The sequence below is a fragment of the Pinus tabuliformis genome, chromosome 4_2, assembly GCF_031772625.1.
Source record: "Pinus tabuliformis cultivar Carrire ecotype Pingquan chromosome 4_2, CPIR1, whole genome shotgun sequence".
Classification (NCBI taxonomy): domain Eukaryota; kingdom Viridiplantae; phylum Streptophyta; class Pinopsida; order Pinales; family Pinaceae; genus Pinus; species Pinus tabuliformis.
The window spans coordinates 223,695,313-223,767,401 of record NC_142304.1 but is presented as its reverse complement, the minus strand read 5'-3'; positions in this window follow the sequence as shown (position 1 = coordinate 223,767,401).

Here is a 72,089-nt window from a genome sequence, read left to right as displayed (position 1 = left end):
CCAGAATTGCCTTGTTTTTGAGTGTTTTCAGGTGGAGAACTTTTATTAAGTGCTGTGGTTTGCTGGCCTTGTTCCTCTAGGGGTAGGAACAACATGTTTAGGGACTTTGGATCCCTTAGATTATGGACATTTCATGCTTCATGCTGTAAGGCACAAAAATGTCTATAACAGTTGCCCCCTAAAGTATGAGGTCGTTTATCGGGTGAAATGCTTTATCAGGAGGATCCGAAGTTCATTCAATCGCTTAGAGGTGACCTGTAATAAGATACAATACAATACATTATTTTTCATACTGCTTTCATGATCTAGCTGAGGCGGGCATTCCCATGCTCAGCTTTATAAATACATTTTTCTGTACATAGAACAGACAATCGTCTGATGGTAGACTGATAATTCTCTGTTGAAATTATCATCCTTTGAGTAGGATGATCATCTACTGCACATGTCAATGTCTTTATTTCCTGAATATATATTGCAGCCCGGATGGATGAAACTAGATCCGGGGTCTTCAAACTCATTCGATCTTCACTCTAAGTACAAGTCGATCCATGTGAGAATTTCTCGGTGTCGAACATGGAAAGACATCGCTTGATTACCAGTCAGTGATGTAAACTGTTAACAAGCGCGAGAGGAATCACCGATAATGATGATGACCCTCAAGGTACGACAGTACAATCCACGTGGCGTGAATAAAGGACTTGGCGTCGAACACCACGCAAAATCTTTCGGTCGAAGGTCATTGATGTATACCTGTCGCCGGAAGTGAGAAACTTGCCATTGAGGCATGCAAGCTTCAAAGTACTGAGGGGGGTGTTCCTAGATCAACTTCTTGGATAATGAGCTGAAGTCGACAAGAAGCGATCCGTCAAAGGAGGGCCTTAATGAATCCCACATCAGTGACACGGAACGGAGCTAATGATTGTGATGAAGGTGAAAACGATCTGTGAAATATGATTCAGGGTGGCGGTCATGAAAGGATGAAAGATGATGTATGGTAGTGGATGGGACACGATTGACTCTTTCTGAACAACATCTCTTGAACATATAACAATACTAATGCGATGGATCGGTAGCATTACCCCAGATGTGGATGGTTTGGCGAGACCATGGTGATGAGATCAGTGAATGAAACAACCCAACCCGATGTGGTATGGAGGAAAAGTGTCATGTTCAGGAGCGACTCGCTACCATTAAAGCTTTGAGGTTCTCCCAATTTTTCCCCAGTCATTTCTGACCAGTACCTCTTTATTTTTGTCAAGCTTGAGGAGGATAACATATGCTTGTTCTATAACCTGCCCTTCAGGCAAGCCCATCGCTATGTTTTAACGAGCCTAGCGATAGAGAAACTTGTTCTCGTCTAAAGACAAGTTTGTCGTTATTTAATGCATTTTAACGAGTCTAGTGACAAAGACAACTCGGTCCTTTTCATTTTTAAAGAGTCTGAAAAGGTACGTAAAGTTAACTCCAAAGGTCCTTTTTCGTCATCTAATCCCTTAAGTCCGAAAAATTATAAAAAGATACAGAAGGGATGAATGTTCGATAGTTTTATCGAGCCGAACCAGACAAGCGCTCGATCTTTTTGTGCAATAATCCCTCAGGTCCAAAAAGATTAAAATCTAGAGGAGGGATAGCTCTTCCGGTCATTTTAACGAGCTGGAAGGCCAAAACTCGGCAAACTTTTCATATTTTACGAGTCAGAAGAAAAGAGCTCAAAGAAGACTCGTATTTTGAGGAACGAGTGATAAACAGGGATAGCAGCAGATTCCAGGTACAGGTTGGAATTTTCCAATCACGGCAGTGTCACAAGGATGGCTAGGTGAAATCACTCTTCGCAGCTGTTCCTCAAAATAGGTAAACAATCAAGTGGAGGTGAATGATCGGCCAAATGAAAAGTGGAGGTGACGGTGCAAACACGACCAAGGCTTTTATGGCTGATGAATTTACGGTCTCAAATGGTTATTTACCGGTTCATTTTTTCTGGATGACCTTGAACTCTGGGGGGGAAGCTTGCTCACAGGTGCATTTATTTTTTAACGAGCATGAACTCTTGCTAAAACTGCTCAATTGTGCGTTTATTTTTTAACGAGCATGAACCTTGCTAAAACTGCTCGTTGATATGTTTGCATGCCCCCAGCATAATAATGCAAATCGAGGTGCACGCCCCCCAAGCTTCATTGCATTCAACTCGGTGGTTGGAATGAAGGTTTACCTTTGAGAAAGGGGATTTGTTTCATTTTTTAATGAGGTTGACACAAGATAAGAACCGTCCTCGGGGATTTGTTTCATTTTTTAACGAGGTTGACACGAGATAAGAACCGTCCTTGGAGCCCACTGTATTTACAGTATTTCTATTAGGGCGATGATCCACGCTGACAAAATGTTTAGGAATCTTCTGAATCCATTAGATATAGAAGATTTCATATTGTAGGCTTCCACTGTGACCACTTCCGCCAGATTACTTGTAGGTGGTAGGGAAAAAGTACCCATTAAGGTAGGGTCTTTTAGGAGACCTACTCCAATATTTTGAAGCGAATGATTGCTTCCATGGATCATTGGAATGCTTCCCATAACTTGTGAACTGTCGGGGAGGAAAGTTTGTTGGTCGACGACTGTAATTCCTCCTTGAAAGGGAAATGCAATCTTCCTAAAGTAGGTCGACACAACTGCAGCCATGGCATATATCCAGGGCCTTCCCAGTAGGATGTTGTAATCGAGGTTTCCATCAATTACTTCAACATCAATTCCTACTGTTTTGCCCCCTAGTTCAACTTGAAAGTTATTTAGTATACCACATGGGGTATATGTCCTTCCTTCAAATGCTTTTAACGTCATCGCAGACCTCGACAAGGTTGGAGATCCTAAAGTTTTCCAGAAACTCATCGACATAATGCATGTAGATGCCCCCTCATCAATAATTGTTCGATGAACAGTTTTGTTGAGGGCTTTCACTTGAATAAGGAAAGCTAGTTGAGCTGGTAACTGAGGGTCATATCCTTTATGATCAAAGGCTACAAGATTGGAATCCATTGGTTCAATTCCACCTATTTCTGATAATAAAGCTTGCTCTTGGGAGAAGCAATTTTGCGGTACCTCAAGTGTCGACATAACGGACAGTGATTGGGCCAGGTCCTCTATCTGTGCTATTTTCGCACAAGGATTAAATGTCGATTTGTGTACTGCTCCCTTTTGCGACTTTATCATTGGCTCAGGGACAATGGGTGGCACAACTTCGGTCAAAGTTATTGTCGAACTACTAGGTTGTTCATTAGCCTTGTTGTTCGACAGCTTTGGATTCCTGTAATCCTTATTCCTCGTCAAAGCATCATTTTGCTGCTTTGATACAGACAACATAAGCACTTGGGATCGGGAAGCATTTTGATTAGCAACCAGCTCGGTTCTCGGGCTTGGAAACGGATCAGTCAACACAGCTGAGGTTTTCGAACTCTTAAAGAATCTTTTAAGCTCAGCTTTGTATGGACAATCTGCTGTCCAATGATCCTCATCGCATATATGACACCCCGTAGGGGGTTTCCTTTTTCTCCCTTTCTTTTTCTTCTTGCCCCCTGGTTGCTTCAGTTGTTTGCCCTTGTCGTCCGACACGACACTTACTTCCGAGGCAAGAAGTTCCTCATTTGTATTTTGACCGGAAATCTTACGGGCCTTTTTAGATACAGCCTTTATCGATTTCATGTCTGTTGCGCCAATCACGCCATCGCCGGCATGAGAGTCACTATTTGATTTAGGAGGAGGAGGAATTGAAAATTCCAGTCTAGGGGCGTCAGGTATTTTATCATAGAGCGTGCCGGACTGAGTATATACTAAGTCTAGATATTGTGCACGAGCAATAACTTGCTCCTCCGTTACGACTCCCCCCTTGGCCACATCTTCCGTTATGGCAGGAAGTAACGACTTTATAAACCATTCAGCTAATAGCTGATCTGGAACGTAAGTCTTTACCATCCTGCGACGACGACGCCACTCTTGTATATGATCGGATATATGTGTGGCCGTCGTCTGCTTGAAGTTGGTTAAGATTTCCGTTCCAATTTCATACCTTATCGGTAATTGAAAATGGGTTAAGAAAGTCGTGGCTAGGGAACTGAAATTGTCGAAAGAGGCTCTAGGTAATTCAATATACCATTTAGCCGCTGGACCCGTCAATGTCCTCTGAAAAAGGCGAAGCCTTATCGAATCATCGTTCAGGGTGTTCGACGAACACCACAGATAAAAAGTCATGACGTGATTCGATGGGTCTTCACCTGGATTTCCATTGAATTTAGGAATGTCTGATGGAAGTTTATGCAGAATCGCTGGCCACCAAGGGGCATAAGCAATTGGATCATTCGTCAGCCGGTTTAGATCTGGTAATTCTAGAGTTGCTACAAAGGGCAACTGTTGATTCAGGTTAGGCGGAGCATACCCAGGATAAGATGGAATCACCTGAGCAGTGGGTCTTTGCATACCAGCATAATGTATTTGATTATGGAAACTTTGACAAGTTTGATGGGCATAACCATTATTATATGGTTTCCCATTACTTGCAAAGACTTGTTGCTCGGGTCCTTGATATGATTGTTGGAATTGCGGTTGTTGAGTTTGAACCAGCTCTGGTTGTTGGACCATTTGCTGTTGTCCAATACTGGATGATTGACCAAGATGAGGAGTCATAGTACTTGTTTGAGCCTGAGTCGCTCCAGATAAGGAGGGACTAACCGGAGGTTGTGATTGAGTTGTCGAGACAAGAGGCTGTTGTATGGCAACCTGAGAAACTTGGGGTTGACATACAACAGGTAGCGCTTGTACTTACGACGCAATCAACATACCAGGTATAGTGGCAACATTCGACACAGGGTGGACTGGTTGCATTGAATATGCAACCCTTGGTTGCTGAGGCAGTATTGGTACCCATCCGCTGGATGTAATTCCAGTTTGACCTGAACTTTGTTGTAAACTCCCATATGGTTGTTCTCCGTGGGGGAACAATGAAAAGGCATACTGCCCTCCATATGGTGGCAATCCAGTGCTTAAAGGGTAGATTGGCCTTTGAAGACACATTGGATTAGGTTGTTGAGTTTCAACATAAGAAATACCAGATGATAATCCGGATGAAGAAATAGGAACTAACCATGTCATCGAAACAGTCTCTGATTGGACTCCAGCTTGTTGTTGACAATTTGTCGGGACAGATGGTATACCAGCGAACATCGTTGGAGTAGCAGCAAGAGGCTCTGCCGCTGCTGTGTCAGATGACACAGTCCTGGATGTCGACGGTTGTTCAGACATATCTAGTCTATCCAAAAGATTTTCTAGCGATTCTACAAGAACTTACGATGAAAAGAGACTAACTTCGAAGATCAACGAGGGAATGGTGATGATTATTCCGTTTAAAATAAATTTTAACGACGCTTGGACACAACTTGTTTTTTCAATTTTAAAGAGTCGAGAAAAAGCTAAAGATGACTCTAGTCTCCTTCGATGTTTTAATGAGCCCGAAGTGACAAATGCTCGGATGGACTTTTTCCGTTATAGAGTCTGAAAAAGGCCAAAAGGAACTGCTCTGGAGATCTAGGCAGAGGGTGTGCCAAACTTTTCGCAAAACCACAGAATACATTTTACGGTACGGGTGGTCGATCTTCGTGAATGCTGTGTTCACTGCATTGCGATCAGTAGGGCGACCGACACGGCTTCCTATGGATAAAGGCTTTGTTCCTATAGGGGTCTCCCAATATATACGCGACGGTACGTGGGAGCACAAGTCCGTATTGATACTTATCGCTTCACCGTGGAGGAATCACCCAACCACTCAACACTAAGATATCATGTTTAACGACGCCGGAACACGTCTCTAGCTTAGACCTCTATGTGTTTGCGTTATGTTTCAAAGCGTTGTTATGTAAATTCAATTTATTTTAGGTTGATCTTGTTTAGCAGTTTGCCTTTATGGATCACCACGAGATGTATGGTACAACTCCTAAATGCAGTCTAAAGATGAGAAGCAAGCTTTTTCGATCTTTTCAACTTATGAAAATCTTAACTACTGAGGGAAAATAAAGACATCATCTTTTCACACAGATCATAGAGCACACACTAATGCACTTTTTCCTAAATCAACATGCAAGCTGTCAAAATGCACATGCACAATGCAAGTATTTCTTTTCTCTTTCTTAATGTTGATGTACTACAAAAAGAAAGTTGTTGCATAACTTTGAATTCAATTTCAAGTGAAAGCAAACAAGCTTTTGTCCAAAATCAAAAGACACCTTAAGATTTACTTGTTTCAACACTAGAAATACAAAAATTCAAACCATATGGCGAAAGCAAAAGCTCAATCAGCGATGAACAACAAACAAACTAACTCTTAAGATCAGAACGACACTTATCACAGGTCTAGATCTAAGAGGCCACAGCAAGACTAGTTCACTTTCGTTAGGGGAAACTGCAAATGATGTAAGAAATACACAAAGAACAAATACAGTTTCTTTATACAACCGAGGTGGAATAGTGGCAAAGAAAGGTGGTTTCAGATAGGTACATTGACTGATAATAGGCTGCAAAAACAGGGATGAAAACAGGGCAACAGAAAGCAGAGAACCCCAGTTGCACAAGGCCACACTGGTTCAGCGCAGGTAGAACACTGTCAGTTTGACATTTAGCGCAGGTAGCCCCTTCGGGACCTGCGTTGAAATACAGACTGCCTTCACAGTTCCTGCAATGAAGAGAGAAACTCTCGTTTCTCTTGGGTTCTGGGTCACAGATTGCTCAAAAATCAACAGTTTTTGGCCAAATCAAAGCTACCAATCAAGTACACACTAAAGGATGATTCAAAGGAGGATGAAAAGCTATCACTAAGAGCTGTTCAGAGTCCTTGTGGATCAGCTCTTCAAATCATAAACATGCCCAGAAACTGAGCTAGAGTAGTTGCCCTCTACTTTGCATTTGAAAGATCCAAATGCAGTTCGATTCGGTACTCCCTGTGTTTAGGAAATGAATAGCAAAAAACACAAACAACCAACAAGATACGATCCCCAGTGGAGTCGCCAATTTGTTGTTTGGAAAAGTATCCAATACGGAATGACCCTATCCCACTCTAAGGGTGATAGTTCCTTAGCAACAATCAAAGCAAAGCTATCTGAGATTACTTCTTTATGAGATGTAAAAGGGGGGAGAAAGAGATCCACTAACTGATGTCTTTCGCTAATGGTTGATCCAATCTTCTCTCCTTGCTGCTTGCCCCCAACTCCTTGCTCTTTCACTGGCCCAGCTACACCAAGATCCTGCAAAATGGCAAGAGAGGGAAACTACAAGAAGCATACATTCATAATTGATTCAAGGATTAGAATAAATCAAATACAAAAGTATAACAATACACCATTGAGACACATGCATATAGAAGAACCTCAAATGCTTTATTAATGGAAGAAGTAAGGTTCAGGAAGTGATACAACCATAAGAGGCCCAATCCAGCATCACCTTCCCAGCAGAAAGAAATCTCCTCTTCACCTCCTTCAAAGCAAATCACCCAATAGTTCTAAACTCAAACCAACAACAATTCTTTACATTCACAAGATTCCAGCCTCTGGATCTCATGGGAGAGAGATCCATATATAGGAGTTTGGAGAGAGGATGAGTCAGCCTGAGATGTGACTAGTGTCCTCTCCCACTCCAGTTCTTCTTCTGTTCTTGAGTCCACTTGGAGGTTCTTGCTTCCACTTGGAGATCTAGAACCTCTTACTCATCACCAGTCGAATTCCCTGATCCAAGTGTCATTTTGGAAGCTTCCTGGGCATTGACACCTTGAGGAATGACTGTGCCACATGTCCAAACTCGCCCAGTGCAGGTAGCCTTCTTTGCAGTTGGCATTCAACGCAGGTAGACAGTGGAGCAGTTGACATTCAGCGCAGATGCTTAGTGGAGCAGTTGACATGATCCAGAATTGCCTTGTTTTTGAGTGTTTTCAGGTGGAGAACTTTTATTAAGTGCTGTGGTTTGCTGGCCTTGTTCCTCTAGGGGTAGGAACAACATGTTTAGGGACTTTGTATCCCTTAGATTATGGACATTTCATGCTTCATGCTGTAAGGCACAAAAATGTCTATAACAATAAGATCCAACCTCGTGACCTGAAAATCCAACCCCTATTTTAATCATTCTTTCCTCTTCTTTGGTTACAACTGTTTTTCTCTTTTATTCATTCTTCCATATTTATTGTGTGGTTACAAGTTTATCTTTTTTCATAGTTTCTTTTCTTTTTTTTCATGGCTTACTTTCACAAAATAAATTAAATATAACCCTTTTCTAATTATTCTATTCTTTTCTTTGATTGCATTTCTTTTCATCCTTTTATTCATTTTTCCATATTTATTGTGTGGTTACAAGTTTTATCTTTTTCCATAATTTTTTTCTTCTTTTTTCATCAGTTATTTGCACAAAATAAATTAAATGTATTTATGAAATTTATATTTTAGAAATATATTTATTAATATTATTATTGAAAATAAAAGTTTCTCCTCATGGTAAAAATATAAATACATTAATAAGAAGAATATAAATTTTTTTAAAGAAATCTTAGTATACTTATAATAGATTTTAAGCTTATGTGGATTTTAGAGATTTTTTATTTAGATCATCCACAGTGCTGTGTGCCTCTTGTTGAAGTTTCGAATCTCAAAGTGGATCCATCTTGAGGACAAAAGTGATAAATTGAAGGAGAAGTTTACCGAACAAAACAAATAAATACCTAATGCATAAAAACAAAAAACCCCCTCATTTTCTAAAAACTAACCTAAGCCTACCTGAAACTTAATTACTAGATAAAATTATTAAATTTGTTATATTAAACGTATTTGTTTAATTATTAAGTAATATTTTTTTTGGTAGGTAAGCACCCACAAGGGATTTGAACCAGTGACCTATCCCAAAGAGTGCCTTAACAGTACATGTCAATCCACCCATTCACCGCCAATCCAAGCCCTGTGGGCTTTATTATTAAGTAATATTAATAATTGCTTTAAGTTTATTTTTATTTCCTAAATTTTTTTAATTAAAGTGAAATTTACAACCTCAACCTAATCAATTTTATAAAACTTTAAATTATTTTAGAAATTAATATATTTTTAATGAGAAACACTACATTAATATTTTCTATTTTAATTATTAGTACATTAATATTCTTTAAAAAATTACAAATGAAAAATTAATTAATTTATAAAATATTAATAATAAATTACTAACAATAATTTATTAATTAGTATTCTATTAATTTTATGATGAAATCTATAGCTATTAAAATTATTATGTTAAATTAATATTAATACCTACTAAAATTATTATGTTAAATTAATATTAATATCTACTAGAAATAAAAAGAGATTCTTAATTTTTGATAAATAGAAATTAATTTCTATTTATTACAATTAAATAATCATAATTATTAATAAATAATAATAATTATTATTATTATTAAATTCTTTAGTTAATAGTGATTATTATTATTATTAAATTACTTAGTTAATAATGATCAATAATATAATTATTATGAATACATATTATAAATAAATAATAAATTATTTATTTATTAATAATTAATACTTAATTCCTAGTTATTAATTAAATTCACTTATTAATGTTTATAAGAATTTATTTATTTATGTTTCAAAAATAATTAGAGAGTCAGGAAAGAGAGGGTTATAATACGTGGAGTACTATACCATAGAAGACTTGATATGTCTAATCACTCGAAGTCAATTTCGGCTAATCTCATTCCCACCATCTCTATTGAGGTTATTCAGACATTTCCTAATCTCAAGTGCCTCTCTGATTTTCCTTTTTTGATAATGATCTTCCCTAGCAATAATCTTGGTGCTCTCGATACAAACATGATGCTTGATTTTTTAGGAGTGCTCTGCAAGTGTTGAAGTGCATGATCTCCAATTCTTGATATCTTGATGCAGGAGCACTCAGCCGCAAACGTGGACCGGAGGATCAGAACAGAGGAAAGTCTGCCTTAAAGCAGAAAATTAGATTTAAAGCGGATAGATTTAAAGTAGCTTTAAAGCGGATATGTCTTGAGGAGACTTGCTATTGATAACAGCCATGCACGCTTTTTGGGGAGCTTTCATTGTAGAAAAACTAGGAGAAGATCTTATCGATCCTAACTAATGCATCTTATATAAATGTAATGTGATAGGGCGTGAGATATATCTGTTCAAGAAGAGGAGCCAGAGTGATAGAGCAAGATGTAATCGAATTTGAGCTTGTTTCTAAGGCTGAAACGCCTTAGTATGTAACTGTTTTGTGAATGTATAAACGTGGGTTTAGTGTATGTTGTATACGTTTATGTGTGTGTCTTATAATTGAATAAATCATGTATTGTGCCACTTAAAAGATTGATGGCGACCAAATTATTCGGTTAACGTTATATGTGATTGTCTGTTGATGGCGTTATTATATATCATTGTCAAGAGCTCATGAAACACTGGTTACTTTAATTTATATGAATTGCGTGATAAATTTGTTACAGAGTGTGGCGCAGAGAACCACTCCACATCGTAACACATTTAAATGGGAGCAGATATAGATAGATGGGTGTGATTATACGATGATCAGGATTCAAAGGAAGGAAAATGTTGGACATTGCACAACTCTCAACTTGATGCATGTAGTTGACAGTATCGATGACGTGTAATTACTCTCTCATATCTTTTGAGAGACAATCGTCCAGTATGTTTCGAATCATTGATTCGATTATTAATAGTTTTACGGTATTCCAATTTCTTTAAGACAATAGTGATTGTGAAAGAGTTTTTCTTATTATAGCATCTTTGCAATATTATAAGAGAGTTTTGCCGATTACCTTTGATCTTTGGAAACCACGAAGAAACAACCAATTGCTTGTTTGGGATACACTCAGAAGTCAATATTTCTTATGATTTGGGTTATATATTGTGGCTGACAAATATCTTCATCTTTTAGAATGTAAGCGAACTGGGGCTAAATCATATATTCCCGTATATTTGTATTATCGGTGGTGTGGGATTTTAAAAAGCATTCAGACACTGGTTTATGTAATAAAGGGATGATTCGATATTTAAACGCTTCCGATGGGACTTAATGGGCCATAACCCACAGGTCCTAGGTTCGACATTTTTAATGGAATTGGGATTTTGGGCTTACCCAAGATCTCATTTTCATCAATTGGTATCAGAGCGAGAAAACGATTCTGCTGAAGGAGGTACAGTTCTTGATAAAGTATGTATGGTCTTTATATTTTATGTTGGTAGCAGCAGAGGAAGGTGAGAAGATTGTAGAGGAAGGTGAGAAGATTGCAATAGCCTAGAGTGATTACCAAAAGACCAGATCCGGAGGAAAGGATTGGTGAGGTAAGATGCAGCAAGGAGGACTTGCTGTTGCAGAGGCAGATTGCAGCTCACAAGTTGAAGTTATTACGAAGACCAGGAGAAGCATATGACCAGGAGGTCATAAATTTTTGTGCCTCGGGAGTCTGATGCGGGAGCACTCAGCAGAAAACATGGACCGGAGGATCAGAACAGAGGAAAGTCTGCCTTAAAGTAGAAAATTAGATTTAAAGCGGATAAATTTAAAGTAGCTTTAAAGCGGATATGTCTTGAGGAGACTTGCTATTGATAACAACCATGCACGCTTTTTGGAGAGCTTTCATTGTAGAAAAACTAGGATAAGATCTGATCGATCCTACCTAATGCATCTTATATAAATGTAATGTGATAGGGCGTGAGATATATCTGTTCAAGAAGAGGAGCCAGAGTGATAGAGCAAGATGTAATCGAATTTGAGCTTGTTTCTAACGCTGAAATGGCTTAGTATGTAACTGTTTTGTGAATGTATAAACCTGGATTTAGTGTATGTTGTATACGTTTATGTGTGTGCCTTATAATTGAATAAATCCTGTATTGTGCCACTTAAAAGATTGATGGCTACCAAATTATTCGGTTAACGTTATATGTGATTGTCTGTTGATGGCGTTATTGTATATCATTGTCAAGAGCTCATCAAATGTTGGTTACTTTAATTTATATGAATTGCGTGATAAATTTGTTACAGAGTGTGGCGCAGAGAACCACTCCACATCGTAACACATTTAAATGGGAGCAGATATAGATAGATGGGTGTGATTATACGATGATCAGGATTCAAAGGAAGGAAAATGCTGGACATTGCGCAACTCTCAACTTGATGCATGTAGTTGACAATATCGATGACGTGTAATTACTCTCTCATATCTTTTGAGAGACAGCCGTCCAGTATGTTTCGAATCATTGATTCGATTATTAAGAGTTTGACGGTATTCCAGTTTCTTTAAGACAATAGTGATTGTGAAAGAGTTTTTCTTATTAGAGCATCTTTGCAATATTATAAGAGAGTTTTGCCGATTACCTTTGATCTTTGGAAACCACGAAGAAACAACCAGTTGCTTGTTTGGGATATACTGAGAATTCAATATTTCTTATGATTTGGGTTATATATTGTGGCTGACAAATATCTTCATCTTTTAGAATGTAACCGAACTGGGGTTGAATCATATATTCCCGTATATTTGTATTATCAGTGGTGTGGGATTTTAAAAAACATTCAGATGATGGTTTATGTAATAAAGGGATGATTCGATATTTAAACGCTTCCGATGGGACTTAATGGGCCATAACCCACAGGTCCCAGGTTCGACATTTTTAATGGAATTGGGATTTTGGGCTTACCCAAGATCTCATTTTCATCATATCTGCTCCACGTTCTTTAGGTATGGTTTTTAAGGAACGCCATGTCTCTCCAATATAACTTTTTCCACAAGAACAATCAATCTTATAAACTCCCTTGCTCTATTGTTGATCAATGCTATCCTTGACAGATCTCATCTTTTGCTTAATTGTTCCACAAGTCGTAAAGTGAGTGAATATGTCATTCCTTCTTAGAACCTTGGTGATTTTATCTGTAACCCCTTGAATGAATGGAAGATAAATTGTCACGCACTTTTCTTTAGGGTCCCTAGGGAGGACCTTTCCTTCAGCTCTTTTTATAGCCTTCTTAATATATTTTTCCTTGTATCCTATATCTTTAAAGACAAAGGTTAAGTGCTTAATCTCTTCATCAAGGTGATCGGTGTCGGAGATTCTGAGGGCTCTAACAGCAAGAGTGTTAAGGACCCCAAATTTTTGGGCTGGATGATGGTACGAATCGGCATGAAGGTAGCTCTCAGTGTGGGTTTTCTTCCTAAAGACTTGGTGTCCCAAAGTACCATCCTCCTTTCTAATCACGAGGACATCTAAGAATGGAATTTTACCTTTTTCTTCAAGCTCCATAGTAAACTTAATTTCTGAAGAGATAGAGTTAAGGTGATTAAAAAACTTCTCAAGCTCCGTCCTACCATGGGTCCATTTTAAGTTAGTGTCGTCAACAAATATTTTCCACCATGTTGGTTTCAAGGGATAAGAGTCAAGAGCCTTTTTCTCAAAATACTCCATGTATAAATTGGTGACTATTGGTGAGAGGGGGGACCCATTGCGACCCCAGATATTTGCTCATAATAATTGCCTTGGAAACTGAAGAAAGTGGAATGCAAACAAATTTCCGCAAGTTTTGTTGTTTCTGGATTAGTAACTTCTTTTATAACATGAACAACCTCATCCAAGGGGATCTTGGTAAATAGGGATACTACGTCAAAACTAACCAAAATGTCATCCTTATCAACCCTCTCATTTTTTATCAGTTTTACGAAATCATTAGAGTCTTTTATAAAAGAGTCTGTGTTTCCAACTAGAGGTTTCAGAATTTTCGCAACATATTTAGCTAATTCATAGGTGGGGGATCCAATGGTATTAACTATTGGTGTCAGATCCCCTCTTTGCGAATTTTTGGTAACCCATAAATCCTAGGGATAACCTCACAGGAAGGCAACAACTTCTTTTTTATTTTAACATCAATGTTGGATTCCAAGATTTCTTTCTTGACTTCTTTGACAATCTTAGGAATGGAATTGGTGTTAATTTTCCTATAACTAGGGCAACTGAGATGATCATTCATTTTTCCTATGTAATCATCTATGTCTAAAACAACAGTTGCTCCTCCTTTATCTGCTTTAACCACTAAGGGACTTGAGAGAAACTTACTCATCCTTGCTTAAATTACTTTTTGGTGGTTTTTCTTTTCTCATTATAAGGGAACATTCCCGTCTTAAAACATCTTTGTCATTTGAGGAGAGGCCATGATTCCCATTCTCAATATTACAAATAATGCTCTCAAACAGAATGCTATTGGGAGTGACGGTAAATCCCAAACCCTTGCTGAGAACCTTAAGAGAATCAGGACTGAGCTCTAGGGAGGAAAGATTAACCACCTTCTTCCTGTGATCAAATCTTTAAACGGGGTTGTCCCTAATCGTGTTGTTCGGAAGCTTCTTAAAAACAAAAACCAAACTAATATTTCTGAGGCTTCTCCTATTCTTCTTCTTGAGATGAGTTTTTGGGCCTCCCTCCAAAGCTGGAATCAATGGGGTTGTTTTCGATAACCTAGTTAACCAATTTACTGGAGCTTCTCTCATCGTTTTTTAACCTACACCGGCACCCACCTTCATCACAGCAATCTCCCTTCTCTAACTTGCGAACATCATTAAACCGGATAATGCTTTTTCTGGAGCCATCGACCTAGTTTTTCAGAATGAGTCTGTTGCGTTTATGGTTTTCTGAGTTGACCTCAGAGCAGTCGATGCCTTCTTCATCAAGAGAGGCGCCCATCCTTTCCAGATTTCTAAACTCAACCACGCAGTCATCAGATGCAAAAATCGACTTATCGATGGAGCTGCTTAAGACAACGTTGCCTTCCTCAATTACGTTGTTGTTGCTATCCTCGCCTAGAAAACAACATCGGCACCCACCTTTATCACTGCAATCGCCTATCTTTAGCCTGCAAACATCGCTCGTGCTAAACAGGGTTACGCTATTGCTGGAGCCGCTATTCTCGTCTGTCAAAGTAACTTTGTTGCTGCGTTTATTGTTATCCACGTTGACCTCAGAGCAGTCGATGCCCTTTATTGTTATCCACGTTGACCTCAGAGCAGTCGATGCCCTTTTCACGAGAGGCACCCCTCTTTTTCAGGTTTATAAACACAACCACGCATCTCGTTTGTCAAAGTAACTTTGTTGCTGCGTTTATTGTTATCTACGTTGACCTCAGAGCAGTCGATGCCCTTTTCACGAGAGGCACCCCTCTTTTTCACGTTTATAAACACAACCACACATTTTTCAAGACAGCCCTCATTTCTTCTTAAATATTTGATTCCACCTAGGATTTTATCTTTTGCACGATCGAAATTTTCAGAAGAAACATTGCTACCTTCAATGTCAAACCTCTCCTTAATCTCATAAACGCGCATGGAGACATCAATATGAATATTAATATTAATTTAAAATAATAATTTTAATATCTATACATTTCATCATAAAATTAATAGAATATTAATTAATAAATTATTATTAGTGATTTATTATTAATATTCTTATCAAGTAATTAATTTTTTATTTAAAAAAAATATATCAATATTAATGTATAATAATTAAATAGAAATTTATTAATTTAGTGTTTCTCATTAAAAGGATATTAATTTATAAAATAATTTAAAGTTTTATAAAATTAATTAGGTTGAGGTTGTAAATTTCACTTTAATTAAAAAAATTTAGGAAATAATAAAAAATATTAAATTAAAAACTAAAGAAATTATTAAATATTACTTAATAATTAAACAAATACATTTAATATAATAAATTAAATATTTTTATCTAGTAATTAGTCTAAGGTAGGCTTAGGTTAGTTTTTAGAAAATGAGGAGCGCATTAGGTATTTATTTGTTCTGGTTGGTAAGTTCCTAATTCAATCTATCACTTATGTCCTAAAATTGTATACTTATGATATTTACATTTTGGAAATATATTTATTAATATTATTATTGAAATCATTCGCCAAAAGATAAAAATATAAATCAATTAATAAGAAGAATATTAATTTTTTTAAATAAATTTTAATATCTAAAGTAAATTTTTATTCTTTTATTTTGTTTATATTTTTTAATTATAAACAGAATAGTCTAAATAAGACACACTTTTTCCTTGAAAATATAGAATTTTCTGGCAAATTTTTGGGAAAAAATGATTAAATTTAGAACAAAATTAGTATCACACAATGCCCTTATCAACTTATTAAAATCAATTTGTAAATAAAATTACTCAATATAAATTTAAATAATAAAATTTTAACTATTAAATTTAACATTTTCCCCTTTTGTTTTTATAATCTCTTAACCTCTTTTATTTTTTAAACAAATTTATTGTTCTTTCTTTATCAATTTTTTCCAAACATTTTCAATACCTATTTAACAAAAATAACTCTTTTCAAAATGTTCCCCTCATTCCCTAGTTTTCAACAAACCATTTCTTACTTTAATCAAACTCAATATATGGTTCTTGGAAGCTAACGCTCAATTGTCCTTGATTTCATTTTCAAATTAATTATAGACCACTGATTTGTGGATAAAATTTTTTATCGTACATGTATAGTGTAAAAACATTTTATGGTTTTTATTTTTTTTTTCATACACTTCATAATTTTTATGTGACCTTATGAAAGAATGGAATGTACATCTTGTACTAATATTTTGGACACATGCATGTGCATATCCAGATCGAAAAAATTTTGGAAAAAAAAATAATAATATTAAAAAATAAATTAAATAAATATATAAATAACAAAATAACAAATTAATAATAGTAGTAATAATAATAATATTAAAAAAATAAATTTAATAAAATTAAATAAATAACAAAATAACAAACTAATAATAGTAATAATAATGAAATTCAATCGAAACATCCAAGACCTCTACAAAATTTGGATATCCAGAATTTGGGATTATAGTGAGATATTTGAACATAGATGTATTTGAGATCCAAGATACTCAAGGGACATCTAGATCTAGATATATCTAAAACTCAACCCAAATAGCAAGGACCTCCACAACATTTGGATATCCGAATTTGGGACCAAATTGGGACATTTGAACCAAAATATATATGAGATCCAAGATGCCTAAGAGACATATAAATCTAGATATATCTAGCATTTGAGATGCCTAAGGTACATATGAATTCTAATATATTTGATTTCAAGGATGCCATATATATATATATATATATATATATATATATATATATATAATTTGGGATTCCTAAGAGACATCTAGATCTAGACATCTAACACCTAGGACATTTACTGAATGCTTCAAAATATTATTCCTTAGATTTGGATGTAACGATCTACCTACTCATCACACCATATCACCAACCCTATAAGTGTGTAACATCATTTTCCATGTGGATCTAGGGGGATGTCATTTGCCACATCATTGAAACATGATGATAGTAGAAAACTTCTGAGGGAGTAATTTTGTATATGTAACTTGGAATTAAATAAATTTCATATCAATAGAAATATCTCACTAAGTAGAAGATCATGGTGGTCTGAAATTTAGGAAATGGTGAAATGAAGAACAATGTTTATAAACTACTTATTGCATTAAATGTAAATTGCACACCTATCTATATCATACCAACATATATTATTAGTTAACTGGGATATATATATATATATATATATAAAATAAAAGTGAATCCAAAGTTATTTTTACAATAGAACATATTTTTTTTATTATGCAATGAAAGTTTCTTAAGAAATATTTCTTCCAATTTAAAATCAAATGGAACATAATAAATTAATCAAAAATCATTTAATGCTCAAGAAAGAAAGTTTCTCAAGAAATATTTCTTCCAATTTAAAATCAAATGGAACATAATAAATTAATCAAAAGTCATTTAATGCTCAAGAAAGATTCATGGGAAGGATACATATCTCATCAAGACAATAAGTTATAAGTTTAAAATTTTGTTGAGATGAAAATGTTTTTTTTTTTTTTTTTTTAGGAAAATCATCATTTTTAGATTGAAAAGAAATAAAATAAGAATTTCTTGTATTTTAAGTTATACATTGAAGTACCTCATTTTTCTCTACAAATTTAAGTTTGGAGTTAATAACATGAGAACTTCACATAACCATCACTATGGGTGAAGTGTCTTAATGTCATAAATATCAAAATAATCATAAAAGATTACTTTCATTTCCTCCCAGCCATATAAAAGACTAAAATTATCAATATTATCATATTAGCTAAATAAATATGAAAATAGTCATGATTGATGTGAATAAAAATATTATTTCCAACTTCATAATCCTAATTTAGATTAGAGGAAACCTCATTATATATCTATATTTTAGAAGTTTTCTTTTTGTTTGAATTCAAATTTTTCCACAAATGAATGTTATCATGAAAATTAGAAATAGTTACATGATCAACAAATAGATTAGTGTTGATGCCGGTTGTATGCACCATATTCAACAAGGGAGAAGTGATCTAGACCGGGGCTCTTTAAATAGCCCAAGTTGTTTGGTGTTGTCACCCTTGATGGGTTTTAAGGCTTTGTTGACGTTTTGCCTCCTTTTACGAAGAAAATAAAAGGGGTTTATCTTATTACTGTCCTACAGTTAACCTAAAACTACTACTTATGTTAATCTATCTATTTAAGCTAAGGGTTAATGAATCAATTAAAATAAATTATAAATTAGCATAACATGTTAGAACATATAATTCGAAGTATATAGAGATATAATACAAAGAATATAAAAGCCAAGAAACAACGTAACTGGCGAAATATATATATATATATATATATATATATATATATATATATATATATATATATATAATGTTAATGTTTCAGATGTGAACTAAGTATTATTCCTACAATAAAAATGCAATTATAAATCTAGTAATACAGATAGTCCTTGATGATATAAAAAAAGAAAAAATATGAAAACTAAGAAAATGTATTTCTTTAACTCCTTATAAATAGAGCTTTATCAAACTAGGCCTGTTTAACTAATAAAACCTCAAGAATTACCATCGCATGCAATACTAAAAATTAACTAAATAATACTTAGTAATATGTTGTTCTCGGCTAAATGTAAATGGAAAGATTACTATAACTATTTCCAAAGATTAAATAATGTTTCATTCATCATTTTAAGATTCAAATCAATAAATAAATAATGAAATATGAATACACATTAGAAACAACTATAGTATGTTAATTTAACTCATTAGAAAGTAACACAATTTACAATCTAAACTCCCAAAATCAAATCACGAGAATTGGGATTAAAATGATGTATAAATCAATATCTCCCTTAAAAAACAAATAAATAAAGGGAGATATGATTGATCATAAACAATTGAAATTAAATTAACAAAATGGAAAGGAACATAAATTATTCCACTGGTTGTTCATGGAATCAAATCACAGAGCAACGGTTATTTTGTCTCTCAAGACTTCAGGAATCAAATCACAGAGAATTAAGAAAGACTTTAGGAATCAAATCACAAAGAATTGAGAAATACGATGTATCAAAGTGCCTATGGAAAACAAAATAATTATAAGAATAATCAATTGAATCAAACCAAATTAGCCATACTTAAATAAAAACCTTCAATTGAAAATTCCACAGTCATTGAAATGTTTTCCATCGTTTATTTCTAATGCTCTCTCTTCTCAATAGTGCTATAGCCTCCTGGGTATGCACATTACCTATCTACAGATTCTTATCCCCCTTCTAAAAAGAATTCAATCCCCCTTATATAATAGTACACATGTTCAAATAATAATAAAAAATTAACATCTTATTTCCAAAGAAAGATTCGAATATGGAGACAAAATACCTAATGGATTTCGTTGTTTCAAATATTTCCTCTTTACATATCGATTCTACTGAATGAATATATTCTCTCTTTTTCCAACTATTAGCTAGGTCGTAAGAGGTTTGAGCCCCCTAGGTATCATTGCAACATATTTTCTACTTTAAAACTTCAATTGATCCTTTTCCAATCATTCCTATAGGCCAAAATAATGTTTCAAATCTCTCGATTGATCTCAACTATGAGGATACTGAGAAATGAGGATACCGACCATGCATAGGATACTGAACAGTGAGGATATTGACCATGCGCAACATACCAAGTAGTAATGTTACCGAGTAGTGAGGATATTGACCAAGCAATGAGAACAGTTCCGACTGAGAGCTGCACCGACAAAGGCAAAGACCGAGGTGAGAGATAGGGGCAAGACAGCTGACAACCAGTGGGACCAAAGAACACTCAAAGGGACCTAGTCTTTGCAGGGGAGGTTTTCTCCTTTTTATTTTTTGTCTCTTATTATTTAAGCTATGTTTATATCATTTAAACTAACACAAATTAATTGTCATCAATATGAAACTAAAGCAAAACACAGTAAAATAAAAATGATGGTTAATCTGAAGGACCCAAAGGAAAGGTTGTCATTGTTGAGAGAGGATTCCAACATAGAGGAGACCAAATACCACTCCTTAACACAATAGGAAACAAATTTGCAAATTATTTGATTGTTGTGGAGGGGGTAAGGTACACCGGTGGTTTGCAATCTCAAGTGAAGGGTTCACTGCCAATGCTAAACCTTGTGTATGGTAAAAGTGGGAGCTCTTATTGGAAACACAACCTTCAGCTCATTAATGGACCTTCATTTCCTCACCTTGAAATAATAGTGGAGGATTAAATGGGATCATGGGGTTCATCTATGGCACATTTTCTTCAGAAGGGAACTTACAACACAGACGAGAGACTGGCTTTTGTAAACACAAAATAATATAAGAGGATTTTAAGGTGTAGGCAGATCTGAAAACTAAAAGAATGATCTGGATTTAAACAGGAATGCAACAAATTACAGATATAACCATAAATAAAAGGATGAAATAGAAATAACGCTTCATTTCATTAATATCAAATACTAAAATATGCTTACAAACAAAATGGAAATAACACTAGCTCGGGCAATGGTAGCTTATCTCTGAGAAGAGATGTGTCAGCTACATGCCTCTAAATTGTGTTACAATGATGATCAAAGGCCTATTTATTATTAAGAAGCAATGGAAAATCCTAAACATCCAAAATCCTAACCCTAGGAGATGAAGCACCAAACTATGGGCCCCATTTGGGTAAATTGGTACATCAACTTCCTGAGGTCGTAACTTTGGCATACGATCTTCATTTGACACACACAATACCTCGTTAGAAAGATCTATCCGAGCAGTACAACTTTTGGATTACCAACATTGGATAATGCCCCATGCTAGTTCCATTTTTCCCAAAAAAAAAATGTCGTTTATGGCCTCAAAACGACTCTGGAAGTTCAAGACCCGAAAAACTGCCAAAAATAGTAAATTGTGCTACGAATAAGGAAATTAAAAAAAAAACTGAAAGAAACAACGGTGGCGGTCCAAGTGGAATAGGCAGGTGGCCACCAATATGCACCTGGATCATTCCTCCCCCCTTAGGAAGCAATGGTCCACATTGCATTGAGTTCCTCCATGAGATGAGGAAACTTCTACTAAACTTGGTCCCTGGTAAGCCACTTGCCCTGGTGAAGGAGTTGGCCTGCTTTAACAACTCGATATAGTTGGATCCTTTATTGTTGGGTGTTCTTTATTTTCATGTCCATGATCTGATCAGTTGTGGCTTGTTCCATGCAATCTGGATTTAACTCTATAGGTGTGATTTGTTCTACAATGTTTGATGTGTCCAACAATGGTGGGAAGTATGGTCGAACACGGTCCACATTGAACACTAGGTGCAGTCCAAAGAATGGGGGAATGTTGAGCTTAAATGAATTGTCTCCCAAAGCCTTTGTAATGGTGTAAGGACCATATCAGAGTGGTCTAAGTTTCTGATAGGTTCCGTTAAGGCATTCCTTCTGCAAATGCAACCAGACTTTGCTGCCCACCTAAAACTTGTGTGGCACCCAATGTTGATCATGTCTCTTCTTGTACTTGGCACTTTATTTCTCCAAAATGTCATGCACCTACTGGTGGATATGTTGGATGTGCTCAATGAAGTTGTTTTCCTTATTGGCTTGAGACTGGACATGAGTTGAATCTACCTGAATAGCTGCAAATGGTATGGCCACATCAATGGGACATTGTGGTTGGAATCCCAAGCCCGCTTGAAAAGGTGATGCAGGAGCATCCGGAATTAGCCAGCAATGTGAAAGTTTGTTCACATGTTGTGGCTAAACAAGTTGAATTCCATGGACCTGATTTCTCAAAAGTCAGTTTTACTGAGAGATTTGGATCTCTCAAGAAATGAGTTGTATTTCATTATTTCAATAGTTAGAAATTGTCTTATTTTAGGTTCAAAGATAAGTTGTTAGCATAGGTGTGTGGTAGAGCTCGGAATTAGAGATTTGTTGTTAGATTGATTAAAACAGGGATTGAGTTGTTAGGCACAGAATAGCGTGATATTCGATTGATAAAAGGAAGGGAAAAAAATGTAACGAGGAGAGGATTGAGTGAAGTGAGAGTCAAGAGTAGCATGTGGATTTATTTTTGAAACAAAGGTATTTTACTTGTGTAATCGGGCCAAGGCAGAGACTCTGTAATCTCTTTTATTATGAATAATTGATGTTGTACCTGTGATTAATTATCAAACCTGTGGAAATCCTTGTTGTGCTTTTGTTTCTTTGTATTCAGGATAGGGTTGATGATTTCTCTGTTTTCACACTTCGTAATAGCAAACACAGAGTTAAAAGAAGAATCGCGGGCCTTTGTACTTTTAACAGTGTTGAGTTGGATAAGTTCTCAGCCGTTGATTCCAGTTTGAACCAACGGAATGAACCTTCCCCAACCATTGGATCAACATATCTTGCATCGCAAGATTATTTAATAGAAGAGCGGGTTTCAAACAGTGGAAGTGGTATTTCGGGTGGACCGAAAGCTGTAAGTTGTATTTCGAGGAGGGCCTCTGATTCCATTCAGTGGAGGACACGTAGTAGTGAGGAGGAGAGAGGAAACTGCTTTTTCGGGTGGTTACTCTCCGTGCAAGTTGTGCCTCCGAAATTCCTGTGAATAATTGGATCTATCGCGAGTTAATCGACGGTGGAGGACCCATAGACAGCTTTGGTTTTCGGAGTGAATATTGACCGTTGGATCATTTAGATCATGATATATGGTGTACAACGAGCACTTCTAATTTAGAAGGGAAAATCATTGTTTTGGCCTTGTTCCAAAGGCATTCCAGTTCTAAAGGCAAAAGGCAGAATTGTGTAAAAAGGGTGAACAACGGGGTGATTGTTGGGGTTTCTTAAGCCACTTTTTCTTCCTGCATCATTTGTGGTATCAGAGCTAAAGTTAAGGTTGATTTCAGAAAAATGCCACCAAGGAGAGGAGCTGGCATTGGTCGAGGAAGAACTGAAGCAAATCTAGTTCTACTGGAAGAGATCCGGAGTCTACGTACCAGAATGGAAACAATTGAGACTGCTCAAAGAAGAACACCTGATGAAGGAGCTGACAGTGCTAAAGAAGAATCTTCTGAGGAAGAAGAAGAGAAGGAAAATGAAACTACCAGAGTTATCAAGATGTTGGCGAAAGTAGGAGGAAAACCAAAGATGGAAATTCCTACGTATGAAGGGAGTCTCAATGCAGAAGAGCTAATGGATTGGATCAATTCATTGGACAAATATTTTGACTATGAAGAGGAAGCTGATGACAAAAAGAAGGTAAAATTTGAAGTTACCGAATTGAAGGGTCATGCAGCTATTTGGTGGGATGAATTACAAACATCCAGAACGAGGAAAGGAAAGTCCAAGATCAAGCAAAGGGACAAAATGGTGAGTAAAATGAAAGCCAAATTTATGCCTAAATATTATCATTTAAATCTTTTCAAACAATTGCAAAATTTAAGGCAAAAAGGAATTCATGTTTAAGAATACACAGAAGAGTTTTATAGATTGAGTATTAGAGCGAGACATGCAGAAGATGACATGGAGAAGGTAGCAAGATATATCAATGGCTTAAGGTATGACATCCAGGATTAGATCAACTTGTTGAGTCTGAAGACTATTGAATTTGCCTATCAAGCAGGTTTGAAGGCAAAAGAGAAGATGTTGAGAAAACAGAATCAAAGGAATAGAGGAAGAAGCTCAGTAAGAGGTAGAGGAACTACCAGACCAAGGGGACAATAGCATCAGCATGAAGCAGGCAGATCAAGTAGCAGATCACCACAAAGGGGAGATTTTACTAGAGGGATATTTTCAACCAGAGGAAGAGGTCGAGGAAGAGATGTTTGGTGTTATACATGTGGAGAATGGGGACATGTGTCATGGGACTATCCTCATAATAAACCAACAAGTCAGAGGAATGCGAATGTGGTTGAGGCAAAGCCAGAACCACCTCTACTTATGGAAAAGGAAGAACCCCCTGAAGTAGGAGAATCCCTGTTATTGAGAAGGACTTTGCTTAAGATAGAGAAGGAGATTGAAGAACCAGCTCAGAGAAAGAGTTTGTTCAGAACTACATGCAAATCTAAAGGTAAATGTTGTAAAGTGATAATTGACAGTGGAAGCACTGACAACCTTGTTTCTATAGAGATGGTGGACAAGCTCGGACTAGCAAAGACAATACACCCTACTCCTTACAGAGTGTCATGGTTACAGAAGGGACATCAGATTATTGTGACAGAACAATGCAAGGTTGAGATACAAATTGGTACATATAAAGATGTGATATTATGTGATGTAATGCCCATGGATGTATGCCATGTATTACTAGGAAGACCGTGGCAATTTGATCGAAAATCTATTCATGATGGGAGGAGAAACACTTATACTCTAGAGAAGGATGGAACTAAACATACACTGCTGCCATTGAAGGACGACGCTGACAAAGGAACACCTGGAAGTAGTGTTATGCTGATGAGTGGGAAGGAGTTGTTACAAGAGGTTGAAAAAGGTGAAGAAATGCATTTTGCTATCATAGGGAGACCTAAGGTAATTTTGACTTCCACAAACTTAGATGATTTACCTGAAGAAATCAAAACTTTGTTGAATGATTTTGCTAATATTGTTGTGGATGAGTTGCCAAATGCATTGCCACCAATCAAGAGTATTAGTCATCATATTGATCTAATACCAGGAGCAAGTTTGCCAAACAAAGTAGCATATAGATTAACTCCTCAAGAGAATGCAAAATTTGGAAGACAAGTGTAGGAGCTTATGGATAAGGGGCTAATTAGAGAAAGTCTTAGTCCATGTGCTGTACCAACAGTACTCAGTCCAAAAAAAGGAGGTGAATGGAAAATGTGTACAGATTCCAAAGCAATAAACAAGATCACTATCGGGTATAGTCCTTTACCATGCATGGATGATTTGATGGATTGTTTGAGTGGATCCAAATATTTTACTAAAATATATTTGAAGAGTGGATATCATCAAATAAGAATTCGAGAAGGCAATGAATGGAAGACTGCATTTAAAACAAATAGTGGGTTGTATGAGTGGTTAGTGATGCCTTTTGGACTCACTAATGCACCTAGCACATTCATGATATTAATGAATGAAGTCTTGAAGGAATATGTAGGCAAGTTTGTTATTGTTTATCTTGATGATATTCTAGTTTTTAGTAAAAGTAAAGAAGAACATCTAGAGCATCTTAAGTTGGTTCTAAGAACTCTGCAGAAAGAGAAACTACTGATAAATATGAAGAAATGTAGTTTCATGAAGGAAGAATTAATTTACTTGGGATTTGTAGTTTCTAAAGAAGGATTGAAAATGGATCCAGAGAAAGTCCAAGTAATTTGGAACTGGCCTATTCCCAGAAATATATTTGAGGTAAGGAGCTTCCATGGTCTTGCAAGTTTTTATAGAAAGTTTATCAAAGGTTTTAGTCAGATTTGCGCATCAATTCTTGAAACAATCAAGGAGACTAATCAGCTGTTCAAGTGGACAGAAGCAACAGACATGAATTTTAAGTTGCTGAAGGAGAAAATCACAAAGAAACCAGTTTTGGCTTTACCTGATTTTGAAAAGGTATTTCAAGTTGAAACAGATGCTAGTGGAGTTGCAATTGGAGCAGTTTTGAGTCAGGAATGGAGACCAATAGCATACTTTAGTGAGAAACTAAATGAAGCTAAGAAGAAGTATTGTTCTTATGATAAAGAATTTTATGCTATTATACAAGCCTTAAAGAAATGGAGACATTATTTGCTGCCAAAGGAATTCATATTGTATTTAGACAATCATGCCTTATCGTTCATCAATAACTAGCCGAAATTGAACTAGAAACATGCCAAGTGGGTAGAATTTTTGCAAAGCTTTACTTTTGTGATAAAACACAAGAGTGGTAAGTCAAATAAAGTCGTTGATGCATTGAGCAGGGTAAGTTTTATTGTGCAAGAATTCAAAGTGGGTGTTGTAGGATTTGAAGAAATGGTTGAAATGTACAAAGATGATGTAGATTTCAAAGATATCTATATAGCAGTTCAAAATCCAATAGTTCATAATAGAAGTTAGTGGTTAGATTATCTTATCCAAGGAGGGTTATTGTTTAAAAGCAACAAGTTGTGCATTCCCAAATGTTCTATGAGGGAAAACATAATAAAGAAGAAACATTGTAGGAGATTATCTGGTCACTTTGGACAAGACAAAACCTTTGCACAGGTAAATTCCTTTTACTATTGGCCAAAGATGCAGACTGATGTTAAGAAATTTGTTGAGAAGTGCAGGATATGTCAGCATGCTAAAGGAAGAAGCCAGAATACAGGATTGTACCAGCCATTTCCAATACCAAACCGACCATGGGATGCAGTTAGCATGGATTTTGTTTTGGGCTTACCTAAAACTCAAAGGGGGAATGATTCCATTTATGTTGTAATAGATAGATTTTCCAAGATGGCACATTTCATTGCTTGTAAGAAGACTAGTGATGCAACACATATAACTAATCTATTTTTCAGAAATTGTAAGATTACATGGATTGCCTGTAAGTATTGTGTCTGATCGAGATACAAATTTTGTAAGGCATTTCTGGAGAACTCTTTGGAAGAAACTGGGAGCTAACCTTAGTTTTATTTTAGCATACCATCCTCAAACATATGGACAGACCGAAGTAGTAAACATGAGCTTGGGAAACATATTGAGAAGTTTAGTGTATCAAAATCCTAAGCAGTGGGATTTAGCACTAGCTCAGGCTGAGTTTGCTTATAATGACACTCCAAACCGAAGTACTGGGATGAGTCCATTTCAGATTGTTTTTGGGATGAATCCAAGAGGTGTGTATGAGCTCAGAGATTTGGGTAAATAGGAGATCAGAAGTGAAAAAGCTGAAGAGTTTGTAGAACAGATGCAGAGACTACAAGAAGATGTCAAAGGCAGATTGCAGGAAAGCAGCGGAAAATACAAACAGAGAATAGATATGAAAAGAAGAGAGAAAGAATTCCAAGTGGGAGATTTAGTGATGGTGTATTTGAGAAAATAAATATTTCCTGCTAAGACTTACAATAAACTAAAGATGAAAAAGATAGGACCATGTAGAATTATAAGAAAGTTTTCAAGTAATGCTTATGAAATTGAATTGCCAGAAGGGATTGGGATATCACCTATATTCAATGTTGCAGATTTGTATCCATACAAGGAGACAGAGACAAAGCTACATGAGGAGACTACAGGAGATGAAGTTCAAACTGTGAACTGGGAAGAACAAATGCCAAAGATAGCTAAGAAATAAGTGGAAGTTGTTTGGTAGAAAAGAGTATCCAAAAGAACCAAAGGAAAGACTTATTTCCAATATCTAGTCAAACAGAAAGGACAGCCAGTGGAGGATGCTAGCTGGTTGACAACAGCAGAATTTCAGAAGTATGGAGTAAGTCCTAAAAGTTTGAAGGACGATTCTTTTCTTCCTCGGGAGTCTGATGCAGGAGCATCCAGACTTAGCCAGCAATGTGAAATTTTGTTCACATGTTGTGGCTAAACAAGTTGAATTCCATGGATCTAATTGGTCAAAAGTCAGTTTTACTGAGAGGGTTGGATCTCTCAAGAAATAAGTTGTATTTCATTATTGTAATAGTTATAAATTGTCTTATTTTAGGTTCAAAGATAAGTTGTTAGCATAGGTGTGTGGTAGAGCTCGGAATTAGAGATTTTTTGTTAGATTGATTAAAATAGGGATTGAGTTGTTAGGCACAGAATAGAGTGATATTCGATTGATAAAAATAAGGGAAAAAAATGTAATGAAGAGAGGATTGAGTGGAGCGAGAGTCAAGAGTAGCGTGTGGATTTCCTTTTGAAACAGAGGTCTTTTATTTGTGTAATCGGGCCAAGGTCGAGACTCTGTAATCTCTTTTATTATGAATAATTGATGTTGTGTGTGTGATTAATTATCAAACCTGTGGAAATCCTCATTGTGCTTTTGTTTATTTGTATTTGGGATAGGGTTGATTATTTCTCTGTTTTCACGCTTCGTAATAGCAAACACAAAGTTAAAAGAAGAATCACGGGCCTTTGTACTTTTAACAGTGTTGAGTCGGATAAGTTCTCAGCCATTGATTCCAGTTTGAACCAATGAAACGAACCTTCCCCAACCATTGGATCAACATATCTTGCATCGCTAGATTATTTAATAGAAGAGCGGGTTTCAAACAGTGGAAGTGGTATTTCAGGTGGACTGAAAGCTGTAAGATGTATTTCGAGGAGGGCCTCTAATTCCATTCAGTGGAGGACATGTAGCAACGACGAGGAGAGAGGAAACCACTTTTTCGGGTGGTTACTCTCCGTGCAAGTTGTGCCTCTGAAATTCCTGTGAACCATTGGATCTGTCGTGAGTTAATCGACGATGGAGGACCCACGGATGGCTTTGATTTTCGGAGTGAATATTGACCATTAGATCATTTAGATTGTGATCTACGGTGTACAGCAAGTGTGTCTAATTTAAAAGGGAAAATCATTGTTTTTTCCTTGTTCCAAAGGCATTCCAGTTCTAAAGGCAAAAGGCAGAATTGTGTAAAAACAACGGGGTGATTGTTGGGTTTTCTTAAGCCACTGTTTCCACCTGCGTCAAATGGGTTGTGTCCAGTCAAGCTATGGAGAGTCTGGTTATATTTGTGCTAGACATAGGGGAGGCTCTCATCCCATGTGCTTGGATGCTTTGAGTTGTACATGTGCATAATGTGTACGATCATCTTGTTGACGACCTCTATCTCACCATCAGTTTGGGGATGGAAATTTGTGGACTTAGTGAGCCTGGTGTCCAACATCGGCCAGAGACTGGACCAAAATTTATTGAGGAACTTGCTATCTTGATCTGAGATGATAGACTGTGGGATTCCAAAGTGTACCCACACTTGTTCAAAGAAGAGTTTAGCAGTGGCTTCTGTTGTGATATTCTTCTTGCATGCTGCCATAATGGCCATCTTCAAGAATCTGTTGACAACCATAAAAACATAGTCATTTCCATGCTTAGTAGAAGGAAGGCCTGACATGTAATCCATAAAGATGGATTCCCAAGGTCGACTAAGGGTAGGCAGCGGTGTATAGAGGCCTTTCTTCTTAATGGTCAGTTTGGAAATGGTGCAGGCAGTGCAGGATCTGATGTACTTCCTGACATCATGTCTAAGATTCAGCCAATAGAAATACTTTTGTAGTACTACCATAGTTTTCTCAACCCTGAAATTCCTAACGGCCTGACTATAGTGTGCTTCCCCAATCATCTTAGCACACTCGCTTGAAGGAACACAAAGGTGTCCCAGGGGGCCTAACAGGGCATCTTGGAGGTGAAAATCTAGAACTTTTTGACCCTCCAAGAGTGTCTGGTATGTGTGGCCGAATTCTAGGTCACTTTTGTAGAGAAGCGACCAATCAGCAAACTCGTGCTCACAAGAGTTGAGCATGGTGGTTAACGCCATGATCGGTGGTCAGTTGAGGCAGTATGAAAAATTATTGGTGTTTCCCTTCTTATACTTGATATTCAAATGGAACTGTTGCAGGTATGTGGACCACTTTTGATGGCGATCATTCTACAACTTCCCTTGCATCTGTATGAACTACAAGGGTCGGTGGTCTGTGTGGATGATTGTTTCCTTCCCCAAAATGTAATGCTTCCATTGTTGGCAGGCTTGCATAATGGAATACATCTCTTTCTCATAAGTGGGATACTTTCGGACTGTGCCTAAAATTTTTTCACTGTGATATGCCACTGGATGCCCATGTTGAGTAAGGACTGCCCCAATAGCATAGTCAGGGGCATCTGTCTCAAACTCAAATGGTTGTTGCAAGTCTAGTAATGTGAGCACTGGTGAATAGCAGAGATGATGTTTCAACTCTGTGAATGCCTTCGATTGAGATTCAGACCAAAAGAATTTTTCTTTCAATCTTCCCTTGGTGACTTGAATCAAGGGCCAAGTGATATGAGAGAATCCCAACACGAACCTGTAGTAAAAATTGGCAAGACCCAAAAAACTGCAGAGCTCTGTCAGAGTAGTTGGTGTTGGCCAATCCCGAATGACTTGGATCTTGGCTGGATCCACATGCACCCCTTGTTCATCAATAATGTATCCCAGATACTAAACCTAGGTCATGCCAAAAGTGTATTGCTCCAAATTGGCACATAGCTTGTGTTGTCATAGTGTTTCGAGAACCTATCGGATGTAGTGGAGGTGCTCTTCCCAACTATGGTTGAAGATCAGGATGTCATCCAAGTATAGCACTACAAATGGGTTGGTGAATGGCTACAATATGTCATCCATCAACCTCATGAAGGTTGCAGGAGAATTTGTCAACCCAAAAGGCATAGCCAACCATTCGAAAAGGCCCTCCTTGGCTTTGAAGGTAGTCTTCCACACATCAGAGGGTTCGATTGGTACCTAGTGATATACAAACTTCAAGTCAATCTTGCTGAAATATTTTTCCCCCTTTAGTTGCTCCAGAAGGTCATCAATCCATGGGATTAGGTACCTTTTTCGGGCAATGATCTTATTCAGCACCCAGTAGTCAATACAGAGTCTCCAAATACCATCTTCTTCTGTACCAACACAATCGGTCTCCCATAGGGTGATGAACTCGACCGATGTGACCTTTCTGTAGCAAATCCTAAATCTGCCGCTTGATTTCATCGTTCTCCAGAACAGAGCACTGATAAATTGGTCCATTGGGAAACGATGCACCTGGGGTCAAATCATTGGAGTGCTTGACCTAACAGTGTAGAGGTACCCCTGCGGGGGAGGTGAAGATGTCCTTGTACTCCTCCAAGACCTTGTCCATATGTTTTTGTTGTGCAGATGAGCCCTGTTTGGAGGTCATGGCCATTGTCTTCTTCTTTTCCTAAGGGCGTATCTTTAGGAAAACGAATTTCTTGGTTTTGGAAATGAGCTTACTGCATTGTTTTGTAGTAACCAAAGAGATGGTGGTAGGTGGTTCTACCTCTAGTATCTTGTACAACTTATTTCCAAAAGTAACAATAACAGCGCGAGGCCTTGACTCATACACAGCATGTCACTTCCACAAGTATGGTTGGCCTAATAATACATCATAAACATCAAGCGGAGCAATGTCACATAATACCTCATCCATGAAGGGCTTGATTTTATATGGAAGGAGGAAATGTTGGCCCACGCGAAGATCTCATCCTTGGTGAAGCCACTCAATGGTGTATGGTTGTGGGTGTGTTGTGCTCGGTAAGTCTAGCCACTTCATGACCCCTGCCAAAATGAGGTTCTTTTGGCCCCCGCTATCGATAATGAACTGTAGTGGGGAACTGTTTACCCACATCTGGGAGTGGAAGAAGTGCTCCTCCTCCCATGGATCTTCAGGTTCCTCCTTCTGTATCTTCGTGGTGGAAATGGTTGCATTGCGCTCCGCATTGATAATCTTCTTCCCTTTGTCATTCCCCTTGTCGAGTAATATCTCAGAGTTGGAACATGCATCTCATTCCAAAGCCTTCAGTTTGGCCACCAGTGGCTGCTTGGCCTGACACTCACTCCTGTTGTGAGTGGAGCTCTTATGGAACTCACAACACTTTCCCATGTCCTTCTTTGGCTTTGCAGTGTTGTTCTTTGCTTGAGGCTTTGGCGGGGTGTCCTGGGCTACCTCACCTTGGCTCTATCCTTTGTTCTATGGTTTGGGGTCACCTTTCCCTTGTTTCAAATTCATAGATCGAAAGTCTCGCTTCTTTTGTTTAAACTTCTGCTCAATCTTGATGGCATATTGGTACGCCATATCGAGTGAGGAGATGTCTAGGAACTCCATCTCATCCTAGATGTACCTGCATAGGCAGCCCCAGTACTTGAGTACCAAATGTTTCTCCGAATGCTTGATACCAAACTTTGTGCAAAGGGTATGAAAAACATTGGTAAATTCCGGCACATCTTGGTCCCTTACCTGCCGCAACATTGTCCATTTTATGTATTTATCCTCATAGCTCCCAACAGGGTAGTACTTCTCCTTTATGGCATCTTGGAATGAATTCCATTTTGGTGCAGCTGAAAACAGTGAGGTCATGCTTTCATCCTTCTGCTCACAGCAGGTTCCCCATCAATCCTTGATGTGGGGGGCGACTTTGAGAAGAGCAAAAGTAATATTTTCTTAGCTGGAAAAATCATGCACAGAAAAATATCCTTCTAGCAGATTTAACCATTTATCTATAGCTTCTACATCTATTTAGCCCTCAAATATGAGAATGTCAAAGTTTACTTGCACCTTAAAAGGACTGGATCCCCCAGAGTGGATGTTGGATGTGGATGTGTCGCCAATGGGAAACCGTTGAAGGATCTGGGCAAAGTTATCCATCATCGTGTTCCTCTGTTTCTCGAGGGCCTCCTCGAGCAATATTTTGATAGGATCTCCTGCCCCCTCATATTTCTTTTCTTCCCCCATGGGTGGCCTTCAGGGTTTGCAAGGCTGACCTTGCAAAGGTTGAACCAGATCCAACCCTAACTCCTTATATCCCGACCTCGTCGGGGATATGCAAAGAAAAATAGAGAAAGAGTTGACCACTCTAATACCACTGATCCAGATTTAAACAAGAATGCAGCAAATTACAAATATAACCATAAATACAAAGATCCAGTAGAAATAACACTTCATTCCATTAATATCAAATATTGAAATATGCTTACAAACAGAATGGAAATAAGACTAGCTTGGGCGATGGTAGCTTATCTTTGAGAAGATATGTGGCGACTACATACCTCTAAATTGTGTTACAATGAGGCTGAAAGGCCTATTTATTATTGAGAAGCAATGGAAAACCCTAAACACCCAAAAACCTAACCCTAGGAGATGAAGCATCAACTATGGACCCTGTTTGGGTAAATTGGTACATCAACTTCCCGGGGTCGTAACTTTGGTATACGATCTTTGTTTGACGCGCACAATACCTCGTTAGAAAGATCTATCCGACGACTACAACTTTTGCATGACCAACATTAGTCTAACGACCATTTTGATCTCATTTTTCCCAAAAAAAATGTCGATTAGGGCCTCAAAATGGCTCCAAAAGTTCAAGTCCCGAAAAACTACCAAAAATAGTAAATTGTGCTACAAATAAGGAAACTAAAAAAAATTAAGGAAACAATGGTGGGGGTCCAAGTGGAATAGGCGGGTGGCCACCAATATCCACCTAGATCAGGCAAACACCTAAGAAAAAAATTGTAATGATCCTGCCGAAAGTAAACAACATATCTAGTAAGGCCTCAAACCAGTGTAGGGAAAAGAGAAGATATTAAGGGTCTCAAATCAATTATGAACAGAACAGAGGGTTTTGTAGCTAACAAAGATGATAAAAAATCAGATAAGCATGAAAAAAAGGCATATATAGTCCCACATCAACACCATTAATGTAGTCATCAGGACTATATGTGGAAGAGCTCATGAGCATGAAAAGGAGACTCGAAATTTTAGAAGCAAAAAAGTGGTATGAAGGAAAAAAGGTAAATTAGATTATGAAATTCAAGGGAATATTAGAGAGGGAAAATAAAGCTCTTAAGGAAGAAATCGAAAACGTGTAGGGTGAAATTGAAAAAGGGCAACAAGAAGTGGCTTCCGTGAAACAAGAATTAGAGCAAATAAGGGTAACCGGCCTTGAGAAGTCATAATTGGTCAAAGAAGAGGACAAAACACAAATAAAGGATGTTCAGTTAGCATTAGCCGAACTGGAAACTAAATAAAATCAACTAAAATATTAGATAGAAGAGGCTAAATCATGGTCGCAAGTTGTAAGTGGGTCATCAAACAATAAAAAGGGAATCATTGAGAAGCAAATCAAAATTCAAATAAAATAAGAAAAATGCAAGCAAGGCAAGGATACAAATATAATTATCAAAGGGTTGAGGGACTACAGGGAAAATGGAAGGACTGACATCTAAGCAAGGGACTCCCTTAAAGATCAATTGAAGTGGATAGGGTGTAGTCATCAATCAAGTAGGATCGAAAAGAAGGTAGAGGGAGGAAGTGATAGACATGTAAGAGTTATCTTGAGAAGTATAGAGGGTAATAATATGATCCTTAGAAATAGAGGATTGCTTAGAGGCACACACATTTACCTAGATGAAGAGTTAACTCTTGTTCAACATGATCAACAAAGAAAGGAGTGGGAAAAAGTGAAAGAAGCAAGAAATGAGTAAAAATGGGCATGGTTGAAGAATGGGAAAGCTCAAATCAGTGATCGGTTCCCAAATAAGAAATAGGAAATAGGGGCTCCACTGGACTAATTACAGGTAGTAATTTGGAATTGCATAGGTTATCCATGGTGAATAGGTTCGGGATTGGGGCCCATAATAGAGGGGAAGGATATTATCATTCTTATAGAAACACATGAGCACGATGGATGCAAGGTTCCAAATTTTGAGGGTTATAAGAATTTTTCAGTTTGGAACAAAGGAAAAGAGATAGGAAAAGGACACGGGGGAGTCAAAGTGCTAAGAAGTGAAAAATAGGGTGGAATTATAAAAGTGGAAAAAGAGGATCCAAATAAAAAAGACATTTGGCTGCAAATAACAAAGAAGGAGATTACTTTCAGGTTGGTGGCTTGTTACCTTGCCCCAAAAAAATCAAAGATCTATAAGAGAAGAAATTTAGATAAGGAAGACCTATATGCCTCCTTGAAGAGAGATATATCTTTATTCGTTCCTCTTGGGGAAATATTTTTAATAGGTGACTTTAATGCAAGGATGGTGAAAAACCAATCCCTCTAGCTGAGCAATGAAGAAAGAGGAGAAAACACTCCCCTATGATTGGAAGAGGGAGTTATTCAACCTTGGAAAAGGGATTCACAAGATGAAAATGGTGGTGTGACACACATCGGGGCAGAATTAATGGGGCCCTGTAGTTTTTTTGGCATGGTTATTTGCAATGGAATGATAAGGTGACTAGCTTCAAGAGGTATCACATGCAAAACCTACAATGGTCAAAGGGTGGTAGATTATTTAATCTACTCTCAAAGTTTCACCTCTATACTACTGAAGTTCGATATTGGGGGTTGTCCTATCTAAATCAAATCTAACCATGCCCCTCTATTGATTAAGTTAGATTTTGCCCATAGTAGTCCACATAATAGGTGTTATCACCAAAAAATTGATCATCTAGCCTAATTTACTAGATGGATCGAAGTACACCATGTAAAGCCAATTTTACCATAGTAAAATTGCTTTCACTGTCAAAAATTACTTAATAAACCACCTTTGTTAAGTAATTTATAGTTAAACCCATGATGAATAATTAAATAAATCACTATTTATTTGATTTTCTTCTAGAAATGATTAATTAAACCATTGTTTTATTATTATTCCTTGTTAAATTTGGACCAATCATGAAAAATAAATCGATAAATCATTATTTATCTTATTTTTCTATAAGAAAAATTAATTAATCACTAATTAATTATTATTCTTTGTTAAATTTGACTAAATCCCTTAGGAATAATTAAATAAATCCTTATTTGTTTATTATACCTTAACTAATTCCTTGAGATGATAAATAAATCATTTATTTATTTATTATTTCTAAATAAAAGATTAAATATTTTCCTTCCTAAACAAATATAATAAAATATTCCAAGTGGTTATTCCAAGAATGGGATTAATAATATTTTATTATTGTTCATTATTCTAGGATAACTCAATATTTTGTTATAAATAGAAGGGTTTTCCATTCATTATTCACTTTTGATTATTTTCATTGTTGCACTTACTGTTGTAACTCTGATTAGTTTCATTGTCACACACCATATTTTTGTTGGGTTTATGCGTTATAGAGAAGAGAGAATCTACAGAAGCTGAAGACGTTTGAGGATAACAAAGAACCCATCCCATAGAGGGGGACTGGTAACATTTATCTGTTCTCTTCACAGGTGTTATTATAAAATTATTCTTTACATATATGGTTTCCAATGGATGATTGGAGCTATTACTCTTTCTTTTTGTTGTTTAACTATGGTTGTTTCATAGATCCGAACTTTGGCAGGTTTTGTTTCTATCAGTTGCTACAGATCTACAATGTTTAGCAGCCATTTATGTTTTTGAGATTGTTTGTCATCAACAACCTAGTTAATTGGGTTCTTTTCATACATCATTGAGAAGAAAACACTACAACAAAATTGGCGACTCCACTGGATTTTATACTTCAAATCCAAAAACTTGGGTGACCTTTGGTTTTCAACTTAAGGTTTCCTCTTTTTTCAATTCTCTTAATGTTCCCTAGTGTTTTAACCTAGATCTAATAAAGTTATGACTTCCGCAAGCTTTCTGGTCGTTTCCGCAGGTCACAGGAACTAGCCGCGATAAAGGTGGCACTTTTTTCTGAAATTTGCAGACTGGGAGTCTCAGAACAGAAATCACAGTTTTCAGCCCAAAAGGTGTGATCTGAGCTTTAGAACACAACTTTCAGCCCAAAAAGTGTGATTTCATAAAAAAAACAGATCAAAACTTGCAATTTTTGGGCTTTAGGGTTTTTCTCAGATCTGTTTTTGGATTTTACTAAGAGTTGTCTGTCGAATGTCTGATCTCCATCTCATCCTACTTAGGCCTTGATCCATTTTGATTTACTCGTCAGAGTTGAATTTAGCCTCCCCTAGGGCTTCTAGTACACTTCCACTTTTCTAAGAGGAGTTTAGACGAGTGAGAAGTTTGAGTTTCTACAGTGCCTTCAGCCACATTTTCCAGATCCATAACCTTTTGTTTCAGATCTAATAAGATAGGTTTCTACCATCCATAGTTTCACATTTAAACTTGTTTGGTCATTCCCTTAGGGTCCCATCGGTTGCCCTAGGTGTTTCACCCATCTCCCTATCTTTTTGCAGTGATCTTCCCCTCTGGTTTTTTGTTGTTGCTGCACCACTTTCCAGCAACTTAGAGTCACTTGATCCTAGTCACACTGACATTTAGATCTCTTGACCATTTCAGTGTATTTTCCATCGGTTTAGCCACCAAGCAGTATAGTGTTTGAAAACCCAGTTTGGGTGGGGTTTAGTTAATTTTTTTGTTGTTTATTTTCTGTTATTTATTTCAGTTTATTTGTAACAAGCTTTTTTCTTTTTTACAAACACGATCTGGGCTTAATCAATTAATACACTTACACACACAAGCACACCTTAAGCAAAGGGTGCTTGGTTTACACCACCAAGCCAAGACTTAACATAATAAATTTATCTCCCCGCATCAGAGACAAAAGATATATTGTTGATCTCCCTTCACCATTTCCATGTTTTGTGTGTCCTTCCATCATTGCGATACCAAGGCATGTGTTGCAGAGACTATTAGGCCTTCACCCCCAATTTACGCTTGGGCATATTACTCCTCCCCATCGGATTCGAGTTCATAGCCCTCTAAGTCCCCATACTGACTCTTCTCCTAGTCCTTCTGATTCCTCATCTGATTCTAAGTCTCCTTCACCACATATCATCACCATGTCTAGACAGCTCGTGTAGGAACCCAATTTGGTGGTGGCTTCAGTGTTATACCAGTGGTCACATCAAGTGTAATAGTCTCAAGAACCATTCTGGTAGCCCCATGCTCCCCTTTATGGCTAGGTTAAGTCTACCAAATCTTAACCAGTTGATAAACGACCCCATACACCATGATGCTGGTTGGCACTCTATGCCGACTAAGCTTCCCTCAAACATCCCAAAGTTCGAGGGTATTACTGGAGAGGATCCTACCAACCATTTTCGATCCTTCCACATGTGGTGTTCGTCCAACAGCATAACCGGTGACTCTATTCATCTTCAGCTCTTCCAACGCATGCTCACTGGAGACGCTGCAAAATGGTATGTAGACTAGCCCACTTCCTCTCACTCCATTTCCGCAATGCTTGCTAAAGCATTCTTATCATATTTCTAGTTACCCCTCTAGTACAACACTGGTACGGAGATATTGACCACATTCTGTCAGTCCTTTACCACTCGCATTTCTGACCATGTTCAAGAGTGGTGTCTAAGGAGGAGCATGTGCCCCGCATTTCGAAGACTATGTTTATCTAGATTGGTTTCTTAAGAGCCTTTTATCCCCCATCAAAAAAGATGTCACATCCCATTTTCCTCAAACCGAGGAAGAAGCTCTCCAGACCGCTTTGAGATACGATCTGATTTATGCCCAATCCAATTATGTCTATATCGTCATTCCAAACCTCCCTCGTCCTAGAAGTGCCAATGCACTGGGGGCATCTCACACTGCCGACGTATCATTAGATCCCTTTCACACTCTTCGTGATACCCTCAACAAAGTTATGGCTACCCGAAGGAGGGCACTAGTTCCTCCAACATTTATGCTCCTCCTGCTAGCAACATGTTTCTTAGGGCCCAACCCATCTACCAAATTGTTTCTCCTTCTTATGTATAGCCTAGCACTCTAGCCCCTCAAGCATTAGTGTCGTAGCATCCCATGCATCCTTAGCCCCAGCAGCAACCACCCCCTCAGGGCCAAGTTTTTTCACAATAGAGTGATACCAATCCCTAAAATTAGAAGAAAAAGAATAAGGGGAAGGGTAACAAGGGTAACCAGGGTAACCAAGGTAACCAGCCTAGTGAACCCTAGGGGAACCAACATAACACCAACAACCAGTAATAGGGCAGTCAGCCCAAGCAAAAAAAGGCTATTCATATGAACAAACCTTGTGCATGTTGTGGTGTACATGGCCGCTATACACATGAGTGTCCTCTCTTACCCTAGATGCACAAAATGTGGGAAGCTCAAGGAGCTTCTCGAGGTCAACAATCGCCTCAGAATCCTACACCACCTCAACTGGCCGTTCTCACAAATCCTTTCCCTCAACAAGAATTTTTTTCTACTCAACCCCAGCTAGGTCAAGCAGCCCACCTCCCCCAATCTTTTGGTCCTGGTGACTACCAGATCCTAATGATGAACTCTGATGAGGTTAACCCCTCCAATATCAACCTACAAACTCAGTCATGTCAATATGACAAGACCTCCACTTCGTTAGCTACTAATTCCAAAACCAAAGTGTCCACTGAGCCTCTTACGACACAAAATGGTCCTTTACAAATCCCTCAACCCAAAGTGGAGACCATTCCCAAGATCCCAAAGGGACCATTACACCGTAATGTGGCTTCTAACAGAGTTTCCCATACATACAGTATAGTAGATGACTTGGCACAATCACCTACTGCCATGTTGACACTGGAAGTCCTCCAGTCATGCCCTTCCCAAAAGAAGGCTCTACTAACTGATTTGGGTGCAGTTGATCCTTCTGATGATCATTTGATTGTCTTCCCGGTTGATACATCAGAGCATCCCTCGTTACCTTCATCTATTGCTTTCCAGATACCAGTTAGATTCTATAATTCCATCATCTCCAGATGCATTATTAACGAAGGTGCATCCACCTGTGTGATGTCCATTGTTGTTTGGAAACAACTCAAGTCACCTAAGTTGTCCCCCTCCACCATCACCTTGCGTGCTTGGGATGGACACTCCTCCTAGCCCCTTGGCATGTAGAACAACTGTCTAATGACCCTTGCAGGCAACATTGTCCATGCCGATATCGAAGTCATTGATGCCCCTTTGGATTACAACATCCTCTTAGGTCGTAGTTACACATATGCCATGTTAGTTGTCACATCTGCGGTGTTCCGCAAGATGTGCTTCCCCCATGAATGGAATATCATTACCATTGATCAGTTGACTTACTACGAGCCGACATCCGTGACCTCCCCCGATTCTATCATCTCGTCGATGTCCGACAACCAGTCCTCAACTCCTTGCACCAATCTCTCACCTAGAGTCTATAAGGATTCCTCATTTTTTTGTGCCTTCCTTGGTTCTGCCCCTCCCATTTTTGAACCTACTTCCATGAGTGTTTTCATGTTACAAGCATCATGGGCTACCCTTAAGCAGTCTAGTACACCTAATCAATAGCCAACTCCTCAACATCCTGTTGTTTCTCTTCTAGCTGAACCCTCTAGACCCACTCCCCCAAGACCTCCTCCATTTGTGGGTGCCTCTCCTATGTTCCCACCAAGAACTATTCCTCCAGGTCTCAACCATCCAGGAGCTATTCCGCCAGGACATTATCCTGCCAGCTAAATACCTTTCTTATTCCCCCCTCCTATAGTTTTGCCTGTACCTGTCATGGCTTCGTTAGTCCTTCCTAACATGACTCTGGGGATCCTAATATGGTACATCGATCCCCCTACAAACATTCTGCCTAGTCATCTAAGACCTTATCATGCTTTGACCCTAATTCAACCGGTCCCCATGACCCCTGCCGCTGCTTTAGTTCCATCACAACCTCAATAGGAACCAGCTCTCGTCATGAAAGCATCTAGCCAGAGGGGAAAAACAAAAAGGAAAGATTCTAAGGATAAGGCTCCCCAACCTCCTTCGGCCCCTAAGGCCCCAAATCTGACACCCCCATGCTCTTTGTGTGAAGTTGTTGGGCATGCCACCAACAATTGTCCTGAACTTCCTCAACTTAAATCGTTGGTTTGTGAAGTGTTCCCTGAGTCAAATATTCCAGAATTCCATGTTAACATATCAATCCCACCTAAGAAACTCAAAACACTTCGCACAAACCACCCTTGTGCCTTGTGTGATCTTCATGGTCACTATTCCCATTGTTTCCCTCGTCTGAATGAATTTCGTGATTGCCTTGGGGCAATTCATGAATACGAGGCCACTCATGGAGCCTCTACTCCTATACATGTGGATTCTGGTAACACCAGTCAACTAGAATAGGAAAAATATGGCCCTACTATTTTGATCCCTCACCCCTATCTCAAGATGGCGGATACCATAGGCCCCGTTCTTTACCTGTCATCATCCTTGAGTTCCTCACCGGCAAACCTTCCTGAGGTTGTTGTGTGCATTTCTATCAAACCTTTTTCGACAAAATCTAAGGTATCAACATCAGTAGACCCTCCATCTACCAATCCATCATCTTCCATTCAAGACGATGCGTATGTGAACCTTATTCCTCAGGTTGATGCACCAGGTAATGCCGCTGCATCATGTAGTCAGTCTTCCTCCCATCCACCCATCTCCCAGCTTGATGAGGACACCATGGAAGATATGTCTACCCCTGATTACCCCTACACTTGAGTAAGGGGGCATTCCTTCATGAGGATTTCGAAGGCCATCTCCTTCCTAATTCTCCCAATGCGCTCTACCTCCAGAAATGTTGCTCACAGCACATCCCTTTGATTTGCGTGTCTTTATTTTTGCCATAAATTTGGGTAGATTGCATCATATCATATGTTGTCTTTTGCACCTTTCAGATGGATCCATCATCCACACCGTATATTGGCCATGCCGATGGTGCGAGTCGCTTCTCTCGGAATCTAGCCTCGGCAGCCTGAGCCATTTTTACCCTCTTGCATATGTTAGTCCTTTCAAATGGCATGTGCATTAGATCTTCCACCAATAACCAGGCCTAATATGTTGCATCGATAGGTTTTTTAGTCGATTCCCTCGCTCATCACATCCTTCATCTTCATGTTCGTTTAGATTCCTTGTTACTTGTCATGTAATTGAATGGTGTGTATCATGTGCATAACCAAGTCCTATTTAGAAAATATCTCCGAGTGAAGATATTAGTGTGTGAATTCGAAACCATTACTTTCAATCATGTGCTTAGAGCCCAAAATCACTATGTAGATACCATTGAAAACAACGTTCTAGATTGTTATTTATCACATGTATACCACAAAAGACAACCATAAATAAAACAAATGGTGAACCATCATTGTCATATAAAATGCATAATCATATTATGTATCATAAAACTTTTTGGAGCCATAACTCTAAATACATCCGACATGCCCATAAAATGTTACAAAAGTCATAATAAAAGGGAGCCACATTTCCCTACATCTAGTCACTTTCTAGCGGATCTTGCACCAAAGGATCTGCTCCACCTACACGTAAATCACATACTGCCTGACCGACTATCGCCACATTCCACACGATGCCTCGCCACTCTAAGGGGAGACCGGTGCACTCATCTCTGTACTGATCCTCTAAGTCATGATATCCACGCTCTGAAACCTTGGTCAAGAGTACATCAAACGTATGATGCAAATCAATAAGCAGCATAATATCATCTAGACCCTGATGTGACGATGATGTCCCCTGATCTGAAACCCCAGGTGTTGTGGCTCGGCCTGCATATCCTGTCGGCTTCACTGGTTCTAGGTCTGCATACAACATGTTTCACACTTTGTACCACATACATGTGATAGAAATATAAAATGCACCATAAAACATAGCAACTTAACACTTACCATCTAATCCCCATGCTCACCCAGGCGGAAGTGGCAACTCATGATCCCACTAATAGTTCATCCCACTATAAGGGAAATCGTCAATGTAAAGGGGCACCTGATCCCAGTGTGCAAAAAATGTGGGTCAGAACACCCGTCCAACTTGTTATAGACATTTTTGCACACTGCAACCCCAATCAAACATGTCCATAAACCAAGGGCTCCTAAGTCCCTAAAAGTGTTGTTCCATACCCTAAAAGAACAAGGTCAACTGATTACATCATCTCCCAGAAGTTCTCCATGAAAAACTGCTCAGAACTAGTCAAAACTGGACCATCTCACCTGCTCCATGGTCAAAGTGCGATGCATCCCACATAATGCACACGGGAGGTGCGATGCATACCGAAAAGCCCTTCTATGGGGTGCGATGGGCGAGAGTGGACAAATGGCAGAGACATTTTGCGAGGTGGATGATCATGGAATCTTCCAGAAACTTCTCCTATGACACTTGCCTCTCTAAATTCGCCCAGGGATGAGTAAGAGATCATCAATCTCCAAGTGGAATCAAGAACTATCAGAGAGAGGACACTAATCAAAATCCCAAAAGCTGACTCACCCCCATGCAATCATCTATATATGGATCCCTCATCCCAGAGATCCAGAGCTGGAATTTTGTATCTTGTAAGGAAGTGTTGTTGGTTTCTTGTTGGAATATCATAGTGTTGGGTGATCTAAACTTTTCATGAGGTGAAAGAAGGGCTTTCATGCTGGAGGATGACGCTGGGTCAGAAAAATTGGTTGTGATCCTCTTTTCTTATTCTTGATATTAATAAAGCTATTCAAGTTTTCCTCCACATTCTTGTATGTTTGATGATATATAAATTTGTGTGGTCAATATATATCTGGTCCTATATTGTTTATGATTGTAGATCTCTATTCTTCGATACTATTATGCTACTTTGATTCCATAGGTGCTCTTTGAAGCTGGGTAGACGAAGGAGAAAGCGGAAAGGATCTGTCAGAAGGGAGAGGAATCAAGCAAGGAACCAAGCGCAAGACTGAGGTTGGTGTCCTTCATTCCACTCTTATCTATTTCTAATAAAGGAAAACGAAAGTAGTTTTAGTTTGTTTGTTTCTAAGATAGCTACCAATATTAGTGGGACTAGTAGCTCTGAGTGGACACTAGATTTATCAATAACAAAATGGCGACTCCGCTGGGGAGCGAATAGATTGTTTGTTTGTCCGTATTTGTTTGTTTTATAAACTTACAGACAGAGCCTGAAGTCAAGCCAGCTAGCCTTCGAACTGCATTTGCTATGCAAGTGCAAAGTAGATCAATGCTACTTCAGTCTATCTCCAAGTTTTGTTTATAAAATGAAAAATTGATTTGAAAACCTTCTAATTGCCCTAGTAGTGGCTCTAGTAACCTTATTAGATTAGCCCCTGTGATTTCCATTTGTTGTACATCATTTGCTCAGCCTAAATCCCTGAACTGAGCTGCAAACTGTGACCAAGAGCCAAGTAAAGTCTCATCTTGGTACCATCGCACCCTCTCTTCAAGGAAACCAATATGCATCACACCTCCTGTGCACAGTAGGTGGGATGCATCCTTGTTTCCCTATGTTACAGGTGCAATGATCAGAAAAGGCTAATTTTTCCTCTAGGTATTGGTTTTTCTCCACTCTTTTCAGCTCTATTCTAGAGTTTTGTTCTCTGTGATCAGTATACTAATATGGAAACCCCCTTCTTTTCCATCATTCCGCCTCCATCATGCAAAGAACTGTGAATGTTTTTATGTATTTTCTGCCATTTTCAATTCTCTTTTACATAGTAGCATAGTCGAACTGTCGTCTTTTGATTTGAAAGTTTCGCAAGTGCCGTTTTCAGTCAAAGAAAAGAATTCTATTGTTCTTTATGGTCGATTATACATTTACTCTTGTATTTGATTTGAATTAGTAGTTTTTCAAGTGTCGAAAGTAGTTTTCAATTCAAAATAGTAAAGTGTCGTCATTATCTTCCTTTCGTTTTGAAGAGAAATTTGTTAGTACTGTCGCTTTGAAAGATAATTCAGATTTGTAATTAGCATTCTTCTTGTCATTCACACATTAAGAAAGCTGAAAAAAAATACATGCATGTGCATTTGCATTTAGACTGCCTGTTGGTTTGATTTAGGATAGTGCATCTAGTGTGTGCTCTCTACTCTACGTTGAAAGAATATCATCTCTCTTTCTTTAGTAGCTAGGATTTTCATTGCAAAAAGAAGATTAAACGATTGTTTATCATCTTAGATTGCATTTTAGGAATTGTACATCTACATCACGTGGTGAACTTGAAAGGAAAATTTCTTAAGAAAGATCAACTATAAAATAAATTTAATGAACCTAAAAACGTTTTGGAACCTAATGCACAACATCTAGAAGTCTAGGCTAGAGACGTATTTCGGCGTCGTAAAGCCTCGTAACAGTCGCTTTCATTGTTGGTTGGGTGATTCCTCCTCTTTGAGACGACAAGTTCCAATACAGACTTGTGCTCCCACGTACCATTGAGTAAATATTGGGAGACCACAATAGGCTATATCCTTTATCCATAAGAAGCCATTTCTTCTGCCCTATCGATCGCAATGCACTGAACATAGCATTTGGGAAGATTGACTATCGTACCGTAAAAAGTATTCTGTAGTTTTGTGATTGGTTTGGTAATCCCTCTGTCTAGATTTCCAGAGTAGTCTCTTTCATTCCTTTTCAGACTCCTTAAAGGAAAAGGTCCATATGAGCAATTGTCACTTCAGGCTCATTAAAAATTGAAGGCGACTAGAGTCATCTTTTTTTTTTTCTTGACTCTTAAAAATTGAAAAAACAAGTTGTGTCAAAGCATCTAAAATTTATTTTAATCGGAACAACATCACCTTTCTCGCGTTGGTCTTAGGTTGAGAAAAATGGAGTCCACCAACCAAGGATTTCCCCTTGGAGGAAATCTTAGTCCTTTCTCCTCTTGGGGAGATGTTGGTGCACCCCATATGGCCACATTGTCACTTCCAGGATTGAAAATCGGCTTGCCCGTATGCCTCTTCTCGACCTCTGTCGTTCAGAACACCGTGATTCCTGAGCAATCAAGTCAGCAACTAGATGATACTAAAGTTACCCCCTAACCTTCTACTTCATCCAATTCTCCCTCTCCTCCTTCCTCTTCGCTTGATAAAGCTGGTAAGGGCTGAAACCAGGTAACTAAAAAGAATAAGGAGAAGAAGAAGAAAGAGAAGAAGAAGAAGGCATCAAAGGCGAAAAGGGGCAACCATGCATCATCTAGCAAAAATCCACACACTGCACCGTCTAGGCCTAAATCGCCATGTGTCGTTTGCAAAGGAGACCACTATCATCAAGATTGTCCTTGCATCCCTCGGTTCTTAAGGGACTGGTCTCCCCGTTTGCACAATCCGGTGTCATTGACCTCTGACGATCATGTTGAGTGTACATCGTCAACTAGTGAAAATTAAGTCCCTGGACAAAAAGGAAAATGTAAATTCCCTTGTAGACTATGTGAAGGCGATCATGCCCTCCATCATTTTCCCTTCCTGGACGAAGCTAAAAGAGTTTTGGATGACCATCCAGCTTCACCATTACAGCTTCCTCCTGGATATAAGAAACTCTTGCAAAGACCATCACTGGTTGAAAATCCGACTGACACACTGTTGTGTTCGGTCGAAGCACCTGTCATTGAAGATAAACTTGCTGAACCCATACCAGACGAAAGTCAAAAGGTTGAGGCGGCAATCGACCCGGTCTTGTCTTCGGAAGGTCCATCTTCAGATGACACAATCACCGAAGAGAATGAGAACGACACCGTCCAAATTCTTTTCATAAACACAGACTCCGATGAACATGGGAGCAGTCTACCCATTCCTTTACCGCAGGAAGGAAGTTCGTCAGAGTCATATCCAGCCATCTATTCAGTCCCACCTCCAAGCAACCTAGTCGTTTCTTTCGATTGGAATCTACTAGGCAGACCCCGTGTACCGGCTAATATACCATTCTGAATCATTATACAAGCTTACAAAATGATCATGGTCAGTACCATCATAGATGAAGGGGCTTCTGTGAGTATCCTTTCCTTAATTTCTTGGGAAGCGCTTGGTTCGCCATCGCTTCTGCCTGAGATGAGAAATCTGACAGGCTTCGACAAAGGAACCAGTCGACCGTTAGGATCCTTTCCAATGTGCCCATAACGTTGAGAAGGAAAACCGTTTACATGAACATAATGGTAGTCCGAGGACATCTAGATTATAATCTACTCCTTGGACGCGACTATATTTATAGCATGGGAGCCATTGTCTCCTCACTCTTTAGAGTAATGTGTTTTCCGCATGAAGGCAAAGTGGTCAAGCTCGTAGACCAGCTGTCGTTTCCTGGCTCACACATAGCTAATAGTCAAATACCATCCCTAAATGGTCTTTTCACGCAAGGAATGTCTCATCAATCTCTAGTCCATCCACCTGATGAGCGCGAGTGATTCGGGAGGACATGACTGAATCCTAGGGGGCATGCACCCTGGCCTGCTTTGGTAGGGAAACTCTAAGTGTAGAGTAGGTTTCCGCGAAGGAAAATGACTGATCCAATGCCCGTGAGGAATTGGACCGGAATAATATTCCTTCATCAAGGTTAGGAGGTTGGGATTTAGAACCACCCTGGTCCAGATGGACTAAGCCAGGAAGTGTTTCTATTTGTAGTGTGGATGGAAACTATCTTGCGAAAGTAGGAACTTCTATATGGTAACCTAGAAATTTTTCACTATACCTGGGGGCATGCAAACCTTTTTGCATGCAAGTGAAGAGCGACCATTTATTTTCTTAGTTTGTAGATTCTCAAACCCTTTAAACTCGTAGGATTGGTCGTTCCTAACTTGCATAAAGAAAGGATCCGGGGAAAAGCTTTGAAAGGTGCAAGCTCCATAAAAAATGGCATCTTAGATGAGATATCCTTATTATACGACTAGTACGAGCAGTTTTTATGTGGAGTTCAAGCTCGTTAAAAATTAAACATAAGCAATGAGCAAACGTTCCCCCAGAGTTTAAGCTCATTAAAAAAATGAACCAATTTCCGGTAAATAACCATTGTGAATGCATTATCATCAGCTTTTAAGCCCTGGTCGTGTTCTCATCGTCACCTCCACTCTGTTTTAGCCGATCATTCACCTCCATTTTATTGTTTACCCCTTTTGAGGAACAGCTACGAAGAGTGATCCTGTTAGCCATCCTTGTGACACTGTCGTGATTGGAAAATTCCAAACCTTACCTGGAATCAGCTACTACCCGAAATTATCACTCGTTCCTCAAAAAACGAGTCTCCTTTAAGCTCTTTTCAACTGACTCGTAAAATATGAAAAGATTGCTGAGAAATTGGCCTCTCTAGCTCGTTAAAGCGACCGAAAGTGCTATCCCTCCTCTAGATTTTAATATAATTTTTTGGACCTGAGGGATTATTACACAAAAAGATTGAGTGCTTGTTTTGTTTGGCTCGTTAAAATTACCGAAAATTCATCCCTTTCATATTATTTTATACTTTTTTCGGACTTAAGGGATTATATGATGAAAAAGTATTATTGGAGTTTCCTTTACATCCCTTTTAGACTCTCTAAAATTGAAAAGGGCCGAGTTATCTTTGTCGTTAAACTCATGAAAACCGAATAGCAACAAACTTGTCCATACAGACAAGAACGAGTTTCACTGTCGCTAGGCTTGTTAAAACATAGCGACGAGTTTGCCCGAAGGGAAAATTATAGAACAAGCATATGTTATCCTCCTCAAGATTGACAAAAATAAAGAGGTACTGGTCAGCAATGACTAGGGAAAAATTGGGAAGAAAACTTGAAGAAACTTTATTGGTAGCAAGTCACTCTTGAACATGACACTTTCACTCCACATCCAAGTTGGGTTGGGTTGTTCCATTCACTGGTCATATCACCATTGGTCCATCACACATCCATATTTGGGGTTAATGCTACCAATCCATGTCAGTGTCGCCGATATGTTCAAGAGAAGTCACTCATTGAATTCACCTATGTCTCATCCGCTGCAATACATTCACGCTCCATTCTTTCATGACCGCCACCCTAAACCCTGTATCATCAGATCGTTTTCACCTCCAAAATCATTTACTCTGTTCCGTGTCGTAGATGTGGGATTCATTAAGGCCCTCCTATGGCGGGTTTCTTCTTGTCGACATCAGCTCATTATCCAAGAAGTCGACTTAGGAACAACCCTTTCAGTACTTTGAAGCTTGCATGCCTCAATGGCAAGTTTCTCACTTCCGGTGACAGGTTTACATCAATGGCCTTCGACCGAAAGATTTTTCGTGGTGTTCGACGCCAAGTCCCTTATTCACACCACGCAAATTGTACTGCAGTACCTTGAGGGTCATCATCATTATCAGTGATTCCTCTCGCACCTAGTAACAGCTTACATCATTGGCTGGTAATCAGGAAATGTCTTTCCATGTTCGACTCCAGAACATCTTTCACATGGATCGACTTGTACTCCGAGTGAAGATTAAACGAGTTTGAAGACCTCGGATCTAGTTTCGTCCATCTGGTCTGTGATATATTCAAGAAAATAAAGACATCAAATGTACATTGTTGCTGCATAAACGATCATCTGAATCAAATGATGATGACTCTAGTAGAATCATCAGTCTCCCACACAGACGGTTGTCTGTCTTATGTACATGAAAATTGATTTATAAAGCTGAGCATGGGAATTCCCGCCTCAACTAGATCATGAAAAGTATTATGAAGATAATGTATTGTATTGTATCTTATTACATGTCACCTTCCAGCTCGAAAAAACTTTGGATCCTCATGATAAAGCATTTCACTCGACATCAAAGATTAACGACCTCATGCTTTAGGGGGCAACTGTTATAGACATTTTTGGGCATTGCAACCCCAATCAAACATGTCCATAAACCAAGGGCTCCTAAGTCCCTAAAAGTTTTGTTCCATACCCTAAAAGAACAAGGTTAGCTGATTACATCATCTCCCAGAAGTTCTCCATGAAAAATTGCTCAGAACTAGTCAAAACTAGACCATCTCACCTGCTCCATGGTCAAAGTGCGATTCATCCCACCTAATGCACATGGGAGGTACGATGCATACTAAAAATCCCTTCTATGGGGTGCGATGGGCGAGAGTGGACAAATGGCAGAGACAGTTTTCGAGGTGGATGATCATGGAATCTTCCAGAAACTTCTCCTATGACACTTGCCTCTCTGAATTCACCCAGGGATGAGTAAGAGATCATCAATCTCCAAGTGGAATCAAGAACTATTAGAGGGAGGACACTAATCAAAATCCCAAAAGCTGACTCACCCCCCTGCAATCATCTATATATGGATCCCTCATCCCAGAGATCTAGAGGCTGGAATTTTGTATCTTGTAAGGAAGTGTTGTTGGTTTCTTGTTGGAATATCATAGTGTTGGGTGATCTAAACTTTTCATGAGGTGAAAGAAGGGCTTTCATGCTGGAGGATGACATTGGGTCAGAACAATTAGTTGTAATCCTCTTTGCTTATTCTTGATATTAATAAATCTATTCAAGTTTTCCTCCACATTCTTGTATGTTTGATGATATATGCATTTGTGTGGTCAATATATATCTGGTCCTATTTTGTTTATGATTGTAGATCTCTGTTCTTCGATAGTATTATGTTGCTTTGATTCCACAGGTGCTCTTTGAAGCTGGGTAGACGAAGGAGAAAGCGGTAAGGATCTATCAAAAGCGAGAGGAATCAAGCAAGGAACCAAGCACAAGACTGAGGTTGGTGTCCTTCATTCCACTCTTATCTATTTCTCATAAAGGAAAACGAAAGTAGTTTTAGTTTGTTTGTTTTTAAGATAGCTACCAGTCTTAGTGGGACTAACAGCTCCGAGTGGATACTAGATTTCTCGATAACGCAACTCCCCCTCCTCCTCCTCTCTGTAGTAGTTGCTCCGAGTGGCACATCCTGGGTTCCTATGGGTCCCCATCTCAAATCTGTACATGAGGACAGATAGTGGGTATCTTCTCAAAGAAGAACACACACAGTATTGTACCAAAGGCGTAGTCACAATTCACTTGCCTCTTGCAAAGACTCAACTATCATTTCACCAATGACAGCATCATCTAGGCCCACCCATAGTAGGTCCTAGCCAAAACACTCTCAACTAACATCATCTACCCTCCAGTGATGTGGTGGAACGCCCGGATGCTCAAGACTCGTAGCACAGTTGTAGCAACATCCTATGTCTCTAGCCTCTTTAGATCAACAAGCGAGATAGTCGTACCCTTGGCACGAACACCCCGTCGACAATGGCACTCCACAAACTCTATAATGTTCCTCCCATGAGGTAACACCGAATGAATATCCCCCACCACTCTAAGGGGAGGAACTCCGATCAAGAAGTAAATATCCTATAATGTGAGCTTGATCTTATGCCCCTGCATGACAAAGACCTCCTAGTCTAGATCCCAATAGCTCACAATTCTCAATATCAAGGGCTCACCTGCCCTCATCAGTGGGTTCTCTACCAACTTGAGAACCCCATAACGAGCCAATGCCCCTCGAACCACCTGATCCCCCTGGATCTCAGATCGAAGAGTATCCAAGTCTCATTCATGCTAGTTGATTTTTAGCTCTGCCATATCTGCAAAACACCACATGTCTTGTTAGTTTATAAAAGAAAACAACTAGCTACACTGATTAACCTGTAGTCCCCACCAGGCCAGCAGGCCAACCCTTCCTCTAGCCAAAAATCGCAATTTTTAGCCTAGAAAGTGTGAGCTCGTGGGTTTCAAGTTGTTTCTTGTGAGCCAAATCACATTTCTAGACCCAGAAAGTGCGATGCAACCATGAGCAAGGGCAAGGGTCTCTTAGGGAGCTGCCAGGTGCCAAAAATTAGGAAATAAACCACTAAAATTGAAGAGATGAGTAAGCCCACCTACCTGAAATTTGAAGGTCCTCATTCTAATGGACGGTTTGTCTGCTACAATCTCCACAAGAATTAGGGCCTTTTCCTCCTCTCCAAATTCACCACAGCTCACTTAGCAAATGAATCCAAATTGGAAGGAAAACGTCCTTTCACAGAAAATCCACCATTTTTCTGTCACCCATTGCGACTAGACCGTAGCTTAGTTTGATGAATTGTCAGCACCATTGGAAAGCTCTCACTAATCTCTATAATGGGTCTTCCTCAGTTTTTGATGATTTGATGCTTCACCACGAAGCCTTTTTTCCACGAAAGGTCACTTCGTCGCCTCTCAAAATCAACTTTCATCATAAAACGACACTTGTACTTTGAGGTCCACCTCCTCTTAATACTTGTCGTACTACATGTCGATTGTCTTCATGAGTAACCATCATCTACTCATGTTTTCATGGTCCTCATTGGGCCTAGTCTGTGTGGCAGCGTCATCAAGTCACCCTTGTTTAGAGCATCCGCAATGAGTCACCCTTGCATTATTGGAGTCTATTTCATGTCCCATCATATCATGTCATAGTATTCCATCCATATTTGTATATCATCCATCTTGTGTTACCCATTTTTTCCTGCATTCATACTATCCCCATCCCCTTAGGAGTTGAGTCAGTTACTGCCAGGTTAACCATGCACTTTATGCTCTCACAAGGGAAGTCATATGTTTGTCCCTCAGTCCCCTTTTCCCCATTATCCTTGGTTCCAATCCATCAGACACATTATTATTTTCCCTCGTGCTTTAGTTGAGGACCCTCATTGCCTCATCTATCACAGGCCCTATTCTATTGACATCAGCTCCTTTATTCCATAAGAATGGCCTAGAGGGTGGTGTATCTTGGTTCAAGCTTCCATTCTTGTTCGGCAGCTTGGATTGAGTAGAGGGTCTCATTATTTCCATTTTACTTAGTCATTTCATGTTTGTGACCCATACACTTGATGGTCCAGTGATGCAGTAGATTGTACCAGTGATTCCTAGGTATGTGTGAGATGTTCCAGATCTCATGAGGGGGTGGCCCTTCAAGTAGCCCCCCACATGCCTGGATGCATACCTACTATGCTGCAGCCTCAGATGTAGTTCTACAGAGTTGATGGGTTCGGTTCCTACCGATCGCAGTCTTCATATCATGCATGTCTCCTCCAAATGATCCATTCAGTTTTGCAGAGCCCTTCCTTGTTCAACAGGGCTTCTCTAGTTGTTCTACCCTCCCTCCCAGCCATTTTTTGAGGGAAGGGGCTTTGCATCTCATGTACTCATATATTATTGTATTCAGTCCTCGATCATGTTTTTACCAGGTGCATTATGTATATGGGACACATTGTATTATTTTCTGGCTCTATTGTGCCAGCATGTCATGTACCATTCATCATGCACTTCATTGCTCAGTTTCATGTTTTTGGGCGAACCATTATTTTTGTACTAAGTTATCTCGGCAGGTATGGGTATGCCTCCCCCACCTCATTGAGGTCAAGTACCACAAACATAAAAGGAGACTTGCATTAGTCTCACCCCCTCTATCATTATCCTCTCTCAGAATCAGCTTCATTGGCCTCTCTCTCTCTCCCCTTGACTCCCCCTTGTTGTCTATGTCATTGTGTCTTTACAATGTACTTCAATCATATGTTTTTCTCCTAATACTCGTACGTTGGGGGCAATTTGTAATCACCAAGAAAGTAATCATCTAGCCTAATTTACTAGATGGATTGAAGTACACCGTGTAAAGCCAGTTTTACCATAGTAAAATTGCTTTCACTGTGAGAAATTACTTAATAAACCAACTTTGTTAAGTAATTTATAGTTAAACCCGTGAAGAATAATTAAATAAATCGCTATTTATTTTATTTTCTTCTAGGAATAATTAATTATACCATTGTTTTATTATTATTCCTTGTTAAATTTGACCCAATCATGAAAAATAAAAAGATAAATCATTATTTATTTTTTTTCTATAAGAATAATTAATTAATCGCTAATTAATTATTATTATTTGTTAAATTTGACTAAATCCCTTAGGAATAATTAAATAAATCATTATTTATTTATTATTTCTAAATAAAAGTTAAATACTTTTTCCCTCCTAAACAAATATAATAAAATATTCCAAGTGGTTATTCCAAAAATGGGATCAATAATATTTTATTATTGCTCATTATTCGAGGATAACTCATATTTTGTTATAAATAGAAGGGGTTTCCATTCATTATTCACTTTGGATTATTTTCATTGTTGCACTCAGTGTTGTAACTCTGATTATTTTCATTATCGCACACCATATTTTTGTTGGGTTTATGTATTATAGAGGAGAGAGACTCTACAAAAGCTGAAGACGTTCAAGTATAGCCAAGAATCCATCCCATAGAGAGGGACTAGTAACATTTATCTGTTCTCTTCATAAGTGTTATTATAAAATTATTCTTTACATATCTAGTTTCCATTGGATGATTGGAGTTATTACTCTTTCTTTTTGTTCTTTAACTATGATTGTTGCATAGATCCTGACTTTGGCAGGGTTTGTTTCTATCAGTTGTTGTAGATCTACAACATTTAGTGGCCATTTATACTGTTGAGATTGCTTTTCATCCAAAATCTTAAGTGATTTCTTTTTGTACATTATTGAGAAGAAAACATTACAAAAATAGGCAAACTCTTGGAATACAAAATACATCTCTCTACAAAGGAAAAATTCTTATAAATCGGGAACATAGGGAAAGGTTCAGTGCTACTCTTAAGCAGCAATTTCAGACTATAAAGAATGGCATGGTAGATAAGACAACCAATGATGAAGGTTGTCATGTTCATTGTAGTTTGTTGATCCCAACAATTCATAGGGCCTTAAGTGCATCCAAAAGGTCTTTCCCCAAGAAGGGAACAACAAGTAATTTTCTGTAAAATCCATGGTATGATGAAGAATGAAAGGTATCCAGGAGATCTTTAAAAGAGAGTAAGTGGAGCAAAGAAAGCAAGAAGAAATATGAAAAATTAGTACAATAAAAAAAGGAAGAATATTTAAATGGAAGAATAAAGGAGTTAATCTCTCTTGGAAAGAACAACCCCAATGGATTTTGGAAAGAGCTACAACAAAGGAGAAAGCGGACTAGAAACAATATTATAGGTGGCAATTGTTGGATTATGCGAGGCTCCTCAATGAGCGGGTGCACGAAAAAGATACCCCCCCCCCCCCCCCCCCCACAGTGAACACTTATGTGGAACTATTCACAGAGGATGATATCAAGCAAGGAATAAATAATTTAACAAGTGGTGAAGCAAAGGACATAGATGGGCTTAAAGTTGAATTCCTAAAATGGGCAGTTGAGCTCCTTGCTCCTCATTTAAAAGGAATTTTCTGTGGGATCATCCATGATGGCTTTCCAGAGAGTGGACTACTAATGTGGTCATTCCTCTCCTTAGGAGTGGAGATATCAATAACCCCTCTAACTATCGCACTACTATGGCCAACCCCCTCATGGGCAAGCTTTTTGGGAGCATGATAGAGCAAAGAATCAACAGTTGGGTGGAAAGTAAGGGAAAAGGGGAAAAGGACAAGAAGGCTTTAGACCTAGACACTCTACCATTGACCACTATTTCACCCTTAGACTTTTGATAGAGAAAGTTAGGGACAAGCAATGTGAAACAACCTATTGTTGTTTTATGGACTTCAAGAAATTCTTTGACACAGTGCATAGAGAAAAACAATGGAATAGGATGGAAGCATTGGGTATCCTAGGTGAGTATAGATCAATAGTTCATAGACTTTCTAAGAAGGCTAGAGCTAAAATCAAAACAAGTGAAGGAATGTCTGAATGTTTTGATAGCAATATTGGTGTTAAACAGGGATGTCCTCTATCCCCCACTTTGTTCAATTTACATATTGATAAGCTGGAAGATTGGTTAAGAAAATCAAATGGAGAAAGGGTTCATCTAGTAAGCTATGTGGTAAAGTTGCTTCTATACACAGATGATCTTATCCTAATCTCAAAAACAACACATGGATTAAGAGAACACTTAAAGGATTAGAACACTTTTTTCAGGAGGTTTGGATGTAAGTGAACATTAACAAGACCAAAATCATGATTTTTACTAAGTAGAAAAGACAAACCAAACACTTTTCTTTTCGAAGGTAGTCCTCTAGAGATAGTGAAAGAATACAAGTATCCTGGGATTGAATTCCACAAGAAGCTTAGTTGGGAGACTTGTAGGACAAAAATAATTTGAGGATGGAGAGGCTCATAATTACTCCAAAATAGGTGTAGAAAAGATTAAATTTGGGATAGGAAAACCAAGAAAACCATTTTTGGTTTGTTGGTTATGCTAGTTGTTCTCTATAGTTGCGAAGTATGGAGAAGTAGCATGTCAACTTGCAATTGGAGGTAGTTAGAAAGAATACAGAAACATCTAATTACTTTCTATCTCAAAGTTAAATCCATAGTCCCATATCAAATCCTTTTGGTTGAAGCAGGTACTTTTTAATTGGAGGCAACAACAATAACAAGGTTAATAAGCTATTTAAATAAGACTAGAAACATGGATAACCAACATTGGCCCAAGATAGCTATGGAAGAGGCATTAGATAGTAGGAAGAAAGCTTGGATGAAGCAAAACCAAAATTGGTTGAGTAAGTGGAATATCAAGCTACATGAATGCCCTAGCACCAACAAAAAAAATGATGGAAAAATTAGGACTTCCATGTGGACCAATCACAATGGACGTAAAAAAGCATACTACATCAAAATGTTCAATCCAACTTGTGACCATGGTGAGAAAACATATTTAGGAGCAGTTATTAAAGGAAAATCATGGGTTTTGGTGGCACAATTGAGGACGGGGTCACATCACCTTAGATGTGAGACTCGCAAGTGGAAGATCCCCATGGAAGTTTGGGAAGAGAGAACTTTCATTTTCTACGATAAGGGTGTGGTGGAGATGGAATGACACTTTGTCGTGGAGGGTGAAACATAGAAGGATATTTACATTCAATATGAAAACAATCTAAAAGTTGAAAACATGCACTATCTATTTGACAAAGATAAGATCAATCAGATTGCTAGCCTTCTAGTCAAGACTATAGCAAAGGATCTTACATGGAAAGGAATATGAAGATGAGTTGAGATTGTCATTCTCTGGGTTCCTTAGGCTGCTTAGCCTCATGGACATCATTAAAATCATTCATTCATTCATTCATTTGGTCCAACAAATTTATAAATTTCAACAATGAAACCTGTCAAAAAATATCAAAATTATTAATAAAACTCAAATAAATAAATTAAATTAAAAGTGTGACTACAAAATAAAATTTTGTAGTTTCTCTAAATATGAAAAACCATGACAATAGAAAAATAGCAATCATAATTTCCAGAATTACTGTAACACCAGATTATTTCAATTGAACTGAAACAAATTGTTGTGTGCTTGAAGGTTTTACAAATGGATTATATCCCATGCCATATTTCCATAGAGGTTGAATCTTTTAATTACATATTTAGCAGTCAAGGAATAACAACCAAAACCAGAGATTAATCCTCTAATTATTATGAAATTGCAGTGAACTTCGGTGAATCTTGGTTTAAAGATAATAAAATTTATCTTATTGATATTGGCATAAATCACTGATTATTATAGTTATAAATCCCATATTCTATGTGTTTCCCTCGCTTTCCTTGGCACATTGTGTGAATGTACCATTTGAGCTAGGTGACAAATCCCATTCATTTCGGTATTTCATGTGTCCTTCGTTACACACTAATATATCTCAATTTTCCAGCGATAGAATTGACCTCTTCTGATTTCGTGGCATCGCTCTTGCAATATCCTGCAATAAAAATAGAATCCATTAGTGATTATTTCAAGACGATGAATGAAATTGTGGAGCTGATATTAAGTTCACTTTGCCCTTTCCCATGTAATTGCACTTGTATTTTGATTTTAGCCTTCAGTTTTTTACTCGTGATATATGTTATGTGTGCATGCCTTTTATGCATTCATTATGTTGTTCTTCGACGTGGTTGGAACTTACATTTTTATTTCCCTGGTTTTATAACATATATTTTACTCATGTATAATGAACACATTTTCTTTTCTTTTTTCAGATGAAAAAACAGAATTATTTTTTAATGCGGAAATGTTTTACAACATATATTTTACTCATGTACAATGAACACATTTTCGACGTGGTTGGACCTTACATTTTTATTTCCCTCGTTTTATAACATGTATTTTACTCATAATCTATTTTATTTCCCTTGTTATATAACATATATTTCGACGTGGTTGGACCTTACATTTTTATTTCCCCTGTTTTACAACATATATTTTACTCATGTACAATGAACACATTTTCTTTTCCTTTTCAGAGGAAAAAAAACAGAATTATTTTTTAATGAGGAAATGTTTTACAACATATATTTTACTCATGCACAATGAGTACATTTTTTTTTCTTTTTCTTTTTCAGAAGAAAAAAATAGAATAATTCTTTAATGAGGAAAAGTTTTACATTTTCTTACTCATGCACAATGAGTACATTTTTTTTTCTTTTCTTTTTCAGAAGAAAAAAATAGAACAATTTTTTAATGAGGAAAAGTTTTAATTTTCTTGAATCATTTTCAAACATCAAATCTGCCCTGAAGACGAAAATCCATTTCAAAAAACAAAACAAAGAACCTCTCAAAAATAAAATACAGAGTAACAATCCAATTAAAAAAAACATCAACAACAAAATAACATACAAAATAAGACACCAGAGCATAAAACAACCCAAGAAGGAATCTTCAAAAGTAAGCAAATACCAGCATAATAATCCACTAAGAAAACTCGAAAAATTCCTACCCACATATAAAACCATCAGAAAAGTTTTGCATAAAACAACCCAAGAAGGAATCTCCAAAAGTAAGCAAAAACCAGCATAATAATCCACTAAGAAAACTCGAAAAAGTCCTACTCACATATAAAACCATCAACAAAGTTTTTTGTATATATAATGTGTCCCCTTTATTCCTGTTTAAAACGAGCACACTTCACTTTATTGTTTCTTTGTTTTTTTTGGGTTGGGGTGCTGGTTATACCTATTATATGCATATATGTACATTATATATCTATATATATATATATTAGTTATATTTTATTTATATTTAAATTGATATATTTTATATTATATACACAAAAAATATTTGATACTTATGTGTGTTCTTTTAAGGAGAAATAAATTAAGAAAATACCCTATGAGAATCAAATCAAACTCAATTTACCAATCAACTCAAAGATAGAAGTGATCAAAGCAAGGCTTCCAAAGGAAATGAAATTTTCAAATGGTATGTGGAATACATTAAACTTTTGTTCATTGAAATACTTTCGAAAGAAGCTCATCAAATCGCTAAAATCGTTTAAAGTCAATCAGGTTTTTCATTATCAATTTAAAACTGCAAGAGAGGTAAATCCAATCAACATATAATAAGAACAAGGTGATCAAAATGACAAGTCCAAGAATTGAAACTATAGATGTGTTAAAACATGATCCAACCTCGAAGGAACAAGAATCTTAAAAGCCAAATAATGAATATGGGAGGAACCATCAACCACCCAAATGCCGATAAAGAGGGGAATTTTTCAAAATTTGTAATGGGGACCCCTTCATTTTGGCCAAAATGTAGGAGAGTTGTTGGTCGATCAACAATTAAGACACAAAGAATAAAAACTTTAACAATATAGACATTTAAATTAATCCTTCCTAATTAAATGATCATCATCATTTCCAATATCATTAATATCATTGGGCATCATAAAAGAACTTTTGAGGAGAGAAAATGGAAATGGTTGGGGTTTCAAGATGCAATGTTACATGGTCAGCCTCTAGTTTTCACATGGGCCTATAGAATAAGGCTTTGGTTTGGCATGGTTTGGAGGTCGCTAGTCACACCTTTGCATTAACAATTTTAGAGGAATATAAAACCTCTATCCTCTGCTCATTATCATGTGGTAACAAGGTATTTGTGGTATCATTTTTCCCATGAGGCCTATCCACCTCCAACAACTAGCTACACAAAAGAGAAATATACCCTATTCTAGAATGTATATATGACTCACCTGCATCGAGCAGTTCATGATGATTTGGGTTGGATTCCCAAAGGATGGTGCATTGTCTAAGGCGAAAGAATAAGAAATCATGGAGAATTTACACAGAGAGGAATGGGGCATCCAGGAACATAATGCTATGAGTGTGGGATAGTTTTAGTTATGATACAGGTAACAAAATTACAACCATAAATGAATCAAATGGAAGATGAAACAAGGGGTACAAAGTGGGTCCATGTATCATAAGGGTCTGAGTTAGAAAAAGAAAACCCAACAGAGTTATCGATGGGTATATTGGCCCTAGTTTCTATGGATCCCAAGCTCGGGGTTTGGCAGCAGGCCTAGAAGAAGAAAGGAAAAAAGGGAAGACTAGTGATGCCCACATTACATATGCTTCCTAATTGTATAAATTTTATTTATTATTTTTCTCTTTTTATTTTTGTTGGAAGAATATAAGCTCTTTTCCTAGTAGTATACCAAGCAATTATTTGTCACAAACGGATCTAGGCAAATCCTTGATGAATGCACACTTCATGTGTGTATTTCAAAATATATTTTTTTTCTATATGAATGAAAGTACGGGTCGATTTTCACAGGAAAAAAAAAATATCAATAATATTGTTTGAGTTGATGACTTTGAATTTTTTTTCACTAGATTTTCTTCAACATGGGAAATATTAACTAATATTTCAAAACAAAATGAACCAATTCTAGATTTGAAGTTTAAATATGCTAATACATTCTCATATTCATAATTATGTGTCAAGCATCGTACCCTATGTAATTAATCAAGATAATCAATGGATTCAAATGAGTCAAAACTAAAATGTAACTCAATTTATATACTAACATCAATTTACAGTTCATCATTATGTATTGGTTTCTGTAGACTGAGAAGAAAAGAAAGATCAATACAATATTCCATTAAATTTTTTCTAGAAAATTTATAATCTTAAAGAAATCTATAGCAAATTGACATATATCTAAAAAATAAATCTTCAACGTGATCACCTTGAAAAGTGTGAATACTTTCAATTTCTAAATACAACTCATGAAAATCATAACTGTCATGAGTAGTAAGAGATAAATCCATAAAGTCCCTGATGGGGGTGTTGAACGACACGATTGCAAGCCCCGAAGGACCACGTGGGGATTTATGATGGGCACATGGATGAAGATATGAAGGCCTACCCCCAGGCCTTCTCCAAGTACCTTGAGATCGAGGCTCTGAACCTTGAGTGTGTGAAACATTCACTCGAAGGGTACGTTGCAGGTGGTGGCAACAAGGGAGAATTCATGGCTGGGGAGGAGGCCCGTTATAACCCAGACATGACCTAGCTTAATTTCAAAATCTTGCATGGTGAATGGTTTTATTACGGCTCCTGGTGTGTGAGGTTGGAGAGGGAAATTTCTAAGTCACGAGCATGACTAGTGTGGGAAAGGTTGTGGATTTACCATCGACGGTCCTTTTGGCTCCAGTGAGGGTATCCTGGTGAAGTATTGGTTAAGCCTGCACATACATATAGTGGTTTAGAGCAGCAGATGGGATAATTCATTTATCCTGGAGAAACGATGGTTCAACAAAGGGTGGGGAATTCTTCTGTCAATAAATTGGGGTAGAGAGGTGCATGTTCAGGTGTGGAGAGACTCTACTCTTGGCGCCCTCACTGGTTCTTCAACTAGGGTAATTTCGTCCTGGTGGCACAGTGTACCGTGGATGGAAGACTAGGTGGCGGGAAACATTTTCCCCTCACACATCAGTGGTTTTGTATTGTTGGTGGCGAGACTGAGTGCCCAACATCTCAGCTTGGATTGTAGGAAGACAGCCTTGGTGGTGGAAGGAGGGAAGCCCTCCATTGCTCTTTCAGTTAGTGTTTTCTTGTGGATTGGAATGAGGTCGACACCTCGCATTTTGCGCAAGTCATCCCATCTGAAGCCTAATTCGACAGACCCTATGGGTGGCGGGAGCATATCCTTGATGGCGCCACCATCAAGTTGAAAAAATACAGGATGTGGTTATTCTAGGGGTGGTTGTCTTTGTTCGTCGGCTTCAACAGGCCATGGGGGAGGAAGATCTGATAGCAATTGCAAGGATGGTTTGGAGGTTTAGGGAGGCAGAATCCCTGGAGATTCAATTGGTGGCCACATTATGAGATTTCCGCATTGAGGAGGGTCTACTCATCGCAGATGAGGAAGGAATCAGGGGGTGGCATGCCGTGGAGGAAGGAGGTAGCAAAATACATGTTGCATGGATCGTTTTCAGGACTTCCTCTAGACAATTATGGATAGATTGGTTACCGCGGAGCATGTGAAGCAAGAGGAACATGTAGAGCTTATCATGACACTAATGCACTATTTTTAGTGCCATACCTGGGAACTTGTGGTGTTGGTCTGGCGTGGCCAAAATCTACTCTTTGAGAAAGTTGAAAAGTTAGAGGCCTAGATGGCCCATTTCGAAGAGCATGTGCAATGTGACTTCTACCCTTCTTCACCTCCTAGAACAACCTTGGACAACCCAGCCTCCATCACTTCTGACAATTGATATGATATCAAGTGTTTTATGTATCTTGCTTGTCTTTTGATGCTTTTGGCCCTTTCAGTTGTGGTCTTTATTACTTTCTGTTGTTTTGTTTTACTGTCAATTGCTACTAGTAGTAGTCAACAAACTTGGTCAGGGTGAGACTACCTACATTTTTGTTAATGATGTACATTTTTTTTACGAATGAATAAAATACCGATTTACAAAAAATAACAAGATAACTCCATAAATTGTTTCCATGTGTGAATAGACATTGCGGGCAACATTTACAACCATCTTTTGATTCTTCCATTTAAATTGAGAGTAGGTAGTTAACATTTTTAATTCTTATTAAATATATCCAAATTATTACAGAGAAAATTAATTCTAGAAATATGTTTAAAAGAAAAAAATTTACCTTCTCCGTTAAACTTCAACTTTAACAACCATTTGATTATTTCATTGGACATACTTACATTAGACTTGGGAAAACTAAAGGCGTGTTCCAAAATTGATATAAGATACATTATGAATTACATTCATTCAAAATAATATGCCCAAGGCTTGCTTCTTAGCTGGGCCCTCCCTCTACTGCTAAATGTTGATTGGAAAAAAAATCCCTCTAGTGCCAAATGTTGATTGGAAAAAAAAATCATGACCGATCATCACATGTTTAAGGCCCCAATTAAGCCTATACTCATTTAGTGTGGTGATGTCCACTAATATGTTGGCTTGGTTGCCCCTAAAGATTGATGTTTCTCCAAAAATATCCATACCTTTACTTTATTATCAAAGTCGATAGAAATATACAGTTTCAAATACAAATCTTTCAACTTATGGCAAGAATTCCTACTAGCAAGAATTATTAATAGCAATAAATCCTCCCACCAAACAAAACCCCTCTCTTTTTCTTGATAATAATATGCAAGAAAAATACAAAGGATTTCAAATGATTACTTCCTCTCAACTTGATAGAAATATACAAGAGAATCTCAAAAGTCCCATCCTCCTGAAAAGAAAATCTAACACTTAATATAGAGAAAGAGAAACCTTTTATAGTTATTCTTCATTCTCTTCTTTGACTAAAACTATTTTCCTCTTTCTATTTTTTTTGCATAATATTTCCTAAAATAATGTTATGAAATAAAATAAAATATTGACTACAAGTTTTATCTCTTTACATATTTTCTTTTCTTTCTTTTACACATATAACCGCCACAAAATAAATTAAATATATTTGTTGATATTTACATATTCAAAAGATATCCATTAATATTATCATTAAAATAAAATAATTCTTTAAAAAACAATTAATAAAAAAATATTAATTAAAATATTTTCTAACTCATTATTTTCTTCCATATTACATTTTTTTTATTTTCCCAAAATAATTGAAAACCCATTAATATAGAAACTAAAAGTTAACGAAATTCTCATTTTAAAAAAATTAACAAAAGCGTATCATTTAGAATAAATCTTTATTATTTTATTTTGTTTATAGTTTTTAACTTCAAAAAAAGTAAACAAAAGCATATCATCTACAATAAATCTATATTATTTTATTTTGTATATAGTTTTTGACTTATAACTTATTCTAAATGCTTATATAATTTACAAAATATGAAATTATTAAAAATTTAAATACATTTCTTAATAAATAAATCAAATTAGAACTTTAGTATCAAATTAATTTGTAAAAAAAATAACATAACATAAATTTAAATAATAAATCTCAACTATTAAGTTTGGGCTATTTCTCCATTTTCTTTTTCTAATCTTTTGACCTTTGTTTTTAAGAAATCTATAGATTATTCTTTAATCAAATATTTTAAGCATTTTTAATATTTATTTGAAAAAAAATTACCAAAATGTTACATTCTTAACTGTCCAACAAACCATCTTTGGCTTAATTTAACTTTCTAGAACTTAATTTATGGCTCCACGAAGTTAACACAACAACCATGGATGCCATGGATTTCATATTTTGATAAATTTTAACCATGGATGCCATGGATTTCATATTTTGATAAACTTTGGACTATTTGATTGGTTTTTTCTACCCATAGTAATTTGAATTTGAATTTATATGTAATATAAAATGTGGAACGTATGCTAATATTTTGACTGCACACATGTATATTTGGGATGCAATAATTTTGGAACATCTAAAAGAATAGAAAAAATCACAATTGTGAAACCTCTCAATATTGGGATATTTAGATACTAAATAAATAAAATAAAATGAATAAAAATAATAAATAATAAAGTAATAAATAAAATTAAAAATCATAAAGTTAAATAAATTTACTAATATAAATAAATAAATAAATAACAAAAAAAAACTCAATCTATGCATTTAGGACCTCCAAAAAATTTGCATACCTACAATCTAGGACTACAAACATACAGACTCGGATATGTCCATTATTGAGAACACCTAAGAGACATCTATATCTAGACTATATGCAAGATCTAGGATCCCCAAGAGACATCTAAATGTGGATATATCTAGGACTTGGGATGCCCAATTTTAGACATGCATATCTAGACATTCGACATCTAGGGCATTCACTAAAACTTTCAAAAGACTATTTCCCATATTTGGATGTAGTGACTTACTTAATTAGCATGCCACAACACCTACCCAGTTAGCATGCTACATCATTTGCCACATGGATCTAGGGAACATGTCATCTACCACACCCTCAAAACATGACGATAGTAGAAAAATTTTGAGATCCATAACTTTGTGTCTATAACTTGGAATAAGAAAAATTTCATATTGTTGGAAACTCTTAACAAGTAGAATATGATGGTTCCTTTAAAGTTGATAAGTGATGAAAATAAAACAAGAAATTTTTCAATAAACTACTTAGTGTATTAAAAGTAAACTCCACACCAATCCTATGATCTATCACACAAAATTAAAACCAAAAGAAGATAAAAAAATACATATCCAATCCAAAATTGGAATAAGCAAAATTAGAGAAATGAAAAAGACAATGATGATTATCATAACTAAATAGTAAACTTTTAAAAAAGGAAAAGTCATAAAAAATAAAATGTGAAATCAAACATTTAGTTTTCAATGATATAAAATTACAAAATGAAACTTCTCAAATATCCCATCCTAAAAGCCAAAGGTAGTCAAAGAAGATATATTAAACTCATAAGTTTAGGTATTAGAAATAAAAATTTTGGTATGGGGGGGAATTTTCTTTTACATAGATAACTAAAATAAAAGGGATTATTGTTATGGCCACAACACGAGGGAAACCTAACGGATTCCTTGAGTCTTCACACTCTTTGTAATTGGAATTTATGATCTTAGTGAGTTGAGCCAACTAGTTAAAAACTTGACCAATCTCAATAATCCATCCAATGGATTCCAATATGTTGAGTTTCACATTGAATGCTCAACTTGTTACAGTGAAACATAATGATACTATAATTCATTCCCATTTATAATTTTGTTCTTTGATTTTGTCGGTGATCAACCCTTTGGAGTTCTTCCCAGTCGATCATGTCAAATTCTAGATCCAATACCTTGGGTCAGTTGTTCTTAGAGATTTGTCTTCTGCCTGTGGTAGGCTAGTTTTTCTATGGATGATTGTTGTAGTGATTGGAAATTCTTGCTCCAGGTACATATACCTATAATCGTATCAAATTATGACAAAATTTGTAGATTTCCCCTTCCAATCCCCAAAATATGAAATGTGTGGTCTCCTAAATAGTTCCTGAAGTGTGCTCAATCAAGAAATTGGACCTCCTTCTTCCATGTGCCAACATCCATCCCCCATGAAATGAAGTGTTTCTAATGTTTCTCCCAAGATATTTCTTTTTATTTTAGCCTATCAAATATTGTGCATTTGAATTTTAAATTCCATCGCATCAACATTTCCAGATTTTTGTTTTATTTTAGGTTCTATGAGAGTGTCACTATCTCTCTATTGACCTCTCATTCTTAGCATGGGTGTTAATTTTTTTTTTGGTTAGTATTCATTGAAGTTTGTAAGTGCAATGAGTTATCGCTCAAGTTCTAGGTTATATTGGTCACTATATGACCTTGGAGTGAAAATAAAAGTGATAGTTATAGGCCTCATCTCTATTTATAGTTTCAATGGGATGAGATGTATTATTTTTACACGTAGGCGCTAGTAACCAATGTGCTTCAACATTTATTGTTGGTTTTAATACTTTTTCATGTGAGTTTCCTATGAGATTTATGGTTACATGATGGTTGAGTGGCTTTTATTGATTTAAAATGTCTACACTAGTCAATCCCTCTAACTTGGTCAATTTTTCTTTTGTACCTAAGACTTTTGACTCTTTTAGATTTTCTCTTTTTGATGAGTTTTCCAAATTATTCAACTTGGTAGAATCATATGAGTTTATTATTCCAACTAAATTTCTCTATGCTTTTGTTTTTGTAGTCAATTTTTCTCTATCATTCAATATTGACTACATGATCATTTTTATGCTCTTGGTTGCTTCTAACATCTCACTTGCCTAATTTCTAAATTTCTTGCTTGCTTGAATTGTCTCTTGCTTGCTTATTTAAGAATTGGTACATATCTTGTACTTGGAATTTACTTGGCATTGTAGATTCTTGTGACTCTTACTTGTCTATTGATTCTAATCAACATGATTTCCACTTTTCCTAGTCCATTTCCATTTTTCTATTAATAAAATATTTGAATGGCAAGCTTTATTAGTGGTCCTTGTGTTGGCTATGCTTCCTTAAGTAAATCATTGTCCTTGGATATATTTTACCTAACTATTCTTAATTGACTACTTTATCTAGTATTTTTATTATTTTATTTATTTTCTTCTCTGGTTTATTATTACACTAGGTCACCATGAATTGTTTTTGACCTAGTTTATCCCTATTGGTGACTACATGGAGATTTTCACTAATAGATATTGAAGTGTTGTTATGTATTGTACTTATTAATTTGGGCACCATTAACAAATTTCTTCAAAAATGTGCCCTTGTAAAGAGGGTAATTGCACTACTCTGGTTAGTTGAATGTCCTCAATGACAAAAGGTCCCAAGTAGGAAGTTTCTAATTTTCATAGTTTTCTTTTTACACAACTACTGTATAGCAAATCATCTTGTTTGATGTTTTTATGTATTTTCTTCTTAATTTTCAATCATGCCATGCCTTTCAATGTTGCTTTTCAACTTCTTGATGATGGATAAAAAATGTTCTTTCTTCTTCTAGTTGATGCAAATGGTGAGGGCATTACTTATCTACTATATCTAAAACATATATGGATAGATGCTACCATTGTTGCATTTTTCCATAATTGTATAGGAACTACTGCATCTCAGTCATATACTAGCTTAAAGGATGTGTGATCATTCAATTTTTTGCATATAGTCCTATAGTGTTAATTTATTTAAACCAAGTTACATATTTATTGTCTCAAGAAATAATCATAGATCTAAAATAAATAATGCTTTATAATATGATTTTTAACAATAAATATCCTTGTGATTTTTTTACCCAATAAACAGCAAAATAAAAAATACTTGAAACAATCACATGCAATAGAAAATAACATAGATATTCCATGGAAACCCCAATATGGGGAAACCAACAAATGTTTGGCTTCTTATTCAGATTCAAGAGAAATATTTTCATACAACATTTACACAAGAAATTTTCTCTAGAAAATACCCAGCAAAAGAGCTCAACCCTCTTTCTCTCACTCAACTCTTGTACAGCCCACATGCATGACCCAACAAAAAACTTTTGTGTATAAAGAAACTTTGCCTCTCGGCCAAAGATAAAACTCGGCCTCCCTATTCATCTTACTTTCCCTTATCTCACTATAGCTAACTTGATCTAGCATTTTCTCGCTCTTGCTACCAAATATTAAGCTCCACTGAATCCAAACTCGTGCTAAATCAAATGTGCCTTCTTTCGACTCAAACCCTCCTATTCTAAATATTAAATCCTAATCTCAAGAAAAATCCCTAATCTCAATGATTGAGATTATATCTCACTTTACTAAGATCAATTGTTACGACTTAATCGTTTGTTGACTTATTTTATCATTTTATAAAAATGCACCCAACAATTAAATTAAATTGTTGTCATAAAGACTTGACTTAGGAAATTCATTAATAAATTTTTGTAGGAGATAATTAAGGTGAATTGTTGCATTTCATGACACTTGATCCATGTATAATCACCTTCCAAACTACAATCTCAACACTCCCTCTCAGTGAAGAAGGTGTTTTGCACAATGCCTAAATAATCCATGGAGAATAAAAATTTTCCCTTCATGAAGATGTTGTCTACCTACTCATCTATGTGAATGTATTGCATCTTTACTATCCCCTTATGCTCTAATGAAGTGGTACTTGATCTCAATATGCTTCGAATTGTCATGGAATATTGGATTCTCGGGTATTTTAATATAACTTTGATTATCTTAGCAAATGACAGTTAGATGTAGTTCCTTATCAAAAATCCCCAAAAGGATTTTTTAAAGCCAAATATCCTCTCATGTCCCAATACTAATACCAATGTACTTGGCCTCTGTAAAACTCAATGCAACTAACATATGTTTCATGTTGTACAAAGAGATTGTTCCTGGTCCCAAACTAAAATTGTGCCCATAAGTGATATTCCTATCATTTGTACTACCTTCGTAATCCACATCAGTGTACCCCTCCAACATCACTCCATCTTGTTGAGTGTACCTCATCCCATAATTAACTATGCCTTTGAGATATCTCATAACATGATTTCAATATAACTAATGCACTCACTTTGGCTCTACCATATACTGACTTAGTGTGTTCGCTACAAAAAAAAATTCTTGTCCTAGTGTTGACCAGATACATGAGAGATCCAATCAATTTTCTATCTAAGGTAGGGTCCACTTCCTTTGATCTGGAAGCATCAATCTTCTTCTAGGTGGTTACAAGTGGCGTAGCCATGGGTTTGCAGTCCTCCATCTTGAAATGCTTCAAGGTTTTAATTATGTATTTACCTTGTCCAAGGAAAATATATCCCACTCTTTGTCACATCTATAACCCTAAAATTTAGTGCTTAGCCTCAAATCCTTCATCTCAAACTCTTCTACATTACCATTCTTACAGTGCACTATACGCTCCTTAGAACCTATGAAAAATAAGTCATCAACTTAGAATACCAATATGAGATGCTCACCCTTCACTTGAATATAGTATAGGTTTGGGTCTACCTCAATCTTAGTGAAGACCATTCTCTAAAAGTAACTATCAATTTTTGTATGGCTCACCTAGGGAGCCTGCTTGGGCCATACAGTGCTCTCTTCAACTTTCACTCATGGGAATCCCTCCCATGCACCTCAAAACGCTTTGGCTACTCTACATAGATCTCTTCCTCAATAATACCATTGAGGAAGGTTATCTTCACATCCATTCAATGAATACTCGAACACATCTATTTTGTTACAGAAATGATAGTCTTAATGGATTAGTATCTACCTACCATAGTCAAGGTCTCATCATAATCGATCCCTTCCCTCTACAAAAATCCCTTAGCCCCAAAATGAGCTTTGAAATTTTCCACGGTGCCATTTATAGTGTGATTTTACACCCATTTGGATCCAATCTTTGACTTTTCCACTGGTTTCGGCACAACCTCATATGCTTTTCTTTATGATGGAAGAATATTCTTCCACCATAGTACTTGATTTTGACAGTCAGCCCCTTCACTCAGAAATTACATTTTGGATAGCTCGCATTCACTTTGAACTGATTTTGGTTCCCTCTAAAACTAAAATCCCTAAGAGCACTTCACAATAGACGCCCAATATGTTAAATTGACACTTACCCTCCTATTCTTATTCTAACCTTTTTCACATAGGAACAAGTTCCTTAGTACTTTGATATTGGGTCCTAAATTTATGTATGAACAAAATTACTTTAGTAATGATACTCTTTAAGTCAATTCACTTTAGTACTTGACTTAATGTTGGATTTGGTACCTCACACCGTATAACTTATGTGAGTTTGATTGCTATCAAAATGTACCAAGAGCATGAAATGGATCCCTTTCTAGTCTCTTGGGTCTCTGAGGCATAGATTATATGGTATAACACCTAACTAGCAGGTTTAGCCTTAATAAATTCACTCATCAATGTCATATACCCATAATATCATTGAGGATCCATGCTCTATCTGACTAAATATCTCAGACCACTAACATGCTCTTGGCCCACTTGGCCTGCTTCCTCCCTGCACCTAGAGTTTGAGGCTAGGTGTAAGGAATCCCCTATTCCTCATCCTAATCTCTCTACTTTGCTTGATCCCTCTCCTAACCAACCTGCGTGATTTTATTCAAAGGAATATGTGTTGAATCAACCTTTGCTTCCTACTCCTTAACATCAACTATAGAAGAACTCATGTTTCCAGACTTCCAAAGATTTCGCTCTTCTTCAAGCTTCACATCCTTATGCACTATTGTCTTCCTAGGAGCAGGAATGTAAGAAATATAAGCTTTCAAAGTCTCATTATACCCCATAAGGATACCATTTTTTAAAAAAGCCTCCAACTTGGTCCTTCTCTCCTCGTGAACATGGCAATACAAAAGGCACCCAAAGATGTGAATGTGTCCCAAATTTGGTTTCTTCCCTATAAATTCCTCCTATGGTATCAGTCTTCCCAACACTTTGTGTGTGATTATATTCTACAAGTATAGGAAATGTTGCAAGCCTCCACCATAAAAACAAAGGAATATCCTAGTCATGGAGCATGGCCTTGGTTGTTCCGACTATAGCCTTTTTCTTCCACTTTGTACCCCATTTTGTTGAGGGTTCTATAGAAAAATCAACTCCTTCATGATACCCTTCTAATAAAAAGAGTCCTTGAAGTCATTCGAGATGTACTCACCTTCATTATTCAACCTCAAAATCTTGGTCTTCCTCCTTATCTGATTCTCAACTAAAGCCTTGAACTCCCTAAATATGTTGAAGACCTTGTCCTTATTTTTCATGAAATAGATCCAGGTCTTCCTATAGAATTCATCAATGAAGGTCACATAATATTGGTATTGACTCAAGGATACTTTTAACATGGCTCCGCACACACCTGAGTGTACTAGATCCAAAATCCTTTTGGACCCAGTGTCGCTACTTGGAAAATTGGCCTTGGAATATTTACCTAGCGTGCAACCCTTGTGCACCTCATGTTACTCAACCTTTAGTTCTAGAAACATTATTACTATATCCTTGATAACATTAAGTTTTCCATGATGAAGAGGAGCCATCCTTCTACACTATAAATATCCTAGACCTTTTCTACAACTTACCAATGCATGTGTTGCCTCAAACTATAATTAAAACATGTTTCCCTTCTTGACCCCTTTTACTTTCATTGTCTTGGATTTCTTGGACCAAATATACACTTCACCCTCCTCAAAGGTCACAATTTAATCCTTTTCTTCTAACCCAATAACTAAAATCAATTTCTTTGTAATACCTGGAACATACAACATGTCCTCCACCAACAATGGTTTACCAAAATTCCTCTGAAACTTAACCATGCCAATACCAGGTGGATGGTATTTAGAATCATCTCCAAGTTCTACGAATAAATCTGACTCCTTCTCCTTCAAACCGGTGAAATACTCTTTTACTTTTTTCATGTGGCAAGAAGCCCCATTGTCAATGTACTACAATTTGGCCGCGATTAAACTCGATAGACATGCAGTGAAAAAAAACTAATTTATGAACTGTGGTGCAAACTCATCCACCTTTGTGGTAATAACAACCTACTTCTTCTACTTTCCTTTGTTATGATCTGGGCACTGGCTATCTAGTGACCT